At 47.6% G+C, this 63535-nt stretch overlaps 1 protein-coding gene across 1 annotated transcript; it reads left to right on the top strand.

The window, feature by feature from the left end:
* Positions 1-22785: 22785 nt before the first annotated feature.
* Positions 22786-24615, top strand: LOC124684565. The gene is made up of 2 exons (XM_047218847.1): positions 22786-22997; positions 23617-24615. The coding sequence occupies exons 1-2, from the start codon at positions 22794-22796 to the stop codon at positions 24316-24318; spliced, it is 906 nt and encodes a 301-aa protein (XP_047074803.1). The 5' UTR covers positions 22786-22793; the 3' UTR covers positions 24319-24615.
* The last annotated feature ends 38920 nt before the right edge of the window (positions 24616-63535 follow it).

The raw sequence follows: 63535 nt of genomic DNA, 5'->3' as shown, positions 1-63535 counted from the left end.
CTTTGCAGTACTGTGTTGAACTGGCCTAGTCTTCTATGCGGCCCATGCTCCGCCACTGCATACACATCAGACTAAGCACATGCATCAGATCTGAACATGGAACAAGTAGCAGTGCAAAGTAGGAGAGGAAAAGCACGTACATCGCGACCGGGAAGGTCGCACCAGCAGCACCACCATGGGAATAGCTGATGTCGCCCATGGTGTCGTCGGAGTCGTCGAGAAAGCAGTCGAACCGGCGAAGAAGAGCACGAACAACAGCGAGCAGTCGCGCCGAGACGCTCCCCAAAAACCTTATCGCCCGCCTCCCGGTGCAGGATCTCAACGGACAGGGTTTCGGAGGTGCTCTCCCGGACGGCTGTGCACGCAGTCGCCGGGATGGGGAAGACTAGAGAGTAGCGCAGCAAAAGGAACTTCTTCGTGAGAGAGGCAGACTGGAGAGTTCTGGGTCATCTTGGATCCAGATCTGATCTATCTCCTGGTATAGCCTGGGAGGAGAGCCACCGCGTTGACACGCGTAGGAAGCCAGGGACACGCGGCGAGCATGCACATGCATGTTGACACGTACCCAACTCAGTTGGTGCACCAAGCAAAAAATTTAGGCTTCCTTGAGTGTGTCTCGAACTCGAACTCGAGTCACGAAACGTGACGTGTGTGCGTGACGAGTCGAGGCGGGGCGGGCGGAGGAGGAGGAGTGCGCGAGGGCTCCTTCTATTCTTACTAACTTGGAAGAACTAGAACAGCAGCCCTTATATACCACTCCAATTCACTCCCAACTAGCAATGTGGGACTAAACTTTGTCCTCCAAGGCTGTCCCAAGCTGCCAACGTGATGGGCCTTGAGATTTCAGAAATTGTAGACTACATGGACTGCGTTACTGGGCTGCAGCCCATCTACATTCAACAATCCCCCACCAGATCTCATATGCACATCAGATGACACATTAGTTCCATTCACTGTTTAATATACCTGCACTTCAGTGGAGACTATTAAGTTGAACTTCCACTTAGGCAAGGAGCTATACTTGACTACAACTGAACAATGGACTATGCCTTGAATTGTCAGTCTTTGTGCAGCAAGTTCCACTCAATGCCGACACGGTACTAGGCTACCATAGCCTTCCCCTCGGGTGGAGCTTATAAGTCGTACTCCTCGGCCCTTCATGAGCTTACTAGAGATTCACCCAAATCTCCCACACTATGACCAGTAGTGTCACTCGTATAGGTGTGTTCTTCAAAGACCGTCTGTAGGACAGCGTCTTCGCTCATCATGAGCCGCACAGAACACATTAAGACATTGTCAACCTGCCTTACAGTAACTATGAGAGCATTTGCATCTGCAGCGGAGTGGGAGTATGTAAATTATTCTCTCAACTTAGTTGCTCCGGTTTGTTTTCCCAGGTCCTACTTCATGGAATTTCCGATCACATAGGTTGGGTTACCCCCTCGGCAACTCACGTGGGTCTCAAACCCATCTCACTCGATGCAAGGTCTATCATATTTCTTGATAGTCCTTTTGTGAAAGGATCTGCCAGATTCTTAGCACTTTGGACATAATTCAATGCTATCACTCCGAAGTTTTTCAGTTTTCTGACAGACTTCAATCTCCTCTTGACATGTTTGGAACTTTTCATATTATCCTTAGAACTTTTCACTTTGATAATCACAGTTTGATTATCACAGTTCATGAGGATAGCCGGTATTGGTTTTTCAACCATGGGCAAGTCCATCAAGAGCTCACGAAGCCATTCTGCTTCGACATTAGTTGTATCTAATGCTGTGAGTTCTGCTTCCATAGTTGACCTCGTTAAGATGGTCTGCTTGCAAGACTTCCAGAAAATAGCGCCACCACCAAGAGTGAAAAAATATCCACTTGTGGCCTTCATTTTAGCATCTAAAATCCAATTAGAATCACTATACCCTTCAAGTCCTCTTGGATACCCGGTATAATGAATTCCATAACTCATGGTTCCCTTTAGATAGCGCATCACTCTCTCAAGAGCATGCCAATGATCATCTCCCGGGTTGGCCACAAACCGGCTAAGTTTGTATACAGCAAACGAGATATCAGGCCTCGTAGCGCAAGCTAAATACATAAGTGAACCAATGATTGAGAGTATCTCAACTGATCTCTAGTTACCTTTTCATTCTTTCGAAGCAAGACACTAGGATCATAAGGTGTGAGAGAAGATTTGCAATCAGCATAGCCAAATCTGCTCAACACCTTCTCAGCATAATGAGATTGCACAAGTGTAATCCCATTATTCTCATCTCTCAGTAACTTGATGTTTAGTATAACATCAGCTTCTCCAAGATCTTTCATCTCGAAACACTGAGATAAGAAGGTTTTGACCTCCTCCATCACTTTGAGACTTGTTCCGAGAATTAGTATGTCATCCACATACAAACATAGGACAACTCCCTCACCCCCACCATGGCGGTAGTACACACATTTGTCGGCTTCATTAACAACAAAGCCCACAGATGTTAAAGTTCTTTCAAACTTCTCATGCCATTGTTTGGGCGCTTGTTTGAGACCATACAAAGATTTCTTTAATTTACACACCTTTCTTTCTTGACCTTCTAGTACGAAACCATCAGGCTGTTCCATGTAAATTTCCTCGTCGAACTCTCCATTTAGGAAAGCCGTCTTAACGTCCATTTGATGAACGAGAAGACCGTGTGAGGCAGCCAATGACAGTAGTACACGAATTGTGGTCAATCTCGCCACAGGTGAGTATGTATCGAAGAAATTTTCGCCTTCCTTTTGGGTATAGCCTTTGGCTACAAGCCGAGCTTTGTACTTCTCAATAGTACCATCAGGTCTAAGCTTCTTCTTAAATACCCATTTACATCCTACAGGTTTGCACCTATAAGGATGCTCAGTTAACTCCCACGTTCGATTAGCCAAGATGGAATCCATCTCGCTTCGAACCGCTTCCTTCCAGTAGTCTGCATCAGGAGATGCAAGAGCTTCTGAAATGGTAGTGGGAGTATCATCCACAAGATACACAATGAAATCATTGCCATAGTTATTAGAAGATGATGTGCCTGGTAGTATGATCTCAGATCCATGTCTCTCCTTCCCAAGTTGCTTCATCTGACCAATCAGCCGCTGTTTGTTCTTAGCACAGGTAATACCTCCACTTCCAATTCTGAAAATACAGAGTTTCTAACTTTGCTGCAACAAATGCTCTGCGAAGGTATGTTTCCATATTCGCAGATAAAATCTCTGGTACTGAAATGGCTATTGTGTTTCCAAACCTCAATCCTTCTATACCCTCGCACCTTCCAAACATGATTCTCGGCCTGGACTTTCCTCCAAATGCAACTCTCCATCGTCAGAAAAGACATTCAGACAGTCAAGCATAGGCATTGTCGCTGCTTTGCAGCAAATGACCTCCTGACATAAGAGCAAGTTTAATAGTAGAGCCAACTGTTGACTATAAGCCAAGTGTCATGTCATCTATAGTCATCTTAGAGCCAACATGTACAATAGTGAGCTATAAAATTGTACTACTTTATTAGTGCATGGCCCACCATTCACTCTCTCATAGTGCCTAGGAGCACGTGCTAGAGCTGGCTCTTGCATAAGAGCACACTCCTCTTCTATCTCCTCCTCTTTCTCCTCCAAGTAGGCAACAATATATTATTTTAATCCTTGTAGCCAGCTGACTAGAACTTATTGTACTTGCTCTAAGACTGCTCATAGTGGGAGTAACATAGCTAGTAACATCACACATCTCAAGGCATTTTGGTGACATGACATGTCAATAAATGAAGAAAGAGAGTGATGTGGTAATTAGCTATGTTACCATAACATCACACACCCCAAGGCAAAATGAGTCTACAACATAATAAATGACACAATGCATGACACCACATATAAGTTACTACCCACTATGAAGGTGGTAACCTAGGCTAGTAACATGGCATATGTTACTAGTCTAAGTTACTCCCCACTATGACCAGCCTAAGTCATGCAGTTTCAGATGGGCTTCTGCTAGCAACAGCGTCCCATGGTGATTCATCGGTTACGGGTTACGTGATGTATTAAAAGCATAGCGCCAGGTAAATAGAGACGAGTTCCCGATAGAAACAGCCACCCCTGATCCTCTGGTTACAGGTAAACCCTACGAAGCACCGATACTTCAAAACTTGTCGTATCTGCGTACCGTACTTCTCCGATACTCCGATACTCTACCGATACTCCGATACACGTATCGCTGGCGTATCCCATTTTCCCACATTAAAAAAGAAAGAAAAGAATGCCGATACTCCGACGATACTCCAACGATACTGCGACGATACCTGGAATCTACCAAGCACTGATACTTCAAAACCTCTGCTTGCTTTCTCCTTTCTGGTGTGCTACTGATGGTGAAGAAGCACGGCAGGCAGACAGTCTTTTTTTGGTGCTATCGATACCTGGAGTGAGATACCGACGACATGTCATCCGCAGGCAGTGGCATGGTAGGCAGCCAGTCTTCTTTTGGTGGTAGGCTAGTGCTAAGATAGGTAGCTGCCTCCCCAAGGTACTGCTGGCTGCTGCCTCCCATATGTACCTGAGATTGGTAGCTGCTGCTTGCTTGCTGCTCTGCTAGTGCTAGTGCTAGTGCTAGGCCTGCGTACTGCTGCTTGATTGTTGCTCTAACGTTTGACCCGATTGCTTGGCTGGCCAGGAAGTGGGGTGGAAACTGGTAGTGGATAGTTCATATTATCCGACATTCGTATTCGAAAAATTGAAAATGGAAGTGGTAATGTCCGAATCTTTACAATAAACAAATACAAATGTGGTATTGAATTTTGAAGAAAATGTGGATATGGAAATGGATATATCCGTATTCGAATAAGATTATGTTAGCCAATTTTAGTAATTCAATCCTAATATGCCAATTACCTAACTAAAAAAAACTAAGAGCATCTCCACTCGTCCCCCCGAACAGGCCCCCGGCGAGCGTTTTTTACATCCGGACGGCGTAAATCGGCCCAGTCGCGCCCCCGGTTCCTCGTTTTCGTCCGGAATTGGGCCTAGTTTCATCCGGCGATCCCACGCCATCCCCGGCCCCCGGGGAGCGCTCGGGGACTCGGACGAAACGAAAGCGCGGGAAATACCGAGGAAACTTCCCGCGCGTCCGGTGGCCCCAACTTGTCGGCGAGAGAAACCGATCGTCGTCCTCATCGCATCGTCTTCCGCGCGCTGTAAAAGCCCGCCGCCGGTCCGCATTCGCCGTCCACGCGGCGAGTTAATGTCGTCGTCTTCCGCGCACGCATCGTCTTCCGCGCGCACTCCACGCGGTCAAAGGCTGCCGCCGGTCAGCTCGCCGCGGACGCGTCGCACTCCACGCCGCATTAATCCCTCGTGCCAGCCGCACCTATATACGCCGCTCCGCTCGCCGCCAGGGGTACCCCGTGATCCACTCTTCCTCCAGTCTCCCTCTAGTCTCCGTCCACTCTCCCTCACTCTCCGAAGATGGCATTCTCCGACGACGACGGCGCAGCCAACAACGGCTTCCCCCGCCGCTCGCTCCACGCGTGGGAGGGGCACCTCCTCCACCAGGCGGGGTACCCCTGCCCGCCGGACACGAGGCCGCCCGGCGGTGGGTGGCGGCTGAGTCGTGGCGGCATGCCAATCCCGCCGCCGCCTCGGGGCGACCTCCTCGACATCGAGATCGAGGAGGCGCGGATGAAAATGACGGACGAGGAACGCGCCGAGCCACGCCACCACCCCGACAACTACACGGCGTGGAACTCGTATTTCCTGCGCCGGTGGGAGCGGGAGCTCGCCGCGTACGACGGCCCGCTGCCTCCGCCTCCGCGCAACAACTCGGCGGGCCGCAAACGTTGGTGGAGCGCGCCGGGCCGGAGCCTCGAGGCCGTCATCGAGCACATCCAAGGCGGCAACTTCCCGGTGCTGACGATGCCCGCTCCATCGAGGGCATCGGCGGGCCGCCGCCGGGGAAACGTCTGGCAGCCACGACGCATGGCTGCCAGCTCGTCGTCTTCCGGATCGGCGCCGAGGTCATCCATGGCGCCGGTGAAGAGGGAGGAGGCGACGTCGCCTTCGACGCCGGCGCGCGTGAAGAGGGAGCCGGCGTCTCCGCCGCCGACACGAGGGCGCAGCAGCGGCGCCCTCGTCATCCGCGACCAGCCTTCCGCGCTGCAGAGCGGCCGGAAGAGGACGAAGAAAGAGGCCGCCGCACTCCAGCTCGCCGAGGAGGAGGCGAAGCGCGCGGAGGACGCCGCGATGGCGGAGGCGATCGCCGGGTCGCCGAAGGACTCGGAGGAGGAGAAGCGCGAGGACGACGCCGCGCCGGAATGGGCCGGGCGCGGCCCGGGAGCGGCAGGAGGCGGAGCGGCCGGCGGCGAGCTGCCGGACCCGGCCGCCGCACACCAACGCGCCGCCCGCGCCGCCCGCGGCGCCACAACCGCCAACGACGATGCCGCGCGCTTCCGCCGTCCCGCGACACCTCCTTCCGGCGTCGTTGTCCCCGTCGTCGACCTCGAGTCCTCCGACGACGACATGTACAAGCCATCCCGGGGTGGTGGGGAGACGCCGGCCGGGCGGCAGCAGCCAGTGCCGCGCAGCCGAAGGACGACGGCTCCGACGACGACGACGGCGACTACACGGTGTTCTACCGCCATTTAGGCATGTAGATCGCCGTGTTTTAGAATTAGCATTTGAATTCCCCTAGCCGAATTCGAAATATAGTCGAATTCGGCCTCTATGTATGAACTCCGCCCGTTATATGATAAATATCATTAAATTTAGTCTATATTCACCCGTTTTTAGCCGTAGTTTGTCAAGTTTCCGTTTTTCAAATTCGCCTCGTCGACTTCGCCTGGGCACGCGGCTGGGAAACTACTACTCCCCACGCCAAATCTTCCTCCAATCCGGACGAAAAATTCGCCGGATTTGGGCGTGGGGAGCGCCAACGAGTGGGGATGCTCTAAGAAATCGGTCAAATGTTCTTTTATGTGATTAAACTTAACAATACTATGCATAATGCCATTATATTTATCTCTGTATCATTATATAGTTGGCCATTATAAGACATAAATCTATTATTTCCTTATATTCGTATCCGCTCCGAATCGAGAAAACATCCGATTCGTATTCGTATTCAAATAACATCCGCTCCGAATTCGTATCCGACAACATCCGCATCCGCATCCGTATTCGTCTTGAAAATATGGAAACGGATATGGGAAGGGCACTATCCGATCCGCATCCGATCCGTTTCCACCCTGGAAGTGAGATGGCATCTGCAGGAGGTCAATCTTCAGTTGGTCCCAGTGCAAGCAATTCCATAGACAGAAAATGGGGCAGTACTTCAATGTTCTACCCCATCTTTATCGAAAAATGTTCCATCTCATCTTTTGTATTTACTTCATTATAATTTTTTATTTATGGTCTATTATATTTTTGCATTTATACATATACTCGCCGTATCGCTGTTTCGCTGTTTTTTGAAATCGCCGTATCCCGTATCGCCGTCTCCGTATCGCCGTATCCGTGTTGCCGTATCGGTGCTTCGTAGGGTAAACCGCCAACCGGATGGTATAATAGGATACGAGACCAGGCAACCGTGACTTCCAACTTACACACGCCAAGACATAGAATACAACGGCTACAACCTGCATCGAAAGGCACAAAGGATGCCTTACCCTCCGCCAGAACCTGGCCATGGTCGCCACCACCTCGACGCATCATGCCATGGACTATCAACTGTCCATAACTCTCCACAGACACAACACGCCGCGACAGCTCAACTGTTCCGTCAACGGCAGAAACAGGCACCTTCTCTTCTCCGGAGTCAAGCAGCATGATATCCATGTGATCCAAACTGCCGATACAGGCAGTAAGCTTGCATCGGAGCCCTTCTGCCCATGACCCCTCGACAATCTGCATGGCGATGGTGGCCTCAACAGAGGATGCGACTAGGCCACATGTGAACTCCAGTGTGCTAAGTTTGCTGGTGTAGAGAATGCTGCTCATGCAGGAACGGTGTCTGCACTCTCCAACATCCACGCACAAATTCATCTTTTCGCAGCATTCAAAGCGCTCGAATAGAAGGCTTAGATCGGTGTCCTCAGATTCTATTGTTCCCTTCACTTTCAGCACAGCCTCAACGTACACCTTGTCTCTATAGAAAACTGCACGGCTAGGACCTGTCAGTACTAAATATGGATCCTGCATACAACACAACTGGTTAAGATGACAACTGAAATGGCATAGATTACACTCAAATTCAGTCTTTTCAACAAACAAATAGAAAACACTCTAACATAGAAAATGAGCTTGATTGTCATATATTCTTATATCCTGGCGTGTGAACAGCGGCACTAGCGCACGTGAACAAGCTAGCACCTTAAATCAGAGTCGCTAATGATGGCCGGGTTGCGGTCTAGGTTTCAATTCACATGGGCCTCGTAGGACACTGTTCTCTGCATATCCTATGGCTCTGACTTTTGTCCTGTGTGTCAATGTTCAGCCCGTGACTACCTATCACACCTACGTTTGCCACTGACTGGGCTGCTGAATCTCAAATACATGCCTGCAATTACTCGAACAGGTTGGACGCATACCTCCATCACCCAAGCTCAGGTGCTGTACGGGCCGCTGAGATGCTCTTGGCTTGTTGGTGCTATCCCGGCGGTGGCCGGTGGCACGGAGAGATTTTGGCGCATTGCTGCTCCCCCGACGGTGTCACGGCGAGCTGACTGCCTGCTTGTATCCTCTCGGGTCGACGCGGCGACAGAGCGCGGCAACCCGGCGACGGTAGGTAAGCAGCGACCTCCTGAAGCCCAGCACCTCCATGGCTCCATCTGCTGCTCGTCGCCTCTGCTGCTAAGCCAGTGAAACTGCTCAATGGAGGAGCTCAGATTGATGGAAAGGGGGAGCGGATATGGCTTGGAGCGGCGTCTGTTCGAGAATCAGTGCACAATGCGTCTCAGGAAAAGACAAATGCAGTGATAAGTCAACCCCTACACTACAGTAGCCTATGGCTCCTAGATGATTAGCGTGGAAGGGTAGGAAGGCTGGTAAATCACTTGCCAGTGCCGCACAGAGACACCGAATCTCCAGCTACCATCGACGACGGAGATACGGGTGCGCTCCACGCATGGGCGGCGCCAGGGGTATGTATCTGTATGCCCAGGCATACCAATAGATTTCAGCCCAATTTTTTTTTATTAGGGCATCTCGAGCAGGGCGACGCAAACGGACGCTGAACGACCGTTTGCATCCGCCGGGTCGAAAAATACGTCTAGTACCACCTCCAGCGGGGCGACGCAAAGTGACCGGACCGTCCGCGGCGACGCAAACCTGAACCAAATATGCGTCTCCGATGCGTCTCTGCTGACGCTGCGCGGACGTGGAAAGTGTCTGCTCGCGTCTGGCGGACGTTTTGTCTGGCCCGCCTGGCAGTGACCCAGCGTCGATGCGTCTTCTCCGCCGCATACTGGCGCCGAGGCGTCGCTTCGGTAGTCTACGGCCGCGTATGGCGATGCCTCGCGTAGCGCGCGGCCGTCGCCTGCCTCTGCGCACGTAGTAATGGCGATGCCACGCGTGGCGCGGCCGTCGCCCTGCCTCCGACCTATATAAACAGGGGTGCGAGCATCTCATCTCCTCCCCACTAAACCCTAGCCGCCGCATAACCTCCACCGTAGCGCCGCTGCCGCTCAGGCTCCACCGGATCCACCATGAGCAGCGCCGGCCGCGGCCAGGCTGCCGCCCCTCCACCTCCACCTCCCCCGGCCTCTCCGACGAGGAGTTCGACGACGACGACAGCACCGGTGACCTCCTCGACCCGGTCAGGGACGCCGTGGCCCTGAATCTTGCGGAGGAGGAAGCAGAGGAGGAGCGGGCGGCCCATGCGGCGGTCGACGCCGAGCTGGAACAACACAGGCTGGCGGCCGCTGCAGCCGCAAAGGACTCCGACTCCGATATATCATGGTCTTCCCATGACCCTCATGCGCCTACCCAGGAGGAGAGGACAGCGGAGCAGAGGGCTATCGTCGAGTCTTTCGAGACGCTCAAGGACGACGCCGCTAACGCGAGGCTGGAGCAGGCACTGCGCGAGGACACGGCGGCGCACCGAGCCATAGCGGCCGCACGGGAGGCGGCGGAGAAGCAGGCGAGGGACCGACGCAACGACGGGGCCGGCTCGTCAGGAAGCAAGTAGTCTAGGCTTATAGATTTACTTTGTATAGTTTTTATGCATTTAAATGTACTGCTTTCTATGTTTTTAAAAATGTTGCAAATCTAAAAATGGGTCGTCCCGGTGGGAGCACACCCAGATCGCAAAGACAAAATATGTTGTTACAGTTCTACTAAAATTATTGTCCAACTGAAAATATAGCTTATATAGAGTTTTGTTTGTACTTTTCCAAGCTTTGTGAAAATTATAGGCATTTGCTCCTGTTTTTGTTTGCTTTGAGAAAATAAATTGGCTGGTGGGAATACCCACCAGCAATTTCCTGGCGCCGCCGTTGGCTCCACGCACGTGCTTCGTTGCACTTTTCCCTAAACTTATTCATATGCCTTTTTATCTATTACGGCAAGATGATTATTTTCCATGTGTGTCCATGGTCCATCATATGATCAACTTATATAACATAATATCCTAAAATTGTTTGGTAGTAAATAGAGTTAGCTACAGTGCTCTAGAATAAACAATACATGTGAAAATTTTACAGTTTGGAAGTATGGTATTTTTCAGAAAGCAATAGAGTTGGGTTGTCACTTGCCAGGTATAACAAAGATTATACCAATGGTATGTACAACAACAAAGATTATACCAATAGAATTTGCTTCTATGTGCATACCAATAACAGAAATTACACATATGGTATGTACAACAGAGAAGATTGCATAAAACTGAACGGCAAAGGAGCACACAGATTACCTGTTGAGTGAGGGTTTGGTAGTTGTCCCTCGTGCGGCTGAAGATAATGTTGCGACTGTAATCCAGTTTGTCGCGCACGGCAACCATACCGTAAACATCAAGGGGCAACTGTAGGCCCTCTAATCCTGCTACCTTGACGGTGAAGATCTGCAAAGTGCTCCAAGTACAGGTGTGATCACGCATAGGGTCGTCCGTGAAACACATGGCGGGGATACGCGCTGCAGGATAATTCTATTTAGTTAGAAGATTACAGATAAACCTACTACAGAATTATGTTCCAGTTATAATCCTAATGATAAATCGTTGAAACATTGAGGGAATATCACATTGACGTATGTACTACCTACATAGAAGTACAGAACAACGGTAAAACTTACAAAAGCAGGGAGGAACATCAATCAATCGTTTAGATAACCCTTACTGTTGTCCTCGAAGGCGAAGCCAGAGAAGCCGGTCTCCCTTGCCAGTTTCATTTCCAAGTGCTCGCGTTCGAAGTCATAATCCAACTGCCACTTGTCTTTGCTTGGATCTTCCGGCGGCGGTGGCGGCGCCTGGGCCCTCTCAGCTTCCTTCGCTAGGCGGTCCGCCTCCCGCTGGACTCGATCCACCTCCTCCTTCTTCCTCGCCCACTCCTTCTCTTGCTGCAGGAGCGCCGCCCGCTCCTCCTCCGTGAGCTCCTCCAGCACGATCTGCGGCTTGTGGGGGTTCTCCTTGTTCAGCCTCGCCACCCCGCGCTTCAACCTCACCTCGTCGACCCGATCGTACGAACGCATCATCCGCGAGATATCAGGCTTCCTCGTCCGCAACACCCCCGCCGCCTTCTTCCTCCCTGCCTCCTGCGCCTCGGCCTCGCATTCTCTCTTCATCGTTGCCGCAACCGCCGCCGCCGACCCCATCTCCATCACAACGGACAGAGCGAGAGGGAAAAACCTCCAGGTCCACCGCCAGGTCGGTGGCTACCGGCCACCGCACACCTCCTGGTCAGGTATGGGCCAGGCCCATTTGTGTCGTTTTAGCCTGTAGCAGTTCGTTTTCCCTTTTTCTTTTTTCTTTTCTGGTTTCTTTTTCTGTTTTCTTTTTTTTTCTTCTTTCGGTTTTGTTTATATTTTTTCAGATTCGAAAATTTCAATTTTTAAAAATTGTTCAAATTGAAAATTGTTTAAATTCAAAAATGTTCAAAATTGAAAACCGTTCAAATCCGAAAACCGTTTAAATTTGAAAATCATTCAAATTTGAAATTTGTTCAAATTCAAAAATTGTTCTAATATGAAAATCGTTCAGATTCGAAAATTGTTCAAATATAAATTTTGTTCAAATTTAGAAATGTTCAAATTCGGAAATTGTTCATAGTGTAAAATATATTTTTGTTCAAATTTAAAAATATTCAAATCTGAAAAATGTTCAGATTTTTAAAAAGTTATTTCTTTTTAATTTGAATTTTTTAATTTTGACAAATGTTCATATTTTAAAACAATTCTTTAAAAAAAAAAACAAACAACAGAAAACAAAAAGAAACGAAAAGGAAAAATGCATTACCTGATGTTGGGTCGCGGCCCAGCTAGCTACCCGGGACGCGCGAGGGTGTGCGGCATCCTCCCAGCGCCGACCAGGTCGGTGTCGAGGAGCTCCCAGCGAGAGGGAGTTGACGGGTGGGGAACCATGAACCTGACTAGGCCGAACTCATACGAACTGTGATCATGTGTAACTCGGTTTCTCGGCCCAGCCCGCGTCCGTGGTGAGAAAGTATTTGGCCCACCGTGGTGAGAACCGGGAGCAGCTATCCATCGCCCGTTATGTTCAAAAAAAAAGCTATCCATCGCCCGTTAGCAGTGGTTTATAACCATCGCTAAGGGGAAATACTTCAGGACGAACGACGCGCTAAGTTTGGGACGCGCTAGTTCGACGTACCGGTTCGTTTTTTTTTTCCGTTTCTTCATGGTATTTTCGTTCGTGCTGGTTCGAATCGATCTGGTAGTCCCATACGAACGAAACCTTGTCGAGTAGAAACGAATAGATCGGTTTCAGCTTTTTGAAGCAAAATGGTTTGGCTTGTTCATGCACTGTGGCGGATTTGTTCTGGTTCATACTTGCTGCTACAAGTAAAAATACTAGATTGCAGTAGTTCAGATAACTGAAGTTACAGAAACTGTTGCAGTAGTTCAGGAAACTGAAGTACTAGTTCAAGAAGATGTGCTTAACAAGATGAACTGGGGCAAAATTATATTTCATTGTTACGCACACCGAAAAAAACTGTAAAAAACATTGTGAAAATTTGAATGCATAAACTTGTCTTTTCCAGTGTATGCTTCCAGGGCGAAGCATCTAAATCATCCAAGCAGTTACCCACAATATGATAATTTCGAATTCTGTAACCAAAGTAGTTTGGACAATGAGGTACGAATGGACAGACAATGTGAAAAATTAAAGGCATAAACTTGTCTTTTCCAGTGTATGTTTCCAGGGAGAAGCATCTAAATCATCGAAGCAGTTACCCACAATGTGATAATTTTGAAACTCTGTAACCAAAGCAGTTTGGACAATGAGGTACAAATGGTCAGAGCGTGCATATCTGTCAACTTCAAGCATAACAGGAATTTAACCGAAGCAGGGGGCAAATTCATCTGCAACAAGTATGCTTGCTTTGACCAAAGTTGTCAACGAACAAGGTGCAGCGCCTGATAGAAATATAGTAGATGTAAAATGAAATGAATAAAAAGTGTAATGTTGGTAAATAGTGAAGTGCTTGAAATATTGTATGTACTCCCTCCGTCCATAAATAGATGCCAAAGATTTATTCAAATTTGGATGTATCTATACACTAAATTGTGACTAGATACATTTAAATTTAAACAAACTTTTGGCATCTATTTGTGGACAGAGGTAGTACTAAAATTCTGTAAATTATAACTGAACTGCTCGGAAATTATTCTATGTTGTAAAATGCAAATTTTCTGGAAAATATAAAATAAGAATATAACTTACATGAACTGCAAGGAACTGCTTTACAATTTGGATTTGCTGCTCATTGAAAAGACTTGTTACTAACTGACAGGATATTCTTTGACGAATTGGTAACATGTTAGCCTGTAAGAACAGACGGTAAAATTATTACCATAACTTACTTGCTAAAACCAGAATTAGGCACAGAACCGAAGAAATGAAACACTTGTTAGTCCTTACGTTGAAAATTGGAGGCACTATGACACCATTATATGATCTGATGAATTGCATGACAAACACACCTGAATCATATCTGTTATTCAGGGAATATCAAAGTTATGCGTTAGTTCATGTTTGTATTTAAGAAGCAGTAGTACAAAAAAATAGAACATATGCTTGTGCCAGATTTCTAACATGAAATTGTGCTTCGGAACTTTGATATATCTCAACTTAAAATCAAGAATGTTGAAGAACCGACAACCAGGATAGTTTTTCTTGAACAAGTGTTTGAAGTTGAAAACTATTGTAGTCACAACTGTTTGAAATTTTTCATTTGAACTGTCTGGATTGAGCACATTGAATGTATCATCAATGAAATTAGCCACAATCAATAGCCATTGCTTTTCAAATGGACATGGTATATGAACCTGATTAATGAATAGAATTTTACTGTGATCAATGAAATATATAATAAGAAGAAGGATATAAGAGAGAATCAAATTTTGTAAAAACTAGAATTATCACTCCTGCATTTTCCATCCGGATACCGAAGCGGAACACCATGTTTAAAGATTGGTCGGAATGATTCAACAAAGGGTCCATTAAAATTTGATATATTCCATAGAATAAATGTGAGTTGTTAACAATGACTTGACCATAAAAACAGAGAATAAGTAGTAAAATAGTAAAGGTACTAACAGTGATATCTTTGATGACAATATGTGTGAGAATGGCATTTTCTTGTCGTTTCCCTTCTTTTATTTGTTGTAGTTGAGCAACATTGCTTAGCATTCCGAATCAGTCCATCACGTACGGGTGAATCCAACCTCCAGGGCACATTGAAAGAGAGAGGGTTCTGTAGTCAACCCATACTTCGTTCACTTCAAAAATCCTTGGACCGTCCCCAAAAAGAAAGAATAAAAAAATAAAAAATATTTTATGTAGAACAATGAATGCATTAGATGAAGTTCATACTTTAGGATAATAGGTATTTTGTAGACTTACCTTGAATCTGGTTTGATAGAAATAATTGTTTTGTAGAATTCATGTTCGAATGAATTGGCAAAAACAACTTATTCTTGTTTGAATTCTTGGGAATCTTGAAGACCTTGGACACCTTGGAAGGGAACTTGATCCATTGTGTTATCATTCAACTCTGCATAGCCAGACTTTTCTACTTGGTGATGGAATGGAACACCACCAGAATGCAGTTCTTTTGGAACCTAGGGGAAAATGGACAAATATAACTAGGCAAATAGGAATTGCATACTTTAATGGAAAAAAAAGATAACATGGAAATCAGAACTAACCGTATTATGAACTGTGTCCACATCGAAAACATCATCTTTATCAAATAAATCAAACGAGACGAGACATTGCTTCCTAGGAGTTTTGTAACCCAACAGTCGTTCATTCAGCGAAAGTCCTTGCAATTCTTTGTTCTGGATAGTTTTTTGACTAATTGAATTACTGGCACCAGAATGAAAAAATGGTTGCTGTCTTGAAATTTGGAACTCTCCAATTCAATTGTTAACCATTCTTGGATTTCTATGATTTGAATACAGGAACATGTGATTGTGCTTGAAAGCAAGGTCAAGATCTATTTGTTTTTATGAGAAGAAAGAAAAGATTATAAGTGGAAGCAAAAAAATAGGAATGCAAAGTCAATGAAAAGAAGTTTCATAGCATTAAACATAAGAAGATACCTTCAGGTTCTTCACCAAGTGTACAGAAATCCATTTTAGTCAAACAGAATTTCTGGCTCAACAACTCTTTGTTGTCTGAAAACGAATTTGGCCTTCCTAGCTCAATAGAATTTGCAATTTTGAAAATATCAGGGGAAAAGATTAAAAAATTCTATATTTCTGCAACTCACAAAAAATAATGGATTTATAAATGCATTTCTTGAGAATGTTCCTTCGATCACACTATCAAGGAACTCTAGGAAGCTGATAGAATTTTCTAAAGGATCATATGGCAGCTGCATGACTTTGTGGAAGCATGATTTGTTTAATGTGATCATATTTCTCAAGAGATAGAAGGTTGTCAGAATCATTGACAATGCATTTGTTTTACAAATTCCTAGATAGGTAGGTCTTGTACTAAATCACGAATTGATAAAGCATCATCACTCTCATTCAACTTGCCAAGTGAGTATAGATTCTTTAGATAATCACTCACTTCATCCTGAGAAATTGCTGACCTATTTGTTGTGTCTTTATGGAAATCTAGAACATGATTTTTTTTTGTTAAACATGTGGAGGACATCTTTCTTTGAAAAAACCAAGTGTAATTCCTCTTCTGCGACATCTTCCTTTACAGAAGGAATATGAGCTTCAATTGAACTTGTAGGAACAGAGTTGTTAAAGTAAGAAGATGTAATTTTTCAAGTGTAATTCCTCTTCCTATGCTGTTCTGCTAAGCATAGTGGCAGGACATCGTTCACATAATTTTTCATTGTAGGAACAGAGTTGTTAACCATGTTGACGAAGAAATCATGTGTAAGAGCATTTATTTTCCTCTTTATCTGAAGAATTAAAGTAAGAAGATGTAAGAATAGCACTGTTACTAATGATACAACTGTTATATCTGGAAGAAACAAGAAATATGTAAAGAAAAGCACTGTTTTGATGTTAAATGCTAAACTAATAAGAGAAATATAGATAAATTTTAGATTATCTGAATTCCTATAGCAGAATTTTTGTCTTACATGTTATATTTGAGAGCACATAAATCAATTTTGTTTTTGCATACCTGAGAACAACCAATGGCTTGTGTTTGAAAGTTGATGTATTGTTGAATTTCTTGTGGAATTTGAAGCAGGACCGGCTGGGGGAGTCCTTTGAAAATGGTTGACGATATGTGTTTCCTCTGTTAGAAGTAAGGCCAAAGTAAATGTTAGACAAACAATCTTAGTTCATTCGATTAGTGTAATGAAAAACTATTGGGAAAAATAATTTAACAAATAAAAGTCTTACAGCTAGCCTCCCGAAGATCTTTTTTGATCCATGAACAGAGTCAAGAACAATGTATGAATCCACTATAGCAGTTGACCATAGAGGAATTCTACGAATTCTGTTTCCCAGACTATATTCTGATGTTATTAGGAACTCGAAATAAGCTTACTCCAGAAATATAGAAATGCAATTTTAATATATAAAAAAACCGAAATTATTTTACAAGAATAAAATAAAAAATCCATTTTAAGATAGATGGTTACCACAAGAATAAGCTTGCATCCACCTATCTCATCTGAAGTTTCATCATGCTTTCTTCCTTGATATTTTTTGATACACATTATAAGGCAATTCAAAGTGACTGAGCACCAGTCTAGATTATGAATCTTATCGACATCTATGATTGTATGATAGTGTTCTTCACTAGCATAACCAGATCCAAATGGAGCAATGAATGCAGATAGCATTAATAGCATGAAGATTCTTGTGAATGATAGCTCATCTAAATCAGTAAGAAAACGTGAGCAGATATACTCGATCGAAGGACATTCCAGTAACAGTGTCTTGTGGATAATATCAGAATCTTCTTTGTTTGTTGTTAACTGAACTGGTTCAGAACCAAATGGGATGCCAAGTAACTTGAAAACAAAAGCTGGTGTTAAGGTGAAACTGAATCCATTCTTGAAGTTCACAGATGAAGTTTTAGTATCAAAGTGGTTTCCTCTTGTCCTCAGTAAGATTTGAAAGATTTGAAATGACTTCTAGTAGCATCAACACATAATCAGGATTCTTCCTCTGCAGGTGCAGGTGGACGGCAGCCGCTCGGCAGGCGAGGCATCGCCAATAACGTGATGCAGACTGCCGAAGCGACGCAGTGGCGCCAGTCGCTTGCGTGCTTGAGAAGACTCATCAAGCGAGGGTCGCTGCTAGGCAGGCCCGAAGAAACGTCCGTCACACGCGAGCGGATACTTTACGCGTCTGCGTAGCGTCTGCAGAGACGCATCCGATACGTATATTTGGACTAGCTTTGCGTCGCCACGAACAACCTAGTACCACTAAAGCAGAAATCCGACGCATTTTTCGAACGCAAATGGTCGCTAAACGTCCCTGTTTGGGTTGCCCCCTCGAAATGCCCTAATGTTTAGAAAATCTCCAGCCGTCTCCCCGACGAGGCCTCCAGGACGCCTTTTTTGCATCTGGATGGACGAAAACGGCCCAGTCGCGCCCCCGGCTCCTCGATTTCGTTCGGATTAGGCCTTTCATCCGTCCGGAGAGCCCAGACCATCCTTGGCCCCCCGGGGAGCGCTCGGGGACTCCGGACGAAATGAAAGCGCTGGAAACACCGAGGAAACTTCCCGCGCATCGTGTGGCCCCAACTTGTCGGCGAGAGAGACCGATCGTCGTCCTCATCGCATCGTCTTCCACGCGCTGTAAAAGCCTGCCGCCGGTCAGTGTTCGCCGGACGCGTAGCTTCCACGCGGGGAGTTAATGTCGTCGCCTCGGTTTCACGCGCGTCTACCTCTATTTATCGCCGAACTACCGCGTCTGCCCCGCATTCACCTCGCTCCCTGCTCTCACCTTCCCCAAATCTTCCCCAATCTCGAGCGAGCTAGCGGCGATCAAACAATGGCGAACGACGGTGCGGCCAACAATGGCTTTGGCCGCCGCTCTCTCCGCCAATGGGAGGGGCGGCTCCTCCACATGGCGGGCTACCCGGCACCGCCGGACTTCCGCGCGCCGGGAGAATGGCAACTCAGCGCGGGCGGTGTCCCGATCCCCCCGCCGCCGATGGGTCGGGCCGCCCTGGAGGCGGAGATCGACGCGGTGCTCGTCACTCTCGGTGACGAGCAGCGCGTGGAGCCGCGCTTCTTCCCCGACAACTACGAGGCGTGGACCGACTTTTTCTGGCGCAGGTACGAGCGTGAATTCGCCGCTTACGACGGCCCCCTCCTCCTCCCGCTAGGAACAACGCCGCCGGCCGCCGGCGGTGGTGGAGCGCGCCTAACCGCACCCTCGCGAATGTGCTCGCGCACATCGAGGGTGGGAACTACCCCCCTCTGGGGATGCCGCCGCCGGAGGCGGCTACCGTGTCGCGCCGACACGGTAGTTCCTGGACGCCGAGGAGGATGGTGCCGTCCTCCTCCTCGTCTGGGTCGAGGTCAGCGTCCAGGTTCGGCGGATCTGTGCCCCCGGCCTTCATCAAGAAGGAGTCGGCATCCCCGTCGACACCCGTCTTCGTCAAGAAGGAGCCGGCGTCTCCACCACCGACCAGAGGGCGCATGAGCGGCGCCCTCGTCATCCGCGGCCAACCCTCCTCTCCACAGTGCAGGCGGAAGAGGAAGTCATCGAAGAAGGAGGTCGCCGCCGCCGCCAACCAGCTCGCCGAGGAGGAAGCCAAGCGCGTGGAGGAAGCCGCGGTGGCGGAGGCGATCGCCAGGTCGCTCAGCGACCTGGTCCCCGCCGACAACACGCTCCCCATGGACGCCGCGCTCGAATGGTCCAGGCGGGACTGGGAGCAGCAAGAGGCCGAGCAGCAGCGTCGGATGCTGGACATGGCTGCCGCGCGGCAACGCGCCGTCCGCGCCGCTGCACCGTCCGCGGTAACGAACGCCGCGCCCAGGACCGTCGAGCTGATCAAGCTCGAGGAGAGCAGCGACGACGACATCTACCGGCCGACGCCGCCACTAGCCGACTACCCTGGCCAGGGTTCGTGCCGCTGGTACGAGGCGGCGGCGCCCCAGGACACCTCCAGCTCGAGCGACGACGACGACGGCGCGGAGTACACGGCCTTCTACCGCCATTTCGGCATGTAGAGGGCCGCTATTAGTTTAAGTTCTGGCCGAATTCAAATATATGTACGAATTCGGCCTATATATGTACGAACTCGCCTATATAAGTTAAATATCTTAAATTTCTCTTATGTTTGCACGAGTTTCGCCTAGTTCTGTCTGAATTCGCCGTATTTTGTCAAAAGTTTTCATCCATCCTGGACTCGCCGCTGGGAAAATGGGCCTCCCCAGGCCAAACTTTCGTTCAATCCGACGCTAAATAGCGCCAGATTTCGGCCTGGGGAGCCCAACGGCTGGGATGTTTTTAGAGCATCTCCAACAGGCGCACAAAAAGCCGGCGCGCTAACCCTCCGTTTAGGAGCTTCAATAGCGCCCCAAACTTCCTCTCCTCGTTGGCGGCAATCCTCTCCTCCAAAGCGGCTCTCCGAGCTTCAATAGCATCCATAGCCTCTTTCTCCAAGTTTCTTTGCATCTTCCTATCTTCATTTGATTGCAACCGTGCATTTGCAATCCTTTCCATAGCCATTGCAATGTCGTCATCTCCGGCCTTCTTTCCCTTCATATCTTTGGCGGTCTTCCTACCATGTACATTCCTCCACCCATTGTTGACCGAGTGAGGAGTGGAGCTTCTCTTCTTGCCTTCATCACTTGAATCATCATCATCGATGATTGTTGCATCACCGGTAGCATTGGCCGCCATAGTTGCCGCATCCAACTTGCCGCGGGTCTTCCACTTTTCTTCATTTCCTAGAACTTCATAGCAATGATGCAAGGTGAATGGCTTGCCAAGAATCTTGTTGCCTTTCTTGTTCTTCTTTCCCACATCCCTAAACAATCCTTGAGCCATAGAGTTCTACACATATGAGGAAAAGAAAATAGATGAGCTATATGAACTAGAACCCTATTCTTCACATATATGAGCCATATGGTCAACATAGTAGTAGAATGGCTTACCCTATCATTCTCATTTGTGCCACTTGGATTAAGAACATCGACGTTGGCTTGCACGCCCGCCCATTTTTGGCAATCGGTGTTGATGCCGGACCAACGGGACCGAAGTGAGCGCATGGTTCGCTCGTTCCCACTTGTGTTGTGTGTGTTGAAGTACTCCGTCATCCTCATCCAATATGTTTCTCTTGTTTGATCGGTACCGGTTGTTGGATCCATTCCAATTGTCAACCACGTCTTGCAAAGCAACTTATCCTCCGCTATGGTGTAGTTGGCCGACCGACCGGGAAGGCGAGGTTCAATCAACCCTTCTCCTTCCTCATCTACATCCTCATATTCCTCCTCTCCATCGGCGGCTTCATCATGCATAAACGAAGATCCAACATTCATTGTCTCCATGAATGTCTCATCATCGACTCTACATTGCAATGAAATTCATTATTCTCTGGCTATGTATGCATCTAAACTACAATTTGGATGAAAAGTAGTGTTTTTTACCTCTCATGCATTTCATCATGCATCGTATGTGCGCCGCGCGGTTGCCGGACGGAGGCGCCGGCTGGTTCTTCGGAGGAGGAGGAGGCTGCCGGCGGCGGGAGGTGAGCGCCTTCGCTTTCTTCGGCGGCGCGACGGAGGCGACGCCGATGTATGGTCGTTTGGTCGACGGCGTCTTCCTCCTCGGCGTCGCCCGCGCGTTGCCGGCGCCTGCGTGCAGCGCCCCGCGCGGCAGAACGAAGAGCGCACGCGCAGCAGCCGCTGTGTTGCCGGCGTCGGCGCCGCCGCTAGGGTTTGACGCATTGGGCGGCAGCGCTGTGGAAGCGGCGGTGGCGGAGGGTGGGATGGAGTAGGGAGGGGTCGGTGGGTTGCCGCAGGGGCCATCCATCGTCGGGATTGCGCCGGCGGCCGCGTGGAGACGAGGGATTGGGCGCTCGGGCGGCGACGCGGAAGGGGAAGTTTCAGCACGGGGGTTTTCTCGCGCGTGGACGAGCGATGCCGCGCGCTGTAGCCGCCGCACAAAGTACGCCGCTCGCGATAGCGCAAACCGGCCCGCACCCTAAAAAAATTAAAGCGCCGCGCGTTTGCAGCGCCAGGGCCGATTTTCCTTCCGCGAGCTGCAAACAGGCAGTTTTTATGCGGGCGGGCGTTTTAGGGCGCCAGCTGGAGATGCTCTTATGTGAGTTCGGCCCGGTCTACAACACCGAACGGAACCACTGCTCATCTAAAAAAAAACCGTACCACTCCTTTCTTCTTCCTCTCGTTCACCGAATAGATCTAGGGTTTCCTTTCCGCCTCCTCTCGCTCTCTCCATTCGAATTGTCGTGCCGTTGTGATCAAGATGAGTATGGAGTCGGCGGTGATGAAGAGAGAATGCGAAACTGTGGCGGAGAAGGCAGGGAGGAAGAAGGCGGCGGGGGTGGTGCGGACGAGGAAGCCGGATATCTCGTGGATGATGCGTTCGTACGATCGGGTCGACGAGGTGAGGTTGAAGCGCGGGGTGGCGAGGCTGAACAGGGAGAACCCACCCGAGCGGCAGATCGTGCTGGAGGATCTCACGAAGGAGGAGCGGGCGGAGCTGCTGCAGCAAGAGAAGGAGTGGGCGAGGAAGAAGGAGGAGGTGGAGCGAGTCCAGCGGGATGCGGACCGCCTAGCGAAGGAAGCTGAGAGGGCCCAGGCGCCGCCGGCGCCGCTGGAAGATCCCAGCAAAGACAAGTGGCAGTTGAATTATGACTTCGAACGCGAGCACTTGGAAATGAAAATGGCAAGGGAGCCTGGATTCTCGGGCTTCTCCTTCGAAGACAACAGTAAGGGTTATGTATACAATTGATTGATGTTCCTCCATGCTTTTCGAAGTTTTACCGTTGTTCTATACTTCTATCTAGGTAGCAGATACATAAATGTGATATTCCCTCAATGTTTCAACGATTTATCATTTAATCATAGGAGTAGGATTATAACTGGAACACAATTCTGTCGTAGGTTTATCTAGATAATCTTCTAAATAAATTGAATTATTCTGCAGCGCGTATCCCAGCCATGTGTTTCACCAACAATCCTATGCGTGATCACACCAGTACTAGGACCACTTTGCAGATCTTCACCATCAAGGTAGCAGGATTAGAGGGCTTACAGTTGCCCCTTGATGTTTTCGGTATGGTTGCCGTGCGCGACAAACTGGATTACAATCGCAACATTATCTTCAGCCGCACAAGGGACAACTGCCAAACCCTCACTCAACAGGTAATTTGCGTGCTCCTTTGTCGTTCAGTTTTATGCAATCTTCTCTGTTGTACATACCATATCTGTAGAGAGATTTTTGTTATCGGTATGCACATAGAAGCAAATTCTAACTGTTTTAATTAAGTCAGTTGCCTTTGTTAATGAGCTTTTAGAGGATATCATGTTATGCCTGGCAAGTGAGAACCCAACTCTATTGCTTTTTGAAAAATACCATGCATCAGAACTGTAAAATTTTCACATGTATTGTTTATTCTAGAGCACTATAGCTAACTGTATTTATTTAAAACCAAACAATTTTAGGATATTATGTTACGGAGTATATAAGTTGATCATATGATGGACCATGGACACACATGGAAAATAATCATCTTGCCGTAATAAATAAAAGGCATATGAATAAGTTTATATCTTAAATGTGATTGTGAACTATAAATTTGAAGGAATACTAAGTTCTGTATCCTAAAATGTTATGGCATATAAGCAACTAACGTTGATACCACGTCACATATAAGAATATATGACAACCAAACTCATTTTCTATTTGTTTGTGGAAAAGACTGAATTTGAGTGTAATCTATGCCGTTTCGGTTGTCAACTTAATTAGTTGTGTTGTATGCAGGATCCATGTTTAGTACTGACAGGTCCTAGCCGTGCTGTCTTCTATAGAGACAAGGTGTACCTTGAGGTTGTGCTCAAAGTGAAGGGAACCACAGAATCTGAGGACGCCGATCTAAGCCTTCTATTCAAGCGCTTCAAATGCTGCGAGAAGATGAATTTGTGTGTGGATGTTGGAGAGCGCAGACGCCGTTCCTGCGTGAGAAGCATGCTCTACACCAGCAAACTTAGCACACTGGAGTTCACATGTGGCCTAGTCGGGTCCTCTGTTGAGGCCACCATCGCCATGCAGATTGTCAAGGGGTCATGGCCAGAAGGGCTCCGATGCAAGCTTACTGCCTGTATCAGCAGTTTGCATCACATGGATATCATGCTGCTTGACTCCGGAGAAGAGAAGGTGCCTGTTTCTGCCGCGGATGGAACAGTTGAGCTGTCGCGGCGTGTTGTGTCTGTTGAGAGTTATGGTCAGCTGATAGTCCATGGCATGATGCTTCGAGGTGGTGGCGACCATGGCCAGATTCTGGCACAGGCGAAGGCCTCCTTTGCACCTTTGGATGCAGAGAGAAGTGAGAATAGTCTTGATCTTGGCATGTGCAAGTTGAAAGTCACCGTTGCCTGGTCGCGTATCCTGATGTTCCATCCTGAGGGTGGATTACCTCAAACCAGGGGATCAGGGGTAGCTGTTTCTACAGGGAGCTCGTCTTAAATTACCTGACCATAAGATGTTATTTATGTGATGGAACCCTTAACCAATGGATCATCGGGGGAGGTTGTTGCTATCTGGAGCTTATCTTAAGTTGCCTGGCATTATACTCTTTTTTAATATCTTGTACCCTTTGATGTATGTCAAATGTTTTTATGGAGGAAACCTAGTGTTTTATGTACTGTTGTGTTAAGGAGGGAGTTAAGTGTTTAATCACTTGCCCTGCTTGTTGTGGTTAAATTCGTGTGAAGTGGTGTTCGGTTACAACTAAATGGTGACATATGGATATATGTTGAGTACTAAGTATCTTTGTACCAAGTAACTTTAATGTGCTCATGAAGTCTTGCCTTGTGCTATGTAGACTTTTATTCATCTAAATTTTATGAGAAATCTATCTGACTAGTTATGGTGATTGAGTGTTCTACAAGAGTGTTTCAGTTTTCTAGACAGCAATCGGGCAACATCTTCCCAGTTATGGATACTTGCAAATCCTGGCAAGAGAAAATGCGGCACACAGCGCACGCTGGAGTTGAGATCAAGTGAGAGGCTGGTGTTAGTGTTTGAATCAGTTTAGAGTAGGCTGAAAGTCATAGAGGACACTTGGTAAGTTGGATCATCTCAAGCATGACCTGTTCTGACTATCGAGAGAATAAACAAACCTGACGGAGACTATGTTTCGCTGTGGAATGTCTTCGCTGGTTGGAAGAAGAGGCCGGGAGAGAATGCTATTCAGGCATACAATTTTCTAATCTGGACCTAGTAAGCATGGATTCACATGGTTGCATCGGTTATACAAAACAATGTCTCTACTAACTGTAAATTCAGATTTTACCATCTAAACAAGGCGGCAAGCCATACGATCAGAAATACTCCCATTCATACATAGAAACAAGAAAACCGCACAGAGAACATTACCAGACAGGTTATTTTCTAATTTAGAACTAGCTAGTGGCAAGCATGGAGTACATGTATCCATTACGAAGTCGACTATGATACAGTTCTTTGCCCAATTGAGAGACAGAGCCAACTGGATAAGAGAAATCAGTCGAGGGCGATCAAAACTGCTGGCAAGTCGCTCTTCTTCTGACTGCAAAAATGGAAGAGCTCTCTGTGTCATCTATCCCTTCCCCTCTCAAGTCTCAACCCTCCGCTCCCTCCTCTGCCATGTCCTCCTCCGCACCCTCCTGCACCATGTCCTCCTCCGCACCCTGCTCTGCCATGTCCTCCTCCGCGCCCTCCTGCACCAGATTCTCCTCCGCGCCCTCCTGCACCAGATTCTCCTCTGCACCCTCCTCCATCACATCCTCCTCCAAGTTTCCCATTATGGCATCGTACTGATCTAGCTCAGGAAAATGATCACGGAAATCAGCAGGATATGCAACATTGATGTAAGGCTTGAACAGCTCGTCATTGAGCAGGATGAGCTTAAGTTGTCCTTCCGGCCCGATCACTTTATCAATGTGGGTGATCTTACAGTCTTTGACAAGCGCCATCAGTTCTGGGTCCACGCGCGGGTGTTCATTCTTTCTCACTCTGTTCCTGTTGTCCAGCCCACAGTCTGATAGCTTCTGCCATGACCTCATGAACGTCCAGAGTAGATCTGCAATCCTAGGGTCTGTCCTGTATTCAGATAACCTTTCAAGCATATCCGCATTTACTCCCTCCAGTCGTGTCACCTCGCAGAAGAGTATGACAGCACAGAAGAGCACTTTCTCGATATCCGCCACACTAGAATTTGGGTTAGCCAATACATGGAACATGTTTTGTAGAGCAGCAAACTCCCCCCCTTGAATAGTGATGCTCTCCTTGTGGGTTACAGTTATACCTGCCATTTCCTTGTAATTATCCGGCTGAATGAAGTGCGGCATATCTTCTTCTTGGTTCTTGAAATGATGCCAGGGGCTCCACCCTTTCCCAGGAACAAATCGACGGTAAGCAAGCAGGTACATGTCGTTATCACAGATCAGTAACTCTACGAGGAACCCGTGCTTAGTGGCACTGACAAGCCTTATTCGGTGGTAGCTTCGGTGCGCCGTCACCGGGTGGGGTGGTGGTGTCATTGGGGTGCCCTTGTAGACAGCAGGAGAGATGAGGAATTCCCTCAATTTCTTTCGCCGCAGAACCTTGCGCAGCCCATCCACTCCTTCATCAACATCCAGCTCTATTACAGGGACATCCTGCACATAAGTTAATACATTTGTCAAACAAGAGTTGTTTGAAAAATAGCAAAACTAAAATGCAAGAACAAGGAGTTGTGATTATAAGTAAGATATACAAATTTCTATAGTTAAACACTTTCTAGTTCAAGAGTTGTAAAATAGCACAACCTCTGAGAATTCTAAAAGGTAAATGCAACTTAAAAATTATTCCGACAGTGAGTTAAATTTATTTCGAATAAAAAAACCTATATGCTACATAAAATACATTGCATCATTTTTATCTTACTTAGGAAACGTGAATAAACTACAGTGACATTGAAATGTAAACCCGCATTAAGAGTAGTGCATCCTTCTATCTACAGAGAAAGGATATACGATGATAAAAATGGAACTAACATCGGTGATTCACAAACTTACTTCACGGAAACATAGTTTGACATTTTGGGGAACTGCCTGAGGGTGCTTGCTGTCTTAAAATAAGATGGGCTATGCACAGTTGATAATTCTAATATGACGCAAGCCTACTACGTATGTGTGTACCCAGTAAGCTCTGTAAAATACTCGTCTCATGTACATCACTGAGATGAATACTACTTGCTCCAGCTCAAATACACATGAAAAGCAAATGCACTAATCTTTCATAAGAAGGTATTAAAACAAACTGATCGATCATCATCGCATAGGGGCAGAACACAACATTGCGTGCTGCTATGATGTCTTGCACCGACCAAAGTTATCAACAATTACGCGAAAACCTCACTTTATCCTTAACCTACTCAGCACAAATTGAACAAATTAATATTGCAAACATACATGCAGCATAATAATGATTTCTGAAGAAAGCCTCTGAAGTGGGAAACAGGAAACTAGAATGTGTGGTAGATCCTAAAACAGCAGCTAACACGCTATAGATGGCCAGCGGCGCATGATTCAAACACACTACAACCAGAACTAGAGCAGCATTCCAGACATTTCCGGCAGGAATGGAACGCATTTTGGGATACCTCTCGTCTCTTTTGCCCATACACCATCACCACACACCCAGAATGAAAGTAAGAGCAAGAGAAATTCCCAATTTCAGAACACACTACGGCCAGAACTAGAACAACATTCCACACATTCCACCTTTTGTTCGCATTCAAATGTAAACCAGCATTAAGAGGAGTGCATCCTTTTATCTATAGAGAAAGGATATATGACAAAAAGGGGACTAACATCAGTGATTCACAAACTTATTTCACAGAACCATAGTTTTGGCCTTTTGGGGAACGCTTACTGCCTAAAAATAAGATGGCCTATGTATGGACAGTGCATAATTCTAATGCGATGCAAGTCCCCTATGTATGTTTACCCAGTAAGCTCTATAAAATACATGTGTCATGTACATCACTGAGAAGAATACTACTTGCTCCAGCTCAAGTACACAACAAAAAGCAAATGCAACAATCTCTCATAAAAAGATATGAAAGCAAACTGATCGATCATCGCAAAGGGGCAGAACACAAATGAATACTACTTGCTCCAGCTCAAGTGCACATCAACAAGCAAATGCAACAATCTCTCATAAAAAGATATGAAAGCAAACGATCGATCATCGCATAGGGGCAGAACACAACATTGCGTGCTGCTATGATGTCTTGTACCGACCAAAGTTATCAACAATTACGCGAAAACCTCACTTTATCCTTAACCTACTCGGCACAAATTGAACAAAATTAAAATTGCGGACATACAGCATAATAATGATTTCTGAACAAAGCCTCTGAAGTGGGAAACAGGAAACCAGGGTGTGGTAGATCCTAAAACAGCAGCTAACACGCTATAAATGGCCAGCGTTACATGATTGAAACACACTAGGACCAGAACTAGAGCAGCATTCCAGACATTTCGGCAGGAATGGAAGGCATTTTGAGCTACCTTTTGTCTCTTTTGCCCATACACCATTAGTACACACACAGAATGAAAGTGAGGGCAAAACAAATTCACAATTTCAGAACACACTACGGCCAGAACTAGAACAGCATTCCACACATTTCGGCAGGAATGGAAGGCACTTTGGGCTAGCTCTTGTGTGTTTTGCCCATGCACCATCAGACCCACCCAGAATCGAAGCAATAGGAAAACAGAAAAATCCCAATTTCAGGACACTTTTAACTGAACGCCCACAAATCTGAACTTGTGCCTCACAGTAAACTGTCACATTCCACAAATCTGGTACTAATACCACTTGGATGCAACCACCGTAGTGTTTAGTCCACGCAAAACTAACGATTTCCATCTGGTTAGCTAGTACCTGGTAAGAGAATCTTGCACAAGATTTAAAAGGTTATGCAAGCAGGGTGATTTTTTTGCATGGACGTGATAAGATGCTATCGACGGGTACGCCTAGGCTGAGATGGAATCACACATAGGCGAACACTGCCAACTTATCCCTGATAATAGGAGTACTAGACTGGGTGGAGTCGGTGGGCGCGCGCGCGCGGGGTGCCAAAGCAAGAGAAGATAAATCCAATCCAGAAGAACAGGAATTAAGGAGGATGGACAGTACCTCCAGTGTGTTCTGCACGGGGGCATAGGGCAGCATCTCGGGCCGTCGCCGTCGGGGAGCTCGAGCGCTCAGCGCGCTACTGCGATCAATCAACAAAATATTCTTCCGCCACCGCGCGGCACCGGCCTACGCCGGCCCGGTGCGGCGCGCGGCCAGACCCAAAACCCACGCGCTGCAAACAGAGGAAAAAAAATTAGCCAACACGTACCATGAGACTAGCTAGTACTAGGTGCATTAGCCCCCGCCGCGGAGAAGTGTGGTCATCTGGGGCTCACCTCGCCGGCGCCGGCGCCGGCGCCGTCGCAATCCCTAGATTGGATTTGGGGAGTGGTTGGGGTTTTGGAGAAGGAGGCGCAGTGGCGAGGAGGACGGGACGCAGTGAAAAAGGAGGAGCTTGGAGCGGGCTGGCTGGCTGGCTGGCTTTGTCCACTCGGTTTACCCACCGGGTAAACCCGCGTGCCACTGACGCTGGGCCATGGCCCGCATGTCACTGGGACATGCACGTCGAGACAGTACTTCCCTCGCCTCCAGTGACTGCCATGGAAAAGATGGAATCGTACTATCCTGACACGCCCCAAAGAAACCGGGGAGACAGAGAGAGAGAGAGGCGTTGCGTGCTGCGCCGTGTCTACTGCCTACGCCGTTCCACCTAGCTAGACGTGCCGGCGCCGGCCGAGTGGGCGCGCGCGCCGCCGACCAGATGCCGCCGAGATGCGCGTCTACCACCACCTCGCGCTTCTCCCGCCGTACGTAGCCTGGCCACGTTCCACAGGCGCCGGGCGTCGAACAGGGAGAGCAGGGTGCCGCTCGGCGCTGGGTCGCGGACGGCCAAAATCAGGAGCGGTGCGCGCACGCGCGCGGCGAGCGCCAATGTGAGTTCAGCGGCACGCCGCCGGCGCGCGCGACGTGCGCGATTTCCTCTAGCCAACCGCTCAACCAGCCGGAACTCCGATCCAAGTCGGAGTTCGCCATCACCGGGGCGGAAGGACGGACCAGAGCGCGCACTGCGCGCGTACGCAGGTGACGCGTGCTGCTCGCTCTTACAGCAAGTACACGCCTCGGAGCTCCATTCCATCAGCAGAGCATCTGGGCTGGCACGGTGGCGACTGGGTCGACCACCTCCGTCCTGAGCGCCAAGGTCTGAAGGCGATCGAGCCACCAGCAGCGCCGCGCCCGCGCGCGTGTTCATCGACCGGGTGCCTCTTGCGCGCGCCCAAGTCGCCGCGATCTAGTCCAACGCCGGCCGGCGGTGAGCGGAGCAAGCGCGAGGATGCCGGCCGCCGCGTTCGTGCTTCCTTGGTTCAACGCGCAAATCGGGCACACAATTAAAGCCACTACTAAAATCTTTGGGATTAGTCCTGTTTGAGCAGATTTGGTCGTTTACCATCTTGATTTTCACTTGAGTTTTAGAGGAGCATCAAGATGCAAAATCAATGGGATCTTTTCGCTTGAGTTTTAGAGGAGCACGAAGATGAAAAATAATGTGATCTTTTCACGTGAATTCACGCCAAGATGCAAAATGTGTAGCCGAGACAATGAGTTGCAAGATCATTTCACGTGATTTATATAAAATTTTGTTTGTTTCGTGTGTGCTTTATTTCCTCGCGGGTTATAGGATTATGTACTCTAGTAATTTATCATAAATTTGGATTATTTATAGTCCTATTTGAAAAAAAAGAGTGATTTACACGACATGTGGTACATGTACCTCAGAAGGCTAAACTAGTGAGAACTAACTTGTGTTTGAATGGTTAGGAGAGCAGTGTCATCTCTTTTTCAGTGGAAGACGATGTTCCTGTCGATAGCGAGATGCATGCAGTGACTTCGGCAATCTCAAGACCTGCCGGATCAGTCTATTGAACCTAATCTCTTGAAGGTGCTTGATAGGGGTAGGGTGTGCGTTCGGGGTGGGTGTATGTACGTATTTCTAAGCGCGAGTGCCTATGTGTATTGCGAGAAAAGAACCTAGTTTTATAAAAATGATTTATATTTTAAAATGTATGTAATAAAATTAAATATATACCACTACTAGAAAAAAGGCCCAGCGATAAGATCACTACCAGTGGTGCACCATGATTTTTTTAAAAAGGAAATTCAAAAAAAATAATCCTTCAAGATGTTATGGTGTTATATCTAGTTGCATGGGAAATTAACAAACATGAATTTTGAATTTTTCTGCAAAATAGCTCCATGTATCGGTAAAATGGCTTTTCTGGTTGTATACGACCTCCGATAAAAACGTTTTTTTATATGAAAATATATCTACGCAAAAATTTACATCCGATTTCACGCCTACGACCGTTTAGAGATTTTTTAGATTCCCCAAAATCAAAAAGAAAACATGAGATTTTTCATCTTTTAGTTTTCAGGCAAAAAATTTAAAAAAAAGAATAGCAGTGGCGCACCAAGCCTTGTGGTGCGGCACTGCTAACCTTCCCGCCTCCGAAATTCGAATTGGCCGGCCACCACCTACCCCCACAAATCCACCTCCCTCCTACCTCCTCCCTCCTCTACAAATTTCTCTCCTCCTCCTCCTCCTCCTCCTCCTCTCGTTCATCATCTTCTCCTCCATCCTCTCCTCCTCCCCCTCTCATCCTTCCTCTCCTCCACTTCGATGTCCCTTCCTCCTCTCCGGCCTCCTCTCCTCCAAGCACTTGGCGGCCCGCCCGCCCTCCTCTCCTCCACTCAATCCTCTCCGCTCCTCCATCCTCTCCTCTCTTCTCCTCCATTCTCCATCCTCTTCTCTCCTCACCATCCTCTTTCCTCACCATCATCTCCTCCCTCTCTTCTCCATCCTCCAACCTCTCCCATGGCCCATCTAATTGGAAAAACAAAACGAGCAAAAATTGGTGCTAGATGAACGGGACAATTAATTTGAAAAACAAAAACAAGAAAAAAACGAGCAAAAAATTCGTGAAAATATGGTGCTAGATCCAGATCTGGATGCTGGATCCAGATTTCAAAATTTTACTAGTGGCGCACCCTAAAGAGCTAGTAGTGGCGCACCTGGAGGGTATACCAGTGGCACATCACATGGTGCGCGACTACTAACACTTAGTAGTGGTGTGTTAGTAGTTGCGCACCACATGTGCCACTGGTAGGCAAAAGTGGTGCGCCACTTGCAGGGTTTTTCTAGTAATGCACAATGCAAGCTGTTAGACAATGTAATACACATGTATACGAGCATCCCCACCGGGAGCCCCCAAAGGCCCCCCAAACGGCCCTTGGGGGTTGAGGCCCGAAATCACTCCCCACGGGAGGCCCCCAAAGCTGTGTCGGTGCGTATAGAGGCCCGACATACCGACCGGCACCGCTTGTGTCGGCCCCGTGGTTCAGAGGCTGAAGAAGGGGCACTTCAACGCGGTGGAACAACGCAATCCACATCCCAACCATTCCGTTCTCCCCCAACCCTATCGCATGTGCTCCACTCCCACCGCCGCCACTCACTGAATTGACGTGACATTTGCTCGGCGGCTTGTGCCACATCTCCAGCTCACGTCGCCAGTCGCGTCGCTATCGTTTTGAGCCTCTTGTGTGGCCCGCCGAAGCAACATCTCTGCCGCCAAACCAAAGCCACCGACGCCGCCTGAAGAAATGCCTAGCTAGAACGATGGCGATACGTCCAACGAGTCGTGGCTCAGCGATGTGAGTTCTCCTTTCCATCAACCCCTCCCCTAGAGTGGCGATGCAATTTAGGCTATGACTTAGGGTTAGGGTTACGCCGATTCAGGATTTTAGGAATTGTGTTCATAGCCTAATTATCGACAATCTGTAGTGCCCCGACATGGATTTGCGCGAGAGACCATCGCCCACCCGGCATGGACCCCCCCCCCCACCCACCCACCCATTGTCGTATGCACGACCTTGTGCCCGAGAAGGTTGTTGCTTTCGTAGGGGCGAGCACAGTATTGCTACGTTTGTTCCAAGAAATCAGTAAGTAGTTTTGTCCTACACCCATTCAATTTAGTAAGAAGATAACACTATTTTAAATCGCGTATAATTAAAATTTGTTGCATGGTGTCAACAGTGGGTTTGATGTTGGGCTAATCCCTAATGGTCATTGCCATGCCACCGTGCATTGACCTCTTTGTGGGGCATGTATCAGAATTCGATTGAAGAAAAGAGCTAATTGGAAGAAAAACATTCATGTTACGGATACCACTGTGAAGCGTACTATGGAGCAAATCTATGTGGAATTAAAGAAGGGTGAGGAGTATTCCGAAATTGAGATGTGCAAAATAGAGAATGATATAGATTTGCTGCTAGATGAGAAGAAGATATGGGAGGATAAAAAGATAAAACTAAAATAGGAGAAGAAGAAGTTGGAATACACCTTGTTTGATCTAGTCAAAACCGGGGATGCAAACAATGATAAGTTGAAGAAGATCCATCAACTTTGTGAGATTTGTGTATTGAGCGTGTGTGCTCAAAAGAACATTTAGTAGTTGTATAAATATGTATATCTAACACTATTTGGTATGATAACTATTGTAAGACATCGCATTTTATTTATATATATTTATAGTTGATATTTAAAATGCAATGTTCTCTAGTGCCACGGTGAGTGGCATTAGTTTGTGGGACTAGACATATGTCATATAGACTGATGTCTCTACCCGTAGCACTAGAAGATATCGCTTTTTGAAGTTGTTTCTAGCATTGGCTGGCATCACATTTTATTTATTCAAATTATTTAATCAAACACATTTATGTCTATTGAAACAAGTAAAATATCGTGCCAAGCTGTGTTGCAAGCAGCTTTAAAATATGTCTTTGTGTTTGTTTTGTCAGTGATGTGATTATAATCTCCATAACAAGACACACATAGTATTGGAATTTTAAATATGTTTCCAACATTGGCTGACATCAAATTTTGTTTTCTATTTCATGTTTGGGAGCTCAATCTGGGAGGCACCGATGGGGGCATCAGCGCCCCAAACGGTGCCAGCTTCTGTCGGCGGCCCTAAATGGCTCTTCTGGCATTGTTGTTGGGCATCTGTAAGGGTATTTTACCCTTATCCATTATTTTGGTAACTATGACACCGTGCTAGAGTATTTGGACTAATACATGGCTACAAGATAATTCACAGGTATTAGTCAAAGAGGTATAATGGTGTATCGATGGAACAAAAAGGCAACGGGAGACCCCCCCCCAATTCGATGAAGAATCAAAAAGGTTTGCAGAGTCTGGCCGGTCCCAGATCCGGTCGGACCGGCCCTGGCGCCGGACGACCCGGTCACCAACCGGACCAAGGACCGGTGCCATCCGGACGTGATCCAGTAAAGAATGAAGAATGGCTCGGTCAGTGTCCGGTCGCCAGCCCGGTTTGAACCGGCTGCTCCGGTTCCTGGCCCGGTCGGACCGGGCTCCAGACCGGGCGTCCCGGTCGGCAACCGGCCTTTGCGCCTGTGCCATCCGGGCACTATCCAGTAAAGAATGGCGCCTGCCCGGTCAAGACCCGGTCCCAGCTCCGGTTGGAAACCGGCCGGTCCGGTCAGTGGCCCGGTCGGACCGGGCTGTGGACCGGCCTGTCCGGCGCCAGATCCGGTCGACCGGGCTCCTCGAGGAATCTGCTGATGTGGCAAGTGACCAACGGCCATATTTCGAAGTACACTATAAATAGGCCTTCTTCTACCTCTGAACAGTTAGGCACTACACTACAAGCTGTTCTTGAGCTCCTTCTTCCATACTCCATTGTTAGAAACACCAAAAGCCTCAGATCTCCCTCCTCCTCCACTCAAACTCAAATCCCTCCGGGGAAACGATAGAGGAGGACCCGATCTACCGTTCTACCAAGCCAAATCTTATTCCCCCTTGTATTCATCAAGAAGCTTGCTTCCTAGGGTTCCTTGGAAACCCTAGGTGGGCAAGAGGAGTCCGGAAGCATCCGGGATGTGGATCTGCTCCGGGCAAGATTGTGAAGGTTTGGAGGCTACCTCAAAGTCTACCACAAGTGAGAGAGCTATTCCTTCGTGGGATAGGCTCCGGAGAATAGAGTGAGCCTTCGTGGCGCGGGGAATCCTTCGTGGGACCTCCACTCCTCCAAACGTGACGTACCTTGTTGCAAAGCAAGGGAACACGGGAATACATCCTCGTCTCCGCGTGCTATCGGTTATCTCTAACCGAACTCCTTACTTGTGATTTAAGCGCTCGTGAGAGCCTTCGTGCTCGAGTTAGTTGTATCCTCATATAGGTTGCTTCACCTAGTTTGCATTAGGCTCACCTTTATATTCCGCAAAGCCTAATATTGCAAAGTAAGAATTAAAATCTGTAGAAACCTATTCACCCCCCCTCTAGGTTTACCATCTCTATACTTTCAATTGGTATCAGAGCCTGGACTCTTTTTAAGGGCTTCACCGCCTTAAGAGTGAGATGGAAAAACTATTCGAGGATCTAGATGATGACTCTAACCTTTCGGTTAAAGAAATGAAATCTAGATTCTTGGCATATGAGGCCGAGAAGAAGAAAAAGGAGGATGAACTACAAAGCCAAATGGCAGAAATGTCTGTCATGCTTAAGAACCTAACTACTCGGAGGAGCTCCTAGTGGGGTTTCGGCCTCTAAGGAATCCTTCCATGAAGTTAACCATGACTATCCTAGAAACACTTCACCCATGCCTCATATAAACCATAGTGGGACCGTTCCCCATTTTGATGGAACTCACTTTCCACATTGGAAATCTTCTATGGAATCTCATATTCGCAGCTGCGAGTGTGGAGCTATGGGAGATCATTCTTCATGGATACCGGGAGCCACAAGATCCCGTTCGGTTGACCTCCACCGAGTTCTACAACCGTCAACTCAATGCCTCCGCACGTGACAAGATTAGAAGTGGCATCAATCGCAAGCTCCTTGATCAAGTCAATGACATCGGCTCCGCTAAAGAGTTGTGGGATCGAATCGTAGTACTCCAAGAGGGAACCGATTTGATCCAATCATCTCTTTACGAGACCGCAAAGCAAGAAGCTCACCGGTTCATGATTCGAGAAGGAGAATCCATAGCCGATGCCTATGCAAGGCTTGGTGCTCTTAGAGTAAGGATCAAGGGACTTGGTGCTGAGAAGTATGACGACGGCTTTGAGATGAATGAAGGATTCATAAAGTCCAAGGTCATTGCAATGATTGCTGTCAAGCAAGAAGATACCAACCTTGCACTCAACTTGCAAATCATGACCAAGAGTGCCGATCTGAACTCCGATGATCTAGTCTCCTATGTGGCCGCCAATGAAAACATGGCCAAGGCGGGAAAAATGCTCATGGCAATGAACCGTGTTGATGAAGCCTCACACAACCATGAAGGCTGTTGGCGTCGAAACCCACCGGCGGGCGATGGTCGGCCAACACCGTAGAGCCGGGAACAACTAGGGCTGCGGCTGGCCCCGGTCCCTCGGAGCGACGGCCCGCAAAGCCTCCTAGTCGCGCGCCGATGCAAGCTGCAAGGGCGTGCCACCTGACCTATACCGGTCGGGGAAGGTGTGGATGATGCCTCGCTTAGTTTCCTGCGGGGCACACACGTACACGTTAAATACGAGCCTCGATCGGCTCTCGGGTTATCTCGTGAATCGGCTCATGGAGCCGATCCACCCATGATTCGTCCAAGGTGGCCGAATATATGGTGGTCCTGCTTGATCAAGATGAAGCATATGAGATCCACGACGATCTAGGGTTTTCACCGCATAATCGGATCATCCTACTCACGATTGGGCCTCGCGCTCGCGCACGGTGACCGTAAGACAGCCCTAGACAAGGCCTAAAAACCAACACGAGGTTGATCCTCGGAACATCCTGTCCCGGGCCAGCCACCTACACCCTACACGCCGCTGGATCCTCCAACCCTTTGTAAGGCCTAACTATTGCAGATATTAAACTAATCCCTGATAAATCAAGGAGCAATCGTAACGGATCAGATCTACTAAATAACGATCAAGCGGGGTGCCGCCCCTGCACCCATGATGAGGTACAAGGACGGCTAGATGCACAAGGGTTGCACTACGACAGCATATGATACTAAGAACAATGCTAACCCTAACACACCTACGATAACTACGTTGCTCGCCATCAAAAAGGCTTCAGTACGAGCAACGCATGAACAACGTGGGCAGGCTCGTGCTTGCCTAGATCGCAAGATGCGATCTAGGCGGCATGGTGCTACCGGAGAAACCCTTGAGACGAAGGGGTTGGCGATGCGCCGAGATTGGTTTGTGTTGAACGTTGGTTGTTGTTTATTTCATAAACCCTAGATACATATTTATAGTCCAGGGGACTTTCTAATGTGGGCGTGCACCAAACCGTGCACGGGTAAAACTCTAACTTCTAAACTAAGATGCGATCTAATATGTTACAGATACATGGGCAGTTTAGCCCAACTTGGTAAACAAGGCCGATTCACGTATTTCCTTCCATGTATAATCTTCACGTCCATCTTGATCGCGGCCCACCTTTGACTCGGTCAAATTCTGGTGATAACACATGCCCCCCTGGTTTTGGAAATGACATTTCCAAAATCATTACGCTCTTCCTTCGTCGGGTCATGTCGTGGCAAGGCAGAAATCACCGCGAGAATCCTTCATCATGACGCCTTGCCCCTTCCACTTCTCCACGCATCGACAAATTTTCTCGTTAGGCATCACTTCCTCGGAAGCTGCTCGTGGCATTGAATTTCCACTATATCCCCTTTTATTTAACCGCTATGAACAGTTCCCCTCTGCATCTCCTTCGCATTAGCACTCCAAAAGCCCTCCTGCGCCACCATGTCTTCTTCCTCCTCTGCTTCATCGGATCTTTCCCCCCAGTCCTCTTCGTTTCGCGAGCCAACGCCGGAGCCGAACCCGGCAGAGGTCCACGCGGCCAACATCCGCCGCGCCATTGAGGCCGGGGAGGAGTCTAGCCATGACTTCTCCCTGCGGTCGGAGGATGACGGATCCTCGACGGACGGGGAGAGTGACTTCGCTTTCTCGCCGATGGGGAATCGGAGGAGGAGAGCGATGACGATCGCTTCTCCCGGGACGACTTCACCAACTCCGAGGAGGTGAAGGAGGAGGAAGAGGAGGACGATGACGACGACAACCTCCTCGACGAGCCGCCGGCCAAACGCCATTGCCCCGGCCGGGAATCCGAGTGACTTCGACGGCGACAACGACGACGACGACGAGGAAGATGAGGACCACGAAGGTCCTGCCGGCGGCCGGCTGGAGCAGCGACGACGAGCCGGCCGGGAGCAGCGGCGGCGGCGGCGATGACGGCGACGATGAGGGCAGCAACGGCCCGTAGATAGGGCATTTAGCATAGGATCAGTAGGCGTAGACGGGGCAATGTATCCCCCTAGTACTCCTTTTTGAGAGCAATCAGCTCTTCTATGTAAGAAATCTCTCAATGAAGAACTTTCCCCAATCTGATTTTGCCGATTCCTTTTTAGCTTATCTTAGCCGATTTCCTCTCATACTGATCTTGCCGATTCGTCCCCTTTGCCAATGCGTAACGAGCCGATAGCAACGCATCGATCCTTCGACATTTACCCTCCCATCCTTCAACTGATGATTCTCTTTCCGGAAGATACTGTGGGATTTCCAGGAGAGCCCTTAAAATTCCCCCACCGGTTTCAGCGATCCTCCTCAGCGAGCGCTCATCATTTTGCGAAGAAGGTTGCGATGAAAGATTGGCCGATGGTACCCCAATCGGCCCCTCAATAGAGCATCTACCGGGCCTGTTGCCCCCGAGTCTTGGCCAAGGCAACCACGAGAGACGAGGATGCGCAAATTAGCTGAATGTGCCTGGGCTTGATCATGCGAGCCGGCCGATTTGCACATAAATCGGCTTGCGAGAGAGCCTTCAAGGTGGGCTGCCCCCGAGCTTCTTCAGTCCGCTCCTAGCGCCCTGCTGGTCGGATAGGCTCCTTTCCTTTGGCGGATCTAATGCGATCCATCCTCGACCTGATCTGCACGTCCAGGCTGTTCTTGGCATTTTTCTTGAAGAGAGGATCCGAGCCCTTAAACTACTCCATTGAGGAGTGCTTCCATTAAAATCTCCCTTCGTGCTCCTCTGATCGTAACCGTTATTCCTCTTGAGTCGATGGCCACTGCATCGGCTTTCATATCCTTAAGTCGATGTCTGTCGCATCGGCTGTGCTCAAATGATTTGAATTTTTTGAATTTTTAGGCCGATTTGTGTGTCGGCCCCCACATTTGATAGTGTCACCTCATACCCTCATGTTTTACCCATCTAGGTGCCCCCCGGAGCCGATTCTGTCAAGAATTGATGGTATCGGCTCTTTAGGTAGTCCCTGTTGGGTCAAACGTTGATCCCGAGCAGAACGGATGGTGAGGATAATTTTGGCCGATCGCTGGAATCGGCCTCCACGTTGCTTGCTCGGTGAAGGTTTTGTAATATTCCTCCACAGTTTCGGAGGGCCGATCGCAAGGATCAGCCTTGCCACGTTGCTTATTGACGTAGTTTTGCTACTCGTCCAGGCCGGTAGACAAAACCAGCCCAATCTCTGACTTTATCACGTTGGTGCGTTTGCTGTCGCCCACCTCGAGTGCATCGTGTAATCGTGGAGCCCTACACTTCGCCGGACGAACGAGCACCACATTTGTGCCAGCCGATGTTTCATCATCGGCTTTCCTTTGCTTGGGGGCCACTCTTTTCTTTGCGGCGGTCCCTCTTCATCCGGGGTCCTCCGGACTTTCGCAGCCAAATCAGGTCGTGCCTTCCTCGGCGTATGCAAGTATAACCTTTCGGCTTCCTCCGGACCGCGCAATCGCTGAACCCTGCGCTTTTGTGAATGGCTGAGACCATCGGGGCACCACCTTGGACGGTGGTACTGTCTTCTTCGTCTTCCCCCTCGTCTTCCGAATCCTCGAGATCTTCCAACCGAGGGATCTCGAGCACGTACTGTTTTGTGGTGGGAGAGGCCCTAGGCGCTCGAACACGGACACGTTGGCTGCCTCCTTCTTTTTCGGTTGCATTCGGGCGGTTGCCGATTGTTGGCAATCGGCTCATTCCTGAATCCCGGCAGTGTACGAAGAAGGGGCAGTCCCAGTGCCTGGCGTTGTCATCTTGCTTCCTTGGCTTTTCCGTGGCACGGCGCTCGTGCTCCTCCTCATTGTGATCGTGCCGACGATATCTTCTGGCTCCTCTAGCCAGACGATCTCTCTCATCATCGTCGCCGTGTCGCCGGCGTTGGTCGTACTGACTCACATACTTGTTGAGGAGGTGATCAGAGAGGGGTCGTCGATATCTTATGTTCTTCACTTCCCCCTCCGTGACGTAGCGCTTGCCATCTTGACGGAGCCGATCGCATGGAGCGGCCCCCTCTGTGTCCTTGCTCGGAGAGCAGCTGCTCTCATCTCCATCTTTGCCAGAGTGGTTCCCAGGTCCTACCATGTTGATGCTGAACGAGGGACCTGTCTGGCAACCCTCAGGGAAGGTGACTTCCACCATGTTAACGGCGGGGAAGGGTTGGGTGTCGACCTTCATAGCGTGCTGGTTGAAAATTAGACGCCCCTTCTCTATCGCCGCTTGGATGTGCGACGCCACACCCTGCGGTCGTTGGTGGCATGGGAGAGCGAGTTGTGCCATTTGCAGTATGGCTTTCCGTTCAGCTCTTGCGCCGTGGGGAACTTGAGACCTTCAGGGATCGTCAACTGTTTCTCCTTGAGCAGGAGGTCGAAGATTTGCTCCGTCTTGGTCACGTCAAAATCAAATCCCCTGGGCGGCCCTGGTGGCTTTACCCATTTGCAGGACACGGGGGTTCCTCCCCGAGTCCACTCAGCCATTGCTATTTCTTGGTCTCCCATAGCGCCTTCATCTTCGCCTGCGTCAACCATGGTAACCACGCGCTTGAATTTGTCCTGGTAGACATCCGGGTGGCGGCTGTTCATACGCCGACGGCTTACGCACCATGTGTGCTAATGAAGGGTAGTCCGCTTGGGCGGCCACGTCCTTGATCGATGATGACGGACCCACCACCGCCAACTCGGCTTGCTTCTTTTTCGCTTACGTGAACCGAATAGCATCGGTTCCTAACGGTCTCGAAGCGCTGGATGTATTCCGACACTTGTTTCCCCGCGCTTCGTCGTACTTGTGCCAAATCGGCAATGCCAGCCTCGGAAGCCTCCGAGTGATATTGCTCATGGAACCGTTCTTCCAGCTTGCTTCCAAGTCCGGACTGAGTTCGGTGGCGGCGACGTGTACCAACCGAAAGCCGATCCTGTGAGGGACTGTGAGAAGTACCTCACGCGCAGCTCGTCTGACGCTGAGATCATGCCCAGCTGCGCCAAATATCGGCTCACATGCTCGATGGAGCTGGAACCATCCGATCCGCTGAACTTTGTGAAGTCCGGGAGCCGATATTTGGGTGGTAGCGGGATCAATTCGTACTCGTTGGGGTACGGCTTGGTATAGCCGATCGTCTTCCTTTTCGGCATCATGCCGAACTGATCTTTCGAGGATCGTACAAATCTGATCCGCGGTGATGGCTGCAGGTGCCGAACCACGAAGATTCGCCGGAGTGGCGTACTTTACCAGCCATGCTTGTTTTTCCGGTTCCGAGCCAACTGCAGGAGCTGGGCTGCGGGTTTTGTCGGGGTGGCGTATTTAGCTAGCCACGTTTGCTTCTCGGGTGTCCGCCTCCGACGTTCCTCCTGTTGTTCCGGAAGTCCCCGCTGTTGCAACCTGGTTCGAGGGTGCCCGAGTGTCTGCGGTCGGCACGTATGCGCATGCGTATCCGTGCGGGATCTCCTTGGGCGCGTCATGTAGGAATTGGTAGTCACTCGGGGTCACCACCAATCTTGTAGACGACGTAGGCCGATGAGTTCGGCGCCTCGGGCGCTGCCAACGCGAACGGCGGCGGCGGACGGGACTGGAGTAGCAATTCTCCTTGGTGAGTCCCTAGGGCTGGTCCTGACGGAGAGTGCTGATGGCTCATGATTTCCTGGATCACGCGAAGAGCGACGCGCTCCAACGTGTTCATCAGGCTCTCAGAGTGGCGGTGCAGCGAATGAGCCACCATGAAGTTGAACTCCGACGCAGCGACTCGGTGCGTTCTTCGACGGGGTGGATAGATCCACTCCATCAAGGGCGCCTTCAGGTGAGAACCCCTTCCATCCGATGCCATGGGAGCGGGTCTCGTGGAAAGAGCCGATGAGGTCGGCTTCGAGGACGGCTTTGACCTCGTCATACTTCTTCTTGAGCTCGCCAGTGAGGTCCTCGTAAGTGACCGGAGTCTCTTCCGCCATCTCGGATGTAGATGGCGATGTGGTGGATGTCGTGGATGTTGAAGATTGTCCCACCGGGCGTGCCGAGAATGTGTTGGCGTCGAAACCCACCGGCGGGCGATGGCTCGGCCAACACCGTAGAGCCGGGAACAACTAGGGCTGCGGCTGGCCCCGGTCCCTCGGAGCGACGGCCCGCAAAGCCTCCTAGTCGCGCGCCGATGCAAGCCGCAAGGGCGTGCCACCCGACCTATACCTCGGTCGGGAAGGTGTGGATGATGCCTCGCTTAGTTTCCTGCAGGGGCACACACGTACACGTTAAATACGAGCCTCGATCGGCTCTCAGGTTATCCTGTGAATCGGCTCATGGAGCCGATCCACCCATGATTCGTCCAAGGTGGCCGAATATATGGTGGTCCTGCTTGATCAAGATGAAGCATATGAGATCCACGACGATCTAGGGTTTTCACCGCATAATCGGATCATCCTACTCACGATTGGGCCTCGCGCTCGCGCACGGTGACCGTAAGACAGCCCTAGACAAGGCCTAAAAACCAACACGAGGTTGATCCTCGGAACATCTGTCCGGGGCCAGCAAACTACACCCTACACGCCGCTGGATCCTCCAACCCTTTGTAAGGCCTAACTATTGCAGATATTAAACTAATCCCTGATAAATCAAGGAGCAATCGTAACGGATCAGATCTACTAAATAACGATCAAGCGGGGTGCCGCCCCTGCACCCATGACGAGGTACAAGGACGGCTAGATGCGCAAGGGTTGCACTACGACAGCATATGATACTAAGAACAATGCTAACCCTAACACACCTACGATAACTACGTTGCTCGCCATCAAAAAGGCTTCAGTACGAGCAACGCATGAACAACGTGGGCAGGCTCGTGCTGCCTAGATCGCAAGATGCGATCTAGGCAGCATGGTGCTTGCACGGAGAAACCCTTGAGACGAAGGGGTTGGCGATGCGCCGAGATTGGTTTGTGTTGAACGTTGGTTGTTGTTTATTTCATAAACCCTAGATACATATTTATAGTCCAGGGGACTTTCTAATGTGGGCGTGCACCAAACCGTGCACGGGTAAAACTCTAACTTCTAAACTAAGATGCGATCTAATATGTTACAGATACATGGGCAGTTTAGCCCAACTTGGTAAACAAGGCCGATTCACGTATTTCCTTCCATGTATAATCTTCACGTCCATCTTGATCGCGGCCCACCTTTGACTCGGTCAAATTCTGGTGATAACAGAAGCGTCACACAACCTTGCCCTCAAGGCTAGAGCTGACCATGGAGGAGAAGAAGAATATGATATTGAGGAAGATGAGGAGATGACCTCAACTAGTGACATCGCTACCGACTTTGCCTTCTTTGCTAAGAAGTACAAGGGAAAGTTGTCAATGCTCCTCAATAACAAGAAGAAGAAGAGAACTTGCTACAATTGTGATGAAGAGAGCCACTTTGCAAATGAGTGCCCTTATGAGAAAAGGGTAGACAAGCCAAAGTTCATGAAAGGGGTCAAGCCAAGATTGAAGCCAAACCCAATCAATGACCGATACAAGAGGAACAAGGGAAGAGCCTTTGTTGGGGCCGAGTACTTGTCCGATGAAGAAGAGGAAGATGAGGAGAAGGAGGCCGGAGTGGCCGGCTTGGCTTTCTCTAAGCCCGGGTCACTCTTCACATATGACTACTCCAAGGATTACTCCACGGAGAATGATGTTGGTTCTTCCTTTATGGCAAGAATAACTCAAGATGATGACTCCGACGACTCTTCCTCATCTACAACCATTGGCTCTTGTCTTATGGCAAGAGAAACCAAGGTAATGGAACCCCCACCTTCTTTGTCTAGTGTCCTTGACAATGAAGCTGAAAATCAAGATGAATTAAGCGTAGCTAAGGAACTTTACAATGTTAGATGCACCCTTCGTGGTGAAGCTCTTGTCAAATTTGATTTCTTGATGGACTCTCTCAAAGAAAAGGATGAGTCCATTGAGGAATTAGAATATCATTTGAATGATAAGGAAAGGAGATTCAATCTCCTAAGACAAGAGCTAAAAACCGAAAGGTGCATATCTCAAGGTCTTAAGCAACAAATTGAAACTTATGAACTAGATAAAGTTAAGGATCTTGAAACTATTGAAAGGGCTCAATCATTGACCCAAGAGCTTAATGCATCAAAGGAGGAACTTGAAGTTGCTCATGCTTCTCTCACTAGGGATCTTGACCACCTTGAAAGAGCTAACAAGTTTGTCAAGGATGAGCTCAAGAAACTTGGAAAGAACCATGACCTACTCCAAGAATCCTACTCTAAAGCTCTTGAATCAATGAATGATTCTATTGTTGATAAAAATGTTGCTAGTTCCTCCACCACCTTTACTAGTGAGCATGCTAAGCTTGTTGCGGAACATGTTCGTTTACAAGAGGAACTATCTTTGCATGTTGAGACCAATACATATCTTGAATCTTTGGTAACACTACAAGAAAAGTTGCCATGGCCGACGAAGTTGAAGTCCCGCCGTGGTTGCTGGTGTACCATGGCCGACGATTTTGGTCCCTCCGTGGTGCATGTCAAAACTTTTTTTTTCTCGTTTTTGAGGCCACCTAGCCCGACGAAAGCGTCCAAAACGTGGCGTATGGTGGCCCGGGACGTGGTGCATCTCGAAATCTCGGGTTCGCCGGCCGAGTCAACGCAAATCCGCACCGCCGAGGGATGTAGGGCCCAGATGGCAGCCTCTCTGGCATTGTTTTTTTCTAGATCGCGCCATCTCGTTCAACGTTCTCCGATCGAGCCGTTTACGATGCGGGATCATGGGTCCCGCATGTCATCCTCTATGAACCAAAATTCTTTCTATTCTTGGATTTTTTTGACCCCCGATTTACGGCTACTTCCTTTTTCTTTTGATCCCTTGCCGCCTTGGAAACGTTGAGACCGCTGCTGCTAAATGGGACCCGCATGTCATCCTCTATGTGCAATCAACTTTCTTTTCTTGGAGTTTTTTTGGCACCTCAAATTTGGTCACTTGCCTTTTTCTTTCGATCCCCTGCCGCCTCTCAAACGGTGATACCGCTCGTTGCTAAGTGGGACCCGCATGTCATCCTCTATGTACTATAAAACTTTCTTTTCTTGAATTATTTTTGGCACCTCATATTTGGTCACTTACCTTTTTCTTTCGATCCCCTGCCGCCTCTCAAACGGTGATACCGCTGTTGCTAAATGGGACCCGCATGTCATCCTCTATGTACTATAAAACTTTCTTTTCTTGGATTTTTTTTGGCACCTCATATTTGGTCACTTGACTTTTTCTTTCGATCACCTGCTGCCTCTCAAACAGTGATACCGCTGCTGCTAAATGGGACCCGCATGTCATCCTCTATGTACTATAAAACTTTCTTTTCTTGGATTTTTTTTGGCACCTCATATTTGGTCACTTGACTTTTTCTTTCGATCCCTTGGCTGCCTCTCAAACAGTGATACCGCTGCTGCTAAATGGGACCCGCATGTCATCCACTATGTACTTAAAACTTTCTTTTCTTGGATTTTTTTTGGCACCTCATATTTGGTAACTTGACTTTTTCTTTCGATCCTCTGCTGCCTCTCAAACAGTGATACCGCTGCTGCTAAATGGGACCCGCATGTCATCCTCTATGTACTATAAAACTTTCATTTTTTGGATTATGTTTGGCACCTCATATTTGGTCACTTGACTTTTTCTTTCGATCCCCTGCCGCCTCTCAAACGGTGAGACCGCTGCAGCTAAATGGGACCCGCATGTCATCCTCTATGAGCAATCAACTTTCTTTTCTTGGAGTTTTTTTTGGCACCTCATATTTGGTAACTTGACTTTTTCTTTCGATCTCATGCCACGTTTGAAACGTTGAGGTACCTGCTGGCTCATGGACCCGCATGTCATCCTCTGTGTGCTATAAAAGTTTCCTTTGTTGGATTTTTTTTCACCCTCTGATTTTTGGCTTGCCTTTTTCTTTTGATCCCCTGCCCCCTTTGAAACGTTGAGTAAGCTGTTGGTTCAAGGGACCCGCATGTCATCCTCTATGTCCATCAACTTTCTTTTCTTGGATTTTTTTCACCCCTAATTACTAGCTATTTTTCTTTTTCTTTTGATCTCAAGCCGCATTACAAACATTGAGACCGTCTACGCAAAATGGGACCCACATGTCATCCTCTATGTACAATAAATCTTGGATTATTTTTGGCTCCCGATATTTGGTCACTTGCCTTTTTCTTTCGATCTCATGCCGCCTTTGAAACGTTGAGTAAGCTGTCGGCTCATGGGTCCCGCATGTCATCCTCTACGAACAATAAAAGTTTCCTTTCTTGGAGTTATTTTTTACCCCTAATTTCCGGCTATTTGCCTTTTTCTTTTGATCCCTGCCCCCGTTGAAACGATGAGGACGCTGTTGGCGGGTCGGTCCCACATGTCATCCTCTATGAACAATAAAAGTTTCCTTTGGTGGATTTATTTTTGACCCCTAATTAATTTCTGGCTATTTCCTTTTTTTTTCTTTTGATCCCCTGCCGCCTTGGAATTGTTGAGAATGCTGCTGCCTCATTTTTCTTTTGGTCCTGTGTCGCCTTGGAAACGTTGAGACCGCTGCTACAAAATGGGACCCGCATGTCATCCTCTATGTACAATAAAGTTTCTTTTCTTGGATTATTTTTGGCTCCTGATATTATGTCACTTGCCTTTTTCTTTCGATCTCATGCCGACTTTGAAACGTTGAGGATGCTGCTGCCTCATGGGTCCCGCATGTCATCCTCTCAGAACGATAAATGTTTTCTTTTCTTGTATTTTTTTACCAACTGATTTTTGGCTTTTTTTATTTTCGATCCCCTGCCGCCTTTGAAACGTTGACTCCGCTGCTGGCTCATGGGTCCCCGATGTCAGCCTCCCCGTACAAGAAACATGTGATATTTTATTTTGCAGACAATAAACGTTGTATTTCGCTCTGAGCTATTGCAAACGGATAAATTAAATCTTTATATCTACATAAACAAACTTATATGTTGAATCTCCTTGTTTTTTGTTTTTGCGAAGCATAGGACTTTCCTGTTTTTTTTTTTTTTGAGAAAAATCTGACCTTTCCTGTTTTGGAGTGGGCTGAAATTGTACGAGTCAAAAGGCCCAGCAGTATAGTTCGAAGGCCTAGATGTCCAGATACAGCCCAATTGAAATCTTTCTTTTCTTGGATTTTTTTCACACCCTGATTTCTGGCTACTTCATTTTTATTTCGGTCCTGTGCCGCCTTGGAAGCGTTGAGACCGCTGCTACAAAATGGGACCCGCATGTCATCCTCTATGTACAATAAAGTTTCTTTTCTTGGATTATTTTTGGCTCTCGATATTATGTCACTTGACTTTTTCTTTCAATCTCATGCCGACTTTGAAACGTTGAGGAAGCTGCTGGCTCATGGGTCCCGCATGTCATCCTCTATGAACAATAAAAGTTTTCTTTGTTGGATTTATTTTTTCCCTAATTTCTGGCTATTTGTCTTTTTCTTTTGATCCCTCGCTCCCTTTGAAACGATGACGACGCAGTAGTGGCAAGTCGGTCCCACATGTCATCCTCTATGAACAATAAAAGTTTCCTTTGATGGATTTATTTTTGACCCTAATTAATTTCCGGCTATTTCCTTTTTATTTTGATCCCCTGCCGCCTTGAAATAGTTGAGGATGCTGCTGCCTCATGGGTCCCGCATGTCATCCTCTCGAAAGGTAAATGTTTCTTTTCTTGAATTTGTTTACCAACCGATTTTTGGCTTATTTTTTCTTTCGATCTCCTCGCCACCTTTAAAACGTTGACGACGCTGCCGGCTCATGGGTCCCCAATGTCGACCTCCCCATACTTGCAAATCCTCTTTACGCAAAGGTTGTATTTCTAGATAGATAAGGTGGATTCGAATCCGCCATGGTTCGAGCAGCTCGGGTAAGCCTTCTTGCACTAATTAATGGAAGTAGTGTATCGCAAGGTCAAGACATGTGGCTCGGTGTAATGAATCTATATGAATCATGTTGTGGGTTCAATCTGATAGTTCTCTAACGAGTCGGCCAAAATAGAAATTAAGTTTTTTTCTAAAAGGGAAATGCAAATTAAGATGAACACAAACATTAGTTATCATAATAGCTGATCATACATACATACTTGCTAAGAGCAAAAGCTTGCCAGAGTTTTACCACCCATACAATTAATTAGCAGTTCAGATAAGATAACCTTATATAAGTATAACTACAAATGCATTTGCTAAGGGCTCATGGGACAACAGAACTAGACAACCGCGAACTTTATGACCAGCATGTCACGAGCGGCATCGAAAGATCTTGACCTTCAACTTTGATCCAATGCGAAGTTTGGCACCGTCAATGAACTTTTTCCACACGGAAGTAATGACCAAGCGGCCATCCGTGGGACCGACGAGTACCGTCCCTCCACGGTGAGACCTTCACTCTCCATGACGAGGGATATCTTGCCCCTTCGGCCGGCATTGAGATCCTTGGAGATACTTTTAGGCAATTTCTGATTCAAAGCAAGAGATACCACCAAAAATTAGTCAATGGCACCAATGCACTGAACCATGTGAGACTTTGAGCAGAGAAGACATCAAGATAAGAGCGGTTATGCTGTCATATACTCACGAACATAGCCTTCGGATGCGTCCTGGTCACCACACGGGTGGCCACGAGCAATGAGCTGAGACCTCGGTGATCGCGGGCGCGGGTGCATGAGCCTGGGCTGGTACACGAGCCGGTGCCGATGCGGGAGACTCGCTGGGCGGGTGCGATGAACGGTGCCTCTAGAGGAACCGGTGCCGATGCGGAGGCCGTTGGGCAGGTGCGATGAACGGTGCGGCTAGAGGAACCGAGTGCTGATGCGGGAGCCTCGCCGGGCATGTGTAGTATATGGGGCCTCTACGGGAACCAATGCCGATGTAGGGGACTGCTGGGTAGATGCGATAACGGAGCTGAGTACGAGAACCGGTGCCGATGCGGGAGAGTGGGAAGCCGGTGCCGGTGCTCGGTGTGGTTGCCCTTTGTGACATCCGCTCCTGTTCCGTCAGGGGATCTGCAGCTTTGATCATGTTAAACCCAGCAAGCTAGAACAGAGGGAATGGTTTAGAACAACTGCTCAGAATGCAGTTATCAAAAGATATGAGTAGAAAAAAGTTACATATTATATATTTGCAAGTGTCTCCAACTCTGTAAGCAGTTACGTATATCTGCGCGTTTGAGTTTCGATCCTCAGCTCGTCGCCCTTCTTCAGACCGTAGTCAAAAGCAAACTTTCTCCAATCATGTCCATACAAATATGTGATGGCCTGCGTCTTGTAGACATACACCTCATAGACCGTGTAGGTGTTCATCAATTTGCCATTGCCATGCATAGTGAAAGATCCTTCATGCGGACACATCTGGTTAATCATTGGACGAAGTTCACAAGGTACAATCTGCATGTGAAAATTGATACAAATGTAAGAAGCAGGAAGACTAAAAACAAGACTTTACTATATGCCAATTCATGCTAAACCACCGAGAATACATACCTATAACTCGTGAAGGAGCTACTAGAAAGGTAGATAGAGCCATAGGAGGTGTTATATGCGGGGTATGTACATGGGCCCGCCATATTCCCGCAAGCTCGGCATCGGGATGGTGAAGGAAACATGGGAGGTACTACGGGTGCGTAGCGCGGAACGTAAGTGGAAGAATTAGGTTGTGTAAAGTGCATAGTTCGGAGCAATGCAAATGTTGACAAGCAAGTGCATAACACTATGTTACAAAGCTGAACGAGTGAAAAATTAGTGTATGATGAATATAAGCATGCTAATTTGGTGTTTCCGAATTCCAAAAGCATTAGACAGAGCCGGTGATAATATCGGACATAAATCATAGCATGTATATGTGGCTTAAGAAAATATACCCGAACCCTTGGATGGTTACGGCCCGGCTGATCCTTGGACTTGAGCTTATATAAGCATCCGAAGGTGGGGCCGACGAGTAACTTGGTGGCAGCCTCTGCGGATGCCTCATCGGCAGCGGTTGCAATCCTTTTGACCAATGAAGGCTTAGCAGTTTCAGTCCGCATATAAAAATTGAAGAGCAACGAGACATCGGCAGTGATATATAAAATGAATCTATGAGACAACGATGCATATAGTGCTTGGATGTAAGTGGAAGAATAGGTGTGTGTGTTTCCGAACTATTGGTAAGCATTAGACAAAGCCGGCAATAAACAGACAAAAATCAAATCATGTATGAGGATTAAGAAAATATACCTGCTTACTGAAAAGGGTACCACCCAGCTGGCCCGTGGCCTTGTGCTTGAGGAGGTTTTCAGAAGATGGTGGCAGCACCATCGTCTTCACAGCAGCCTCATCAGGATCATTTTTTATCCATTTGAGTAGAGGAACAGAAGTTTCATCCTGCATATGAATAGCAACAGAACTCATCATTGATATTTAATAAATCTATGAGATAGACTGATGCAAATAGTGCGGGGTGTAAGTGGAAGAATAGGGTTGTGCATAGAGAACAGATTGACAACAATGCAAATGATTACAAAAGAAGCCAATGGAAATCAACGAGTTTATATACTTGGATGAGACAGACTGAAAAGTGAAAAATTAGTGTATGATGATTGTAAGCAAACGCAGATGTTTCTGAACTTTTGGTAAGCATTAGACAAAGCCAACGAGTAATTAAACGGATAATAATGAAATCATGTATGTGGATTAAGAAAATATACCAGATTCATTAAAAGGTCACCACCCAGTGGCCCATGGCCTCGTGCTTGTAGAGGTTTTCGGAAGATGGTGCCGGCACCATCGTCCTCACAGCAGCCTCATTAGCCCCATTTTGCATCCACTTGAGTAAAGGCGCAGACGATTTCAGCCGCATAAGAATGGGAACGGATCTCGGCGAGTGATATTGAATGACTGCGAGACGGATCGATGCATATAGTGCTGGATGTAAGTGGAAGGGTATGGACGTGTATGGACAACAGTTCACAACAATGCAAGGGTGTGTTCGGTTCGAAACGAGCGTGGAATGGAATGGAATGGTTCCATTTCGGAGGAATGGAATGGTTACATTTTTGTTCGGTTGGGAAAAATGGAGAGCGAGAAGAGATCGAGGTTAAACTAACCAATTGTCTCAAAATTGTAATTAACAATTGCAAATGACATTTTAATCTCAAAGTCGTAATTAACTGCGCCTAATGGTGCTCTTTTAATCTAAAAATCGAAATTAACATCATTTTATGTTGGGTTAGGGGAACTGGAGTAGATGAACATTACTGTATGATGATTGTAAGCAAACGAATTTGGTGTTTCTAAACTTTTGGCTTCGAGATCTTATGGGTTTCAACTCTAGCCTACCCCAACTTGTTTGGGACTCGAAAGGCTTGGTTGTTGTTGTTGTTGTTGTAAACTTTGGGCAAGCATAGAAAAAACCGACAATAAACGAGAGAAAAATCAAGGCATGTTTTGTGGATTAAGAAAATATACCATATTCATTAAAAGATCACCACCCGAGCCGGTGCGTGGCCTTGTGCTTGTAGAGGCATTTAGAAGATGGGGGCGGCATCAACATACCGGCAGCCCGATCGGCCGCAGTTTTGATCTTCCTTTTGAGTAAAGGCCCTAAAGTTTCGAGTCCGCATATGAATAGCAAAACAAAAGGCAGACCTCGGCGGTGATATTGAATTACTGTATGAGATAGAGCGATGCATATAGTGGATGCTCTTAGCCTTTTGCAGCGTGAACACTAGCTATGGACGAGACAAAAAAACTAGTTAACTCAGCTTTGTCTAGATATGAATGTACTACCACCATCCAAAAGCTTAAGCCTTATTTATTTTTGAGAAATCAAAACAAGCAAAGTTTGACCAAAATTTTAGAACATTCTATCAACAAATATAATACTGTGTAGATACCGTAGCAAAATATATTTTATTATCTATTTAATGATATTAATTTTGTATTTTGCATGTTACTGATTTTTGGTAAAAGCTTAGTCAAACATGGTATAGTTTGACTTTCTAAAAATAATATAAGCCCAAAGCTTTGGGATGGAGGCGATAGTATCTAGAGCTAAAACACATCTAGATACATCCGTATCTACGGATAGTTGAGTCAATTAATTTGGATCCGAGGGAGTATCGGATTCGGACTACATCATGGTAAGTTGGTTAAAAAAATTACCCTCGGGCGGTCCTCGCCTGACTCGGCAAGTGGCATTTCGCTTCTTGTGCCTGCAGATCGGGCCATGCTCCCGCAGGCAGGTGGGGCGCTATTCTCGTTCCCCATAGCCTCGAGCACGGAACCCGGAGGTACCAACTCTGATACGGAGAATATAGAGCATGGTGTCACGGAGGCTTTACGCACAAACAGCCGAAGACATGTGCTACTTTAAGCATATTCCGGAACAGGAACGGATTGAGGATGCAGAGACCGGAGAGACACTTAAAAGGTAAAGAGTGGATAAGCAAACGGAGTACACGCCGCGGGGCTGGGGACGCAGCTCGGGCTCAGCCAACCGCCCACATGCGTGGTGGCCTTACGCTCCATTGCCCCCACCGCCGAGGTCTTACCTTTCCTGTACAAGCCGACAAAAGATACGAGTGAGGATCGGCAGAAACTACAAAGGTTGCAAATGTCGACAAATAAAGGAAGAACACCCCAATCCAAGCAAAGGTAGCCCCCGCCCCCCACCCCCATCAATCACTCCCAGCTCGAGGGTGACCAGAAAGACACCCCTTTGCCCCGAATAGGAAAGAGATGCGCAAGATATCGAGGAGAGGAAAAAAGAACCGATCTCGAGAAAGGAGAGAACATTACTAGTCCTACCTAATCCGCTTGGGCTAGATGCGGCTTGCCCCTCCAAGCTGGATGCCGGGACGGTGGAGGCGAAAGGAGGGGATCGAGCTAGCGGCTTGCATCCGTCGGCAATCGGCACTCGATCGGGAGAGAAGGGGTGCTACATAAAGGGGAGGGGTAACATATTTTATTACACGGTGAACTTACCGATGTGACTAGTCATTACATGTCTCACCGAAACTAGGGCCCATAGTGTGGCACCCCAAATTTACTTGAAGCTGCCCGGCGGGACGCATTGGCGCGGCAAGAAACCCACGAATTGTAGCGGGGAAATGAAACATTTCACAAAAATTCGAAATTCAAGCACACCGCCACGCGGCAAGCACGCGGCTGTTCCTTCCTCTTCCTCGGTTCCTCCTCCCCTATCCGAAAAAACCCCAAATCCCAAGCTCAAACCAAAAAAAAACAAAAAACAAATCCCCTGGCCGCCATGCATGTCCTCGTTAACCCGCTGGAGATCGTTCCCGGACGATGCGGACCACCCGCCCTGAGATCCAGAATTCCGTCCACCTCGAGGCACTGCGTGCTGTCTCGGCAGCCAGCCGGCTTGAGGGCGCCGAAGAGGAAGTTCCGCCGGAAAGTGCTCATGGCCACCGTGCAAGCTCACCGGCGTGCCGTATCCCGAGAGGAACTGGTCAAAGCTTTGCTATTCGCCACACAAAAAAAAATTGCGGGCCAAGATCTGGTCAAAGCTTCGTCGATGGCTTGCCGCGAGAGGCTTGGAGTCCAGAGTCAATAAACTAGCTGCTCGAGGACTTGGGCGGTTTACACGGATTCATATTAACTGACTCAAGTTTGTTAGTCTAGTTAACAAATGCATCTAGATACATCCATATCTAGACAGAATTGAGTCAATTAATATGAATCAGAGGGGAGTACTTGAAAGTGTTTCATGCTACCAACTAATGCGCTGGCAGGAATCGCTGTAGAAGTAATTGTGCTACTACTCGTACGATGAACTGATTGTGTGGGTGTCGAATTTTGCAACGCGATCATCCACTGAATGCTTAATCTAGCGCCAAAGGCGTACAAATCATAACATACTACAGCACCAGAACATAAGAGTACGAATCATAAAGTAGCTCAACATTTTGCATCAGGGCTGGGTGGTCCTGAGACTACCGGGATGCCCCTGATGATCTCCGGGTGTGCATCCTCTTCAACGCAAAGCTGTGTACTCGGTCCACGGCCTCCTTCTGTAGGCTGGATAATCTCAGGTGCAGGACCTTCGTCTATGAGAGGCTCGTCATCAGTACCATCCACAGGTGCATCAGGGCTGGGTGGTCTTGAGACTACCCGGACGCCCGTGATGATCTCCGGGCGTGCATCCACTTCAACGCAAAGCTGTGTACTCGGTCCACGGCCTCCTTCTGTAGACTGGATAATCTCAGGTGCAGGACCTTCGTCTATGAAAGGCTCGTCATCAGTACCATCCACAGGTGCATCAAACTGAGATTCATCTTCAAATCTCCCATCAAACTAAGAGACCTCTTCAACTCTATGCTTCTGCAATTAGTACATCAACCGATTAGACAAACATCTAAGGGATGCAACCTGAACAAATGCCGTTTTACATATTTACCTTCTCATCTGGCACAACACATGTCCCGGAGCTGAAACCCGTTTCCCGAAGCAAGCGCTTTTTCTCTCCTTCCCGTCCATCCATCTGCAACAAGTTAAATTTGAGTACAGAACCTTGCACAGCAATGCAAACTATTGATTGAAACAGCGGCATCATCAATATAAATAATTAACTACATATGCCAGCACACATACAGTGTGAGCAAGATCTGCTTCTCCTGCTAAAGGATCATTATATGGTTCACCATGCTAAACCCGCCTAACATATGTGTGGTCCATCCCAAAAATGTGTAAATGATCTGCCACTACAGGGTGAGGCCTCTTCTCACCATTCATACATGTGCAGCACGGGCAATACACGTCCAGGTTGTGACCATCATGAGCTCTAATAAACCCCATAAAGGGTTGAACACCATTTATATATGAAGGGGAACATAAGTGTCCATGCGGTTTCCAAGTTCCGTCCATCCGTTTAATTATGAGATACAGTGGTTGGTGATTAATTTAAGGCGAAGTAGGAAATGTATATCCATCGAGTACAAAACTATACTACATGATTATGCATTTCAGCAATCATGTCGAGTACAAAACAAAAAATGCCCATCGACATTTTAGCAAAATAGATCGTGTACAAAACTCTGCCATGGCATTTCAGCAAAATTAACGGATCGAGTGCAGAACTGACTCTATATGCCCACGCAAATGAACAAATTGATCGATGACAAATCGAGCGGAAAACTATAAAGTGCCAATTAGTTCGAGCATACCGACGAATTTTTTTAGCAAGCATCAAGAAAATATAAATCGTTAGGCCGTCTTGCCCGCTACATGATTGAGCTAGAGATAGCAGCCCTACCGTGGATCAACTTGACCGCCGGTGCGTCTCGAGAAGAACGACGGGGAGGGAAGCTTCTTCTTCGCACGGACGGGACGGGGAGGGGAAGCTCTTCGCACGGACGGGGATAAGTTGTGTACGGGTGGGTGGGGGTCATGCGGCCGGGCCGCCGGGGTGATAATTAAGGTCGGTAGGTGGCGTTTAATGGAGTTGCGTGTGTAATTTGCCGTGCACAAGGTTGAGGAATAGGCGGTTCCCTTTGCCGCGCGCACAATTCAAACTATCCCGCCCATGTAGTTTAAATTCGCCATATTTTCGTTAAATCGACATAAAGTCATGTGAGTGGGGGAAAATTAGCAAAGTTGCTTGAAAAATAGTAAAACTCTGGAATTATCCTTTAAATATGCTCTACTTCGTGTGAAAATCGGGGTGTGGAAGCATGTTGAGCTGTTTTATTTGTACTTTCTTCATTAAAACTCCCATTTTATGCACTTTGGATGGAAAGAAATCATTTGTACATAAATTTTGACAACGCCATTTGCAAACACTAATTGTTTACATGCCAAGATGCACCCATCCACCAAATATATATGTGGCAAAAGTTTATCACAATCTAGCCGATATGCATAATTAGTGAGGGACCCCTTTTGATTTTGTGCAATTTCCACTAATTAGGTAGAGATCGAGAAGGGTTAATTAATTAGGCCATGTTAGGGGTTATGTGTTTTAGATTAGGTTGTGTGGATTCAAATACAACTTCTTTATTTGTGTGCTATGATTAATCAAAACTAGATCGATCGACTGCGCACACATTATTAGAGGCGCATGCCTTTGCGCACAAAGTGCATGTGTGTGTTGTTGGCCACCAACGAGAGAGAGAGAGAGAGAGAGAGAGAGAGAGAGATAGAGGTAGAGAGAGCTACATACGAGAGAGCGATTGAAATCCCCAAATTAAACACATATATATGCATGGCACATTTAATTTAATTAGAGGACCGCGAGGCACCCCTGGCCTGCTTGATGCATAATTAAGTGTCATTGGCCTATATATAGGGTTTAATTAGGGTTTAGGGTTTAGGGTTAGGAGGTTAGGGTTTAGGGTTTAATGTTTATGGTGTTTAGGGTTTAGGGATTAGGGATTAGGGTTTATTTAGGGTTTAAGGTTTAGGGATCATCGATCGAGTGCGCACACACACATTATTAGAGGCACACGCGCCTTTGCGCATAAAGTGCATGCGTATATGTGTGTGTTTTTTGGTCACCAACGACATATAGATGATCGAGAGAGAGAGATTGAAATCCCCCAAGAATATGTTCAAATATATATTAAAATATATGCACGAATTAATGCATGCATGGTAGGCCATGCATGCACACTAATTATATATATTATGAGGAAACTTAATCAAATGTGTTTTCATTCGAGAGAACTTGTCAAAATTCAAGTTAATTAATTTATCATCGATAATTATATAATTAATTAATGAATCTCAGGGAGATGTTATACAACATATGATCGATATATAGGTCATGTATATATTAATTGGTTTTAATCTACCGTTTTTGCTAGCTAGCTGCATGCTATATATAGAGCATGTTTTTATTAGATCGGGTTATAGCTAGTATAGTTTAGGGTTATGTGTTTTAATTAACTAGGGTTTCATTAGCTAGGGGTTAGTTATATATATATGGTTTAGGGTTAATGCATGTCACATTTAATTTAACTAGAGGACCGCGAGGCACCCCCGGCCTCGCTTGATGCACAATTAAGTGTCGTTGGCCTATATATATAGGGTTTCATTAGGGTTTAGGGTTAGCTAGCTGGGTTTAGGGTTTAGTGTTTTGGGTGTTTAGCTAGGGTCTAGGGTTTAGGGTTTAGTGTTTACGGTGTTTAGAGGGTCTAGGGTTTAGTGTTTAGGGTGTTTAGGGTCTAGGGTTTAGGGTCTAGTGTTTAGGGTCTATGGTTTAGGGTTTAATTAGTGTTTAGGGTGTTTAGGGTTTAGGGTTTAGTGTTTACGGTGTTTAGGGTCTAGGGTTTAGGGTTTAGTGTTTAGGGTCTAGGGGTTAGGGTTTAATTAGTGTGTTTAGGGTGTTTATAGGGTTTAGGGTTTAGGGTTTAGGGTTTTAGGGTTTAGGGTTTAGGGTTTAGGGTTTAGGGTTTAGGGTTTAGGGTTTAGGGTTTAGGGTTTAGGGTTTAGGGTTTAGGGTTTACGGTGTTTAGGGTCTAGGGTTTAGGGTTTAGTGTTTAGGGTGTTTAGGGTCTAGGGTTTAGTGTGTTTAGGGTGTTTAGGGTTTAGGGGATTAGGGATTAGGGTTTTAGGGTTGTTTAAGGTTTAGGGATCATCGATCGAGTGCGCACACACATTATTAGAGGCACCCGCGCCTTTGCGCATCAAGTGCATGCGTATATGTGTGTGTTTTTTGGGCCACCAACGATATATAGATGATCGAGAGAGAGAGAGATTGAAATCCCCAAGAATATGTTCAAATATACATTAAAATATATGCACGAATGCATTGTAGGCCATGCATGCACACTAATTATATATATATTATGAGGCAACTTAATCAAATGTGTTTTCATTCGAGAGAACTTGTCAAAGTTCAAGTTAATTAATTTATCACGATAATTATATAATTAATTAATGATTCTCGGGGATATGTTATACAACATGATCGATATAGGCCATGTATATTTTAATTGGTGTTAATCTACGGTTTGCTAGCTAGCTGCTATATATAGAGCATGTTTTTATTAGATCGGGTTATAGCTAGCTAGTATAGTTTAGGGTTATGTGTTTTAATTAAGTAGGGTTGATTAGCTAGGGTTAGTTACATATATATGGTTTAGGGTTAATGCATGGCACATTTAATTTTATTAGAGGATCACGAGGCACCCATGACCCGCTTGATCGATGCACAATTAAGTGTCGTTGGCCTATACATAGGGTTTAATTGGGGTTTAGGATTAGCTAGGGTTTAGGGTTAGGGTTAGGGTACGTTTAGGGTCTAGGGTTTAGGGTTTAGTGTTTAGGGTGTTTAGGGTTTAGGGATTAGGGATTTAAGGTTTTAGGGTTGTTTAAGGTTTAGGGATCATCGATCGAGTGCGCACACACATTATTAGAGGCACCCGCGCCGTTACGCATAAATTGCATGCATATATATGTGTGTTTTTTGGGCCACCAACTATATATAGATGATCGAGAGAGAGAGAGATTGAAATCCCCAAGAATATGTTCAAATATACATTAAAATATATGCATGAATGCATTGTAGGACATGCATGCACACTAGTTATATATATATTATGAGGCAACTTAATCAAATGTGTTTTCATTCGAGAGAACTTGTCAAAGTTCAAGTTAATTAATTTATCACGATAATTATATAATTAATTAATGAATCTCAAGGATATGTTATGCAACATGATCGATATAGGCCATGTATATTTTAATTGGTGTTAATCTACGGTTTGCTAGCTAGCTGCTATATATAGAGCATGTTTTTATTAGATCGGGTTATAGCTAGCTAGTATAGTTTAGGGTTATGTGTTTTAATTAAGTAGGGTTGATTAGCTAGGGTTAGTTACATATATATGGTTTAGGGTTAATGCATGGCACATTTAATTTTATTAGAGGATCACGAGGCACCCATGACCCGCTCGATCGATGCACAATTAAGTGTCGTTGGCCTATACAGAGGGTTTAATTGGGGTTTAGGATTAGCTAGGGTTTAGGGTTAGGGTACGTTTAGGGTCTAGGGTTTAGGGTTTAGTGTTTAGGGTGTTTAGGGTTTAGGGATTAGGGATTTAAGGTTTTAGGGTTGTTTAAGGTTTAGGGATCATCGATCGAGTGCGCACACACATTATTAGAGGCACCCGCGCCTTTACGCATAAATTGCATGCATATATATGTGTGTTTTTTGGGCCACCAACGATATATAGATGATCGAGAGAGAGAGAGAGATTGAAATCCCCAAGAATATGTTCAAATATACATTAAAATATATGCACGAATGCATTGTAGGCCATGCATGCACACTAATTATATATATATTATGAGGCAACTTAATCAAATGTGTTTTCATTCGAGAGAACTTGTCAAAGTTCAAGTTAATTAATTTATCACGATAATTATATAATTAATTAATGAATCTCAGGGATATGTTTGTTGGCGTCAGAAACCCACCGGCGGGCAGTGACTGGCCAACACCGTAGAGCCGGGAACAACTAGGGCTGCGGCTGGCCCCAGTCCCTCAGAGCGACGGCCCGCAAAGCCTCCTGGTCGCGCGCCGATGCAAATTGCAAGGGCGTGCCACCTGACCTATACCTGGTCAGGAAGGTGTGGATGATGCCTCGCTTAGTTTCCTGCAGGGCACACACGTAAACGTTAAATACGAGCCTCGATCGGCTCTCAGGTTATCCTGTGGATCGGCTCATGGAGCCGATCCACCCATGATTCGTCCAAGGTGGCCGAATATATGGTGGTCCTGCTTGATCAAGATAAAGCATATGAGATCCACGACGATCTAGGGTTTTCACCGCATAATCGGATCATCCTACTCACGATTGGGCCTCGCGCTCGCGCACGGTGATCGTAAGCCAACCCTAGACAAGGCCAAAAAACCAACACGAGGTTGATCCTCGGAACATCCTGTCTAGGGCCAGCAAACTACACCCTACACGCCGCTGGATCCTCCAACCCTTTGTAAGGCCTAACTATTGCGGATATTAAACTAATCCCCGATAAATCAAGGAGCAATCGTAACGGATCAGATCTACTACATAACGATCAAGCGGGGTGCCGCCCCGCACCCATGATGAGGTACAAGGACGGCTAGATGCGCAAGGGTTGCACTACGACAACATGTGATACTAAGAACAATGCTAACCCTAACACATCTATGATAACTACGTTGCTCGCCATCAAAAAGGCTTCGATACGAGCAACGCATGAACAACGTGGGCAGGCTCGTGCTGCCTAGATCGCAAGATGCGATCTAGGCAAGCATGGTGCTTACCGGAGAAACCCTTGAGACGAAGGGGTTGGCGATGCGCCGAGATTGGTTTGTGTTGAACGTTGGTTGTTGTTTATTCCATAAACCCTAGGTACATATTTATAGTCCAGGGGACTTTCTAATGTGGGCGTGCACTAAACCGTGCACGAGATAGATTCTAACTTCTAAACCGAGATGCGATCTAATATGTTACAGATACATGGGCAGTTTAGCCCAACTTGGTATAAAAGGCCGATTCACGTATTTCTTCCATGTATAATCTTCACGTCCATCTCGATCGCGGCCCACCTCTGGCTTGGTCAAATTCCGGTGATAACACATGCTCCCCTCGTTTTTGGAAATGACATTTCCAAAATCATTACGCTTTTCTCTCGTAGGGTCATGTCGTGGCGGCAGCGAACCGTCGCAGAGTCCTTCATCATGATAACTTGCCTTCTCAACTTCTCCGCACGATTTGACAAGCCTTGGCACTACTTCCTCGGAAACCGCCGTGGCATTGAATTTCCACTATATCCCCTTTTATTTAACCGCTACGAACAGCTTCTCCTCTCGCATCTCCTTCGCATTAGCATCCCAAAAAGCCCTCCCGCGTCAAAATGTCTTCTTCTTCCTCTCGCTCCATCGGATCTTTCCAGCCTAGTCCTCCACATCCCGCGAGCCGACGCCGGAGTACAACCCGGCAGAAGTCCACGCGGCCAACATCCGCCGCGCCATTGCGGCCGGGGAGGAGTCGGACCATGACTTCTCCATCCGGTCCGAGGACGACCGGTCTTCGACGGACGGGAAAGCGACCTCCGCTTCCTCGCCAACGGGGAACCGGAGGAGGAGAGCGATGACGATCGCTTCTCCTGGGATGACTTCACCTCTTCCGAGGGGGTGAAGGAGGAGGAAGAGGAGGAGGACGACGTCGACAGCTCCTCCGACGAGCCGCCGGCCAAGCGGTTCTGCCCTTGGCCGGGCAACCTGAGCGACTTCGACAGTGACGAAGACGACGCTGACGAAGAAGATGAAGACAACGAGGGCCCGGTCGGCGGCCATTGGAGCGACGACGAACCCGCCGGGAGCAGCGCCGACGGCAGCGACTACGGCGACGACGAGGGCAGTGATGGCCCGTAGATAGGACTTCTAGAATAGGGCCAGTGGTAGTAGATGGGGCAATGTATCCCCTAGTATTTCCTTTTGAGAGTAATTGGCTCTTTATGTAAGAAATCTCGCCTATTAATGAAGAACTTTTCCCCAATTTGATTTTGCCGATTTCCTTTGAGTTTAATTGAGCCGATTCCCTCTTCTACTGACCTTGCCGATTCGTCCCCTTTGCCAATGCGTAATGAGCCGATAGCACCGCATCGGTCCTTTGAAACTCGCCCTTCCCTTCTTCAACTGATGATTTTCTAAATCCGCGTAAAATGCGGGATCTTCAGGAAAACCTTTGAACTTTTCCAACCAACCCAATAATCCTCTTCAATACTCATCATTTGTGAAGAAGGTTGCAATGAAGGATCAGCCGATGGTATCCCAATCGGCTCTTTAAACAGAGCAAAACAAAATATCCACCAGGCCTGCTGCCCCCCGAGTCTTGGCCAAGGCAAAAACAGAAACGAGGACGCGTAACTTAGCTGAATTAGCCTGGGCTTGATCATGCAGAGCCGCCCGATTTGCACATAAATCGGCTTGCGGAGAGCCTTCAAGGTGGGCTGCCCCCGAGCTTCTTCGGTCCGCTCCTAGCGCCTCGCTGGTCAGATCGGTTCCTTTCCTTTGGCGGATCTAATGCGATCCATCCTCGACCTGATCTGCACGTCCAGGCTGTTCTTGAAGAGAGGATCCGAGCCCTTAAATTACTCCATTGAGGAGTTCTTCCATTAAAATCCCCTTTCGTGCTTCATTGATCCTCTGATCGTAACAGTTATTCCTCTTGAGTCGATGGCCGCGCATCGGCTACTTCTCAATTCTAAAGTCGATGCCCTTGCATCGGCTGTAAAATGTTCAAAAATTTTAGGCCGATTTGTGTATCGGCTCCCATACTTAGTATTATCCATCTAGGTGCCCCCCCGAGCCGATTCTGTCAAGAGAATTGATGGTATCGGCTCGTCAGGTAGTCCCTGTTGGGTCAAACGTTGATCCCAGGCAGAATGGATGGTGAGGATAATTTTGGCCGATCGCTGGAATCGGCCTCCACATTGCTTGCTCGGTGAAGGTTTTATAATGTTCCTCCACAGTTTCGGAGGGCCGATCGCAAGGATCAGCCTTGCCACGTTGCTTATTGACGTAGTCTTGCTACTCGCCCAGGCCGGTAGACAAAACCAGCCCAATCTCTGACTTTATCACGTTGGTGCGCTTGCTGTCGTCGTCCACCTCGAGTGCATCGTGTAATCGTGGAGCCCTACACTTCGCCGGACGAACGAGCACCATGTTTGTGCCGGCCGATGTTTCATCATCGGCTTTCCTTGCTTGGGGCGCCACTCTTTTCTTTGCGGCAGTCCCTCTTCATCCAGGGTCCTCTGGACTTTCGCAGCCAAATCAGGTCGTGCCTTCCTCAGCGTATGCAAGTATAACCTTTCGGCTTCCTCCAGACCGCGCAATCGCTGAACCCTGCGCTTTTGTGAATGGCTGAGACCATCGGGGCACCACCTTGGACGGTGGTACCTGTCTTCTTCGTCTTCCCCCTCGTCTTCCGAATCCTCGAGATCTTCCAACCGAGGGATCTCAAGCACGTCTCGTTTTGTGGTGGGAGAGGCCCTAGGCGCTCGAACACAGACACGTTGGCTGCCTCCTTCTTTTTCTGGTTGCATTCTGGGCAGTTGCCGATTGTTGGTAATCGGCTCATTCCTGAATCCCAGCAGTGTCTGAAGAAGGGGCGTGGGTGTTGGTACCATATACTTTTCACCTCCTCTTCGGTTAGGTACCGTCTATCGTCGCCTTGGGGCCGGTCGCGTGGAGCGGCCTCCTCTTCATCCTTGCCACGGGAGTG

The sequence above is a fragment of the Lolium rigidum genome, chromosome 1 (assembly GCF_022539505.1).
Source record: "Lolium rigidum isolate FL_2022 chromosome 1, APGP_CSIRO_Lrig_0.1, whole genome shotgun sequence".
NCBI classification, from domain to species: Eukaryota; Viridiplantae; Streptophyta; class Magnoliopsida; order Poales; family Poaceae; genus Lolium; species Lolium rigidum.
This window is presented reverse-complemented; position numbering and strand designations above follow the sequence as displayed.

Bases quoted from the DNA above. Each gene is read 5' to 3' on its own strand.
- LOC124684565 (XM_047218847.1), top strand. From the start codon at position 22,794: ATGTGTTTCACCAACAATCCTATGCGTGATCACACCAGTACTAGGACC. The intron at 22,998-23,616 runs GTAATTTGCGTG...TGTTGTATGCAG, and splicing joins GCCAAACCCTCACTCAACAG to GATCCATGTTTAGTACTGAC.